This window comes from Ptychodera flava, chromosome 20 (assembly GCF_041260155.1).
Source record: "Ptychodera flava strain L36383 chromosome 20, AS_Pfla_20210202, whole genome shotgun sequence".
NCBI classification, from domain to species: domain Eukaryota; kingdom Metazoa; phylum Hemichordata; class Enteropneusta; family Ptychoderidae; genus Ptychodera; species Ptychodera flava.
The window spans coordinates 28,971,076-29,026,037 of NC_091947.1; the positions used below are offsets into that span (position 1 = coordinate 28,971,076).

The window sequence follows — 54,962 nt, forward strand, 5'->3', positions numbered from 1 at the left end:
TATTATTTTCAAATTTTTTTAGGAGGCTTATTATTATTATTTTTAGATTGTCATTTTCATCTTCATGAATAGCGAGTTTTCTTGTCTGTAGTTTAGTGTGAATGTTGTGTGGAGTTAATGTTAATTTAATGGCAATTCTTCCTGCACGTCTACGATATCAATAGTTGTCAAGAGTTAATATTTATCTAGACAGTCATCTAACTAGCACACTGACATCATATTCCTAAAATCATCGGCAAGATATTTATATGGATAACATTATAGTGAAATGCATTTGCAAAATTTTTCTTTTCCTTCAAATTTCATGGCTGTAAATCACTGGTCAGTTTTCTCAATTTCGTCCGAGTGATATACTTTCACATTGTGTCACCCCACGGTCCTTACGAGTTTCATCCTGGTAACATGAAATTAAATATATAAAGTTCACACTTTTTGTCACAAACAAGTCCACATAAACAACGAGATAATTATCAGTCCTTGATCTATGCAAACATTCAATGATAGGCTAACATCCTTGTTATTCCAAGTTTTGCTTTTAACAATTTACAGATTTTTGTGTTAGTAGTAGTGTTGGTGTTACATTCTCACTGCAGTGTTCATTCCTAGATGTTGTCACCTATACATCATTACATGTATATTTATAGTAATTAATTGAAAATGATCAAGGTGATTGTGAGTGATATAACTTTATGAATTTTATATACAAGTCGCTGTTGTTCATTTTTTCATCGTTCACGTAACCACGTAGAATTCTAGAAATCCTGTGTATGTCAAGCATTCAATACTCCACGTGAAAACACTAGGTGTACAGCTGTGCCATAGACTACACCTACAAGAGGCGATTTTTATTGCTGGGTGTTTTGTGTAGAAACACGCAACAGGTTTGATTGTCTTTACCAGACGAAAAATAAAGAGTGAATTTCGTTGCTATGTGGCTTGAAAATTAATCTAATAAGTACACATGACTTTGGCAATAGCAAATGTATACTCATAAGAAAATGATGTTTTCAGAGAGAATATGTCGCTGGTGTAAAGCCTATAGTTATTGAACATTGATAAAAATCATTGCAGTTTCATAATCAGTGCAAATTTCACTTATTTACAACAACAAATTAAACTGCATTTACGTTGGCGAGTTCTTCTGTGCGGTATCGCTTTCTCCTATCTTGTACAACAATAATATCTACTACTTTTCAAATGACTGATATGTGAAGTCACTGAAAATTCAGACTATTAACAATTTGATGGAAGTCCGGGAGTAAGTATAATGTTGAACGTTACAAATGTGCGTTTAGACAGGTTTCAAAACAGTGGCGCGGCCAGTCTAGTCATACTTTGACTAAATATAGACATAGCAGATTCATTGCATACATGAATTACCAAAGCATATGGTCTGAGGGTTTATTGTCAACTCAATGGTGTGAACTCCCATTCATTGGTATATCCAAATATGCCAGACTTCTCGATGCTGTTTCCATTTCAGTCATTGTGCGATGGAAAACGAACTCCTTTGCGATTCCAAATGAATCATTTTGCTATCCTAACATATTGCTTTGTGTGATGGGCAATTAACACGCTGTCCTAAAACCTCATTAGTTTTACCAGTGTTAGATATCGCCCATTACAACGCAAATTTGCTATACGCACCTTTTGTGAATGAAGTGATTTCGTAATACCCGACATCTCACACATATTTAAAGAATTTTTAAGAATGTCTGCATCTATGCAAACGTTGACGGACTGCATGTCACTTTGTGTCATTTTCGGACGGAAAGCTAACTGTGTACTACGGTACGTTTTAAGACAAAATTGTAGTGTTTAAATTCAACCGTCACGCAGACATATCTGTGTCACACTGTTAGAATCTCGCAACGACGAATTGAACCAACATTACGCATGAAATACCCAGCAAAGCCACGATAATGCGTGATCAGGATGGCATTGTCAACATATCTTTGCTACGTATACTGCATTGTGTTCAGTTCAAAATTTCAGAGTGTGTCTTGGATCGGGTAACGTCGAAAAAAGCCTGAAGTTCTGCCATGGTGTAATAGGAGTTGCTCTCTGTTGAAACTCTCGGCACTTATCAGATGTCAAACTGCGAGAAAAAGTTCTTAATAAGAACAAGTTCCCCGTATGTGCATTTATAAATGTGAAATGTAGCAGTTCTACTTGGAACAGGTGATATATATGATACTTAGTCGTTTGAGAAAAAAAGTCGTGAGAAAAATAGCCGACTGTTCTGAATAATACTTTGTCAAAACAAGTAGTATGTCAAAGAACCGCCTTTTGGATGTTCCCTCCCAATGAACGCAGCTCCCGCAGTGATGTGACCGTTAGGAACTTTATAGCTATAAGCGTAAAAGAGCAGACAAACATTTACTTTATCAAACTTCACTCATAATTTGGACTGTACCTGCCTGTTAAGCTGTCCGAACACGCAATAAAACTTGACACGTGCACCCGGGTTCATTTTTAGAAATCAATGGTCAGAAATAAACTTTATTCTTACGAAAATAAAAGTTTTTAAATAAAGATACCGCACAAAATTCATTTCAAATAAATGCATTCAGGAGCTCGAGTCAATGAATGGTCTGGATGCAGTCTTCACTCGTCTGTGTTTTTCAAGCAACGGACTCCTTGATGTTCTACAGATAACGTCTTGTGTCTTTCAGTTGACTAAAGCATGGTCATCACCTCTCTCTTCTGTTCTGCTTTCCCACTTTCTACGTTGTTTTTCAGATGATGGTTGATTCACCGCATACAACTGTATTTATGATGTTGATTTCGCATAGGCTACTGATAATTGCTCGGATTGCCAAGAATGTTTGGTTGTTTCATCCTTCATGCTTTGGTTAACTCGAGTAATTACTCAGCTAGAATCATGATGCAGTCAACTGTTCGTCTTCTGTACAGTTTACCGATGTACGAGAATGATGAAAACGCTATTCTGTAGATGGAAACTTATCAGTCCGTGAAGAACGTGTGACTCTTATTTACGACAAAAGAGGGCGTTTCTCTGAGGAGCAACGTTGCGTCTTCGACTGTGGTGTACTCTTGCCTCTCACCGTAGTGTTGGTTTGTTGCCCATTCTTGTCTCTTGGACAGCAGCAGAAAGTGTATTCCAGCCCAGTAAGCATCTCGCTTGGAGGTGTACTTTAAAACGAAAACGAACACCTAATCTTCGGTTTTTGAGCGAAATGTATCGTTGCTGTTTAGCAATTGCCGTTTTCTGCAAATCATTCCTTTTTATTCATTTCAACAACCTTGAAAAACCGGCGACTTGTTTGATATGACGTTTACTACGTCACTGTTTGCACAGCGGGCAATAGATATCGTCTTTGGCCGGAAAGACTACCTTTGACCTAGCCCCAGTTACCAGAAAAATGAAGTCATGTACCAGTCAATTTAGCATTCTTTGAATTTCTCGAAAAAATTATTTTGACAATATATCCATACGTAGCGTGTCTTATATTATTCAAAGAATAAAGCTATGTCTTATTTCATGAAAAATAGAACAATACATTTTTGACATTTAATAATTTCATAATGTGCCACTGGTATTTCTCAATCAAAAGAGGAATGACTGCTAAATATTTCAGTCCACGTTTGCCATTGTCAATCAACTGTTTAATCCGAGGTAATACCACACGTGAGATAATAGTTTTGGCACATGTTGTTCGCATGAAGAAGCGTGGTTTTTCACCATCGGCCAAACTTTACAATTGTACACGTCATCAACCGAATGCATGATAACGATTCTATGGAAACAAATTGATATCAGTAAGATTTCCTACATTTCATATAAATGAGTATATTATCAAATGTTACTTAATTTTGTTAATTTTTATAATGTGCTTTGGATCATTCACCATCCGAGGTGTAGACCGAAATATGCAATGATAGTAAAAATGTCGCCATGAATAAGTCAGGGGAATTCCACCGTACTGACGTCATTATCATATCATCTATGAAGGTGTTTTCCCATCGAATATTAGCTCTGGTCGTACGACTTCATCGTTATCTTGTGTGATTAACCGTTATCAGCATGTCATTGCGCAAGTGAGAAGTCATACCTTGTCTGGGGCCTGTCTGCTACGTTCTGTAGTACGATTGGTCTGTTCGAAGATAAACATCGGTTCTACAAACCAAAGGATGATTTCTCGCGCATTCCAGAATTTTCTCCATTCCAGATACCAGCAAATGTTTCTTGGGTCTCACGAATGCATGATTCGGTCTAGTATCGACTGAAACCTGAGAAGTTTCTAGACCACGTAAATCTAAAATTCACCACATTATAGCATATCTCAGTGTGAATATCTTTGAAATATCAAATGAATTATGAAACTGTTGAACAAAGTTCTACTTTATAAAGCGACAAAAGCAACTTGTGCATTTCTGAACCTGTTATTCAGCCAGTGATTGCCAATTCCAATTTTTTCACGTCGTCTATGGAAAATTATTAAGTCACTTTGTAATGATGTCTCAGCCACTAAATTCTAAATTCAGCTTCTAAAATAATTATTGGTTTGCAAATCTCAACAGGTAAAAAACTTTACCTATCAACAGTTTATTACAGAAATCCACTAGAAACGCGTTCTGGCTTTTGGTGTCGGATAAAAGCGTGGGTGATTTCAAATATTAGAATGGAGTGTTAATGTATTACAAAGTCAGCGTTTTAGACAATCGATAATCGTTGTTAGGTTGTCAATGGCTGCAAGCATTCTTTCATATATTAACCCCGGTCATCGTGTATTAACAGACGTTTTGAATCTATATCACATGTAAGTACATTTGTAAGTCTGCCATTCAACAAATGTGCGGTACATGATCCACATAGAGACGGCGTCGAACTAGAAATTATACTGAACAGTTGAACAGATCACGGATAATTAGACATGTCACACAAACCATTAGCCATGTTTTTAATTGACGTGGAGTAGTCGACTTGTGGAGGCCAGTCACACACGATGAATATGTTAATGTCTGATTATTTCCACACAACATATCAGACTACACTTCGCCGATAATTTACTGTTTAGATGCAGAACTTATACACTGCCGTTTTATTTGAGTTACCAAGCTTTGGACACTTCTAGCAGTTACTTGGCGAGAATTGGAGTACCTTCCCAATGTGTACACATTCTACAGATTGACATGACGAGAGAGCTGGCAGACATGTGGCCTTGATAACCACGTGTACCCTTCAGCTTGTGGATAAAATTTTATCGAACCGATGTCATTTACCGGTACCCTGATCTGGAATAAAACAACACATGGGTGTCGACAAAGCCTAAGATTGAACAACATCCCAGGAATCGAAAAAAGTTACGTAATGGACACAAAACTGAAAAGGCTTGTAACATTCCATCTCAGTATTTACAAAATTGAATAGTATTAACAGTCCTCATTTTTTTTCGGCGTTAGAATACAATTAAAATCGGTTAATATTCATAGACTTAAATTTTACAAAACCCCATACAATATGATTTCAGATATGTATGTTTTATAAAATGTCATAGGAAACTGTTCGACTCGATTCCGATATACACTGGAAATTCCTTGAATATCAAGGAATATTTCACAATTTAATTCCGGATTTCGAAACAATGGGAAATTAGGTCACCCGGACAAATATTAACTATGACAGATAAGTCACCGTGACAAACAATCTGCACTGGATTTATTGCATCATCACGTTCCTTACATTTCTTCAGAATGTTATCAAAATCAGAGTTATATTGTTTGTATTGCGACGCCAACTGAAGCCCCATTAAATAATTACAAATATTAATCATTTCAAAATAATATGAATCATCGGGAAGCTTGGAACTAATGATTATTTTATTTCATTAAAGCCGGTATGTGGGAACTGCACCCTCTAGCCTACACTGACAAACATTTGCGTAGCGTGGGGATGTGCCAGATAACGCCGCCCCTTTATTTGAACAACGATATCGTACGAGGGAGTTTTGAAAAACAACTAGAGTATAAAAAGGGTGTCAGTGGATCAGCTGGCAGTTCGTACGCAGCTCTCAACACATGCACTTCAGAGCTTTGAGATTCAGCGCCGAGTTTACCAAGGAAGCAGAAAAAATGTTGGATACATACAGACTATCTGGTGGTGTCTATGGTGGCGACCTTCTCCATGAAGAACAGAGGTCACGGTCGAATTCAATGAGAAGCACCACAAGTACATCGAGTACAGGCAGCAGCAGCAGTAGCAGTAGCAGAAGTGTGAAAGCTGCAAAGACAAAGAGGAAAACGAACAAGAAGTACGTGGTCAGCAAAACTGAATACCTGCTGATGGTTGGAGAGTAAACAACACTCGACTTGCAGAGCAGAAAACGGTATGATAGATGTCTTGCTTTACAACTTGCTTCTGGTGAGAAGAGCATTTTTCTGCAAGCAGCTATTGCAGAATTTGCAAGATTTAGGCACAGCGATGTCGAATCGTCAGCCTCACCGAACTCTTCTTGACAATCACTATAATCCTACAACATTCAGCAGATATTTCAACGATGACAATTGATCAGCGGAAGAATTGCCGTGAATTGCATCATCCTTCACAACAATGTATGCCGTGAGAATACTGGAACCCAGAGCTGGAGACATTGCTGACAGTCGTGTGGAAAGAACCTGAGATGACACCCTTTGAAAAAGACTTCTTCGTTACTTTTCAAACGAGACTTTCATTTAATGGAACTGGATGATCAGATACCTGGGACAGTTCCTTGATCACATCGTCAATGATGATGACATTGGCACCTGGTATCAGAAGCTGGACTTTATAGCAGCATAGACCCTAAATTAGGGTTTATAGTAGCAACTACTAGCTGTGGATATATTCTTATTTATTAAATTCCTATTTATATGAAGAACATTTTCTACCTAGCAACATTATAAATGTGCATCTGTTAATGATTATCTTATAGAGAACAACCATCTTTCTCGTTGTTCTGTGAATGCTTTTCACAATGCCTTTACAAGTCTATGACAAAATAGACTTTCTGTCTTGAGTTATTTCTTCTGATAATTTTAGACGTTGTTTTTCTGTAAATTCGTATTTATGCTGTCTTCACTAGCTGAGGATCAGTCTTATATATTGGGGAAATAAACATCTATTATTTTACATGGATATTCCGGGATATATATGTCTTTCTTTGTTCTAGTATTTCATTTACAACCGACCCCTTCCCTCTGCTCTTTGAAGAGATTTGTTCTGAAAGCTGACACACTGAATAAACGATTGCAGGAAAAGGAGACAAATTGAAAATCATGACTGATGGAGATATGAAATGTTGATTATGACTATTCGGCATATTTGTGCAAAAGTGATGGCTCTGTTCGAAATGTGAAATAATCAGTGTACAAATGATAACAATCGTCGAGGGCTTGATAGCTCCAACTCGTCCTGACATCTTGCCAGGTCATGTATTTATGCGGTAAATTCAACATTGAGGACGCAGTACTGATGAATTCTTACCTCACATTTATTTGTCTCTGTCTCTAGCCTATCAGAAACATTGATAATCCCAGCTGAGTGCTCACGATTAGTAGATCGTACACGGTTTAAAGGCCTTAATTTCCCCAAAAAGAGAATGATCATGAAGTGTGAAGGGTTGTTTCACCAAACATTTGTTCCTCAAAGCCCAGCCATTGAACTGTTATGTACACCTAGCCAGCTCATCGCTTCAAATTTTAAATGTCAAATGTACAGTACTGAATTCGTAGGACTGTAAAGGGTGGCGTAGGATAACTTGTCCCTTCCTATTAATTATGAGCTATTAATGGTTTCCTCGGGGAGGAGGGAGGACGTGGGCCTAAAATGGGAAATTGACATTTTTCCAAACCATGTCAAATTCCCCACCCTCAGGCTAAAAATGCTAAGTATGGAGGGGGAAAGGCTACACGACGTCGTATAACTTAGGGCTCGATATCAGTCAAAATTTTGGGCACTGTGCGTATCGTGGCCATCAGATTCCCCTGTCCTGGGGATACGATTTGCGATCAATTTCCCCTGATGTCGCCCCCGGTCCCCCAATGGTGGAAACATTCAACGTCGAGTGAAGTTGAGCCCACGATCGTCAGGGTGCACGGGTAAATTGTACAGGTCATGGTCAAACCAACGATAATACTTGCTTTGAAAGAGGTTAAAAAAACTATGAAAACTGTAGTATTATGTTTCATCAAGCTATGTCTACAGGCAAATGCACTATGCAAACGAGAATATTCAAGATTAATGTAAATTTGCTCGATGGACAGTTAATTCAAGGCGCCAATGTTTTCGTTCATTTTGGTCCAGGAAATCGTAAACTCAATGATAATGAATTTAAATTGTAATCATTATAAAAATCATACATAGTTTGAACTTATCAAACGAGGAAATCCATTGTGATAGTGTTGCATCATCCTTTCCTGACAATCGATGTCAACTTTAAAATACTTGGATCTGACCATAACCACTCCCTTCATTGAATACAACAATATGAAGTTTACAATTAATTACCTTACTCGATTTTTTCAAATGAGGCATTCTTATCAGACGGTTACCGTCCTTTGGTGACCCCCGATCAAAATTTAACAATTTGTCTTCGTAGGGAAGAACGCATGGTTCCTAGATCGAAATGCGTACGATTTTTCACGCCTATATGCACGCACGGTGTCACAAGTCACGTGAATAATTGTCTATCAGATTTGTACACTACAAACTGCACGTCACCAAAATCAGGTTGTCGGGTTACAATGTAATAACTCATCTCTGCAACGGATACGACGAGCATTTTGGCGTGGTTCGTAGTGCTCCCAAATCTCCGCCTTCATTTTTTGAGACAATGAGAGGAAGTTTGGACATCATATGTGCTAGATAGATCATTAACTTTTCTCAAACGGTAGACGTGAAAAACAACCGGTCCAATCATTATTGGTGGATTTTAGGATATCAAAGGATTAGGCAGATTCAGAGACTTTATCGGGTCCTTTTTTGCAAAATAGTTCATACCCGCAATGGCGTCTCTTCAAATGTCTCTTTATTATCGTACTCACTGAATTAAAATCGTCACAAATAAGAAAAATGAGAAAGCATACTCTTTTATTTTTAATACAACAAAACAAAAAGAAACGTGAAATTTTAGTGAAAATGCCTGTTCCCGTCTAACACATTTGATGATATCATGAATAATCATTAACTCTATGTAAAACCTTTATAAAAAATTGTCACACATTCAAATCTAATCACAGCCATTGCAATAGCATAGGATTCAAGTGCATCCAAATGCAAATTTGTCTGAAGTCAGCATTCTTAATTGAATAATTACTTGCCTGAACTACTATCATGGGTACAATAACAGATTCAAGCATCTGGCCCAGCCGTTGGAACCACCGAAGGCTATTAAGTTACATTTATTTCGATGACAAATATATGTCAATATTCGTATCATGATGAGATCATCGACACAGGTGGGGTTCAGACGAGCCCCGGGATGTTTATTAGATATTGAACTATGTCTGATTACAACTATCCTAATGCAGCGGAAAGTCAACACAGGGACTGAGCCCTGCATGCGTACGGATGAGGTCGTACGTTACAGGCATATTGGTGTATGAAGTTCAACGCATCGTGTTTTGTTCCAAAAGGAGATAAGACCATGAGACCTTGAACTTTCCGCAAACAATGTTAATTTACTACATATTACTATTTGTGAAGGGTCTCGACTGGTATTGAGGTTGACCTGTTTCCTAAGTTTTGCCCACTGGTCAAGTGCAGCCAATGAAAACTTTGTGCAAAACGTTTACCTCTTCGACGTTTCTCACCTACATGTTACGCGGTTAAAACGAGGTTTAGAGAGGAATAACGTAGTGTGTATGTGCTATTTTCAATGGTATAATCACAAATAAAAAGTTTCCAATCACGTCAGTTGTGGCCGAGCAGGGGGAGACAAAATACTGTTGTAGGGAGATCGCAAAAGGGAGCCATCGTGTTGTGGATAGGACAGAGGGGAATTGAAAAGAAGGGAGGGAGGGGACAGGCCTACCTTGCAAATCATAGTAGGGGATTGCAAACAAGGTTCGAAGTAAACAGCGTTAACATTATTCCCATTCTATTTTTTTAATATTTTAACTTGCATTTGAATAGTATGTTTAGAGGTATTTTTGGTGAAATTACCTTGTTGGCTGCACTTGACGATGATCTGAAACCAACAAACTCAACATCGAGAAAAACACTACTTCAGTAATTTACCTTATTCCCTGAATAGATAGCGTTTAGTTGATCGATTTAACCTCTCCTGCTTTACAAGTATTTCCACTTTCTTGTCTGATTCTCTATATTTCTACAGAGATAGAAACACTATCCTATAAGCATGATATTCTCGGTACGAGGGTGCAAAATAACAGTCTGGCGTCACATGTACATACAAAATGGGATGAAACTGTCCGTGCTATTAGTTTCCTAATCATCTTTGACGTTCTAAGATATACCAGTCTGCTTCTATAAGCTTTTAAAACGCGTTGTTGTACGGCTACGCTGTATTGCTGAGTGTCATGGGAAATTTGTGTCATGACCTTTGCCTCCTGGGCTTTATTCGAGGAAATGGTCTCTCTACGTCACTTAGCACAATGGTGACGTCATGCAAGGGGTGTTCCCTACCATGTTGCGGTAGAACTCCCCATTCAGTGATAACGCTACGGTATTAATCACAAAATATGGGTCTGCATAGGTCAGGGGAAGCAATATATATCAAAATCAAAGGTCGAGTTTCATCACGCACCGGAATATTATACGTTTATCACCGCCATGATTGAAATTAGTATTCATTTGTAAGTAAGAAGAGGTTCAGTAGCAGCTCAACTTACTAGACTGATCGATAAAATTATGATGCGATGTAATTCAAAAGGGGAGGCGTTTGAAACATTTCAGAAGTAGACCTAGCCTGCTAGTACACGATGATATCATAACATGACATGCAGTGCTTCGCATTTTAATTTCGATCTGTCAACAACAGGTAACTTTAGACGTCACTAGTGATGTGATGATCTTTCCGATGTGATATCGTTGATTAATTCATCCACAGACAAGGATTCATCATCGGTTTCCGTCATAACAAGCTACAAATAACTTTGTTCGTGTGGTGATGCAAACCCAAGTTGCTTTGATACACTGCGCAGTGATATGAAAAAGCACATACTCGTCGACCGGTAAATTGCATAAAGATATACCGACACAACCTGTTGAAAGTTCGGCAGGTTCAATCAAGTTGACTGAAGTCTCAACGAACTTCTTCCAGTGACGTTTCAATATGTCCGACGAAATGATTTACACCCTGGACGTCAAGGGGTCTGTGCACGGTGTCCACAGCTGTTGTCAGTAGGGAGAATACCAAAGGCTGAGATCAGAGACTGTACAAAGCACATCAAGTGTGTCCAGAGGAGCCATAGCCAGCAGCGAAAAGTATCATGGAAGTATAGCGCCGAAGAAAGGGAAGGCAAACATCACTTACACTACAACGAATCCAAAGTATCTTGTGCTTTTGGAGTAACCAGCGCCGTACAGATGAGGAACTGGTCAGCAAGACGACTCTTGATGGTCTGACACTAATTGAACAAGAATTATTTTCATAAAATGGTGTTCTGTCACTGCGCTATCAACGGAGATCCTGAAAATCGTTTTCACGGAAGTTCACTGGTTATGGACTCGCATTTTCTTTTTCGTAAATGGAAATGATTGCCAATTTATCTGTTTTTCATGTATAATTCTTCATAAAGGTTGCACATTGCCACATTTTAATTGTTTGTAAAGACTGGTTACGATAATGTGTATGTATTTGCCTAGCGAAAAGATAACACGATTTATATTTCTGTGCAATAAATTGTGTACATAGTTCTCTGTATTATCTTCATTTGGGTGACTGAGCAACTGGTAGTACGTTGATCACAATCAGTTTAATACCGTATGAGCAATCTAAATAAACTTTTATAGGTGTAACCGACTGTTTGGCTCTTAATCAAATTGCGTACAGCGTGAGTGCTTGCCAGCCACAGACATGACAATGAACATACTATTATTCTAATAAACTCACACGTATATTCCATGGGGCATTTGTATCTTTATACTTAGCCAGTACACTGATTTCTAGAATGACGATTTTTTTTTTCGCGAGATCGACCACCTTATTCCATTTGTGAATACAGACTTGCGAAACAGTCCGACCAGAAACCATCGTGCAATGAACATAACTAATCAAAGTGTCAACAAGTTTGAAATTGCCAAGTGAAAACAGAAACGGTGGTAGCAAATGTCACACAATGATTACCAATATTGTATAGCAAGCCACTTTGCAAAGAAACTGTGAGAAGAATGTGAACGGCAGAATGGTTTTCAACATGTCACAACTTCCTGAATTCAGTATTTACACTATTTACAATGTAATTATTAGAAAATAAATCTGAAAACGTGAAAACAATGACATTCCTGTATCACTTCAGCATTTATTTACATCACAAAACTTGCATTTGGAATGCCGTTATTCAAATGGTACTAAAATTCCTCAACACAACCATCAAACTCAAGTATGTTTCTGTCAGGAAGTACATAATAAGTACCGGTTCACCTCTACGTGTTTCTTTTCACTCATAAAGTTTAAGGAAAGAGACTGTAAGATTTTGAGGAAACCCATGCAATGTTATAGACAGTAACTAGATTAACAATAAAAACAGTCTGCTCGGATGAAACAGCTCACTTTTTGCTGTTCGGTCGATTTATCATATTCTATTTCTGTACATCTTTAACGGTATTCCAAACTCTCTTTTGCTTTCTCTGCCGAGAAGGATGGCTCTCTTGATCGGTCGTTCTCTTGGGGCTTCTACCGCCCTCAACGGGTGCTTCGAATATAAGCTATCTCTCTGCCACTCTGGTCCACTCAAATTGATGACACATAAAAATATAACAATATAAGATGACGAATTTAGGAATATTTAATATAATGACCAATAACATGATGCCGTGACATGAAAGAAAATCCTCGACAATAGAAAAACTTATTGTCACTTTATAAGTGGTTTACCTGACAGAGTTGTTTTATCGCAAGCAAATGAGACGTTATTCCATTCTCAATCAAAATACTCTTGCATACAACACACACTAGGCTATTGTCTCTCTGTTAAATACATATATATGAAAGTAAAACACAAATACAGTGTCATATGTATGAGTTATTGATAAAGTGTATCGATGTTTTATTCCAGTCACAAAATGACGATGCATACAAACTCGATGACACCAAACGATTACTAAAGGACAACATACTTTAAATAAATATATTATTACTGATGGAATGTTCTAAAACGAAAGTGCAAATCATCGTCCGAATTTCATTAAAATCTTCACAATTGAAAATATTTAACGATGTTGTAAAATAAAAGACTAAAAAAAAGTCCGTATGAAATAAATTGGCAGCTTTGGAGTGAAATGAAGACAATATATTGTTGACTTTGATTGTTCGCCGTAGTCAGTCTACTCGGATCCAGCATCACTTTTACTTTCAAAACCATCACTCTCAGATTCCTTTTCTGTCGCCGTTTCCACATTCTCTGAATTTTCTGGAAACTGTTCGGATTTTGTCGATTTATCATCTTCTACTTCTGCACCGTTTGCGGGACACTCAATACTCACTGTTGGTTTCTCGACTGTGATTGGTATTGGCCGTTCTTTTGGTTCTTCTATCGCCTTCAACGGTGCTTCGAATGTCAGCAATTTGCCACTCTCGTCGAACTTTGAAATCAGTTGATCTGTATTGACGTTATCGGGAAGAGTGTAGCTCTGTCTGAACTGCCTCTCCTCCGTACTGTAAATGCCATTACCGTGGTCAGTTTCATGTACGTATTTGCCGACGATACTGAGTTTACCTTCACTGACGGTCAATTTCAAATGTTCAGGTTTGAAATTGCCAACTGATACAGAAAGTTTGAAGTTTTCGGGTGTCTCCTTTTCTTCAGACTTGTCAACAGTTTCCTGATTTTCAGCTTCTTCGGAAGAATCAGAGCTTGTCTCTTTCTTGTCGCTGGCTTTCTTGTCAGTTTTTGATGTTTCACTTTTCTCCATGTCTTCCTGTGAATTGGCCAAGAGTTCCATCAAACTGGCCAAAAACAGATGTTGCGGTAAGTGGCTGTACCAGCTGTCACCGTAGTAGCTGTCGTCTGCGTCGACCAGCTCTCTCAGCAGATAATCTACAGGTCCAGTTCCACATTGGCTTTGAAGACAAGGACGGTGACATCTTCTGACGATCCTTGGGTAAACGACTCTTTGTCTTGGAATCAGTACACAAGCCATGACTTCACTGAGACTGTATTGCCGGGTTTTAACAGTGTTTAGGTACAAAGGTTCAGGACAGCGACTTCGCCTGTTCTGATGTGTTGCTTCAACCGTTGAGTTGCAAAGTATGACTATCTACAGTAAATGTTCCGTATTTATACACTTGATGATATTTATTCCAGAATAATCTCCACTTTGGTTAAAAACAATGTCATAATGACACGCCACTCTACTCTGTCTACTGTTCGCGAACATTCTAACCAGGTGGGTTCGTTTGTTCAGTGCTTTCCTCCATGGATGGGAAAAAACAAAGACAGATGCACGTGAAGGTCACTTAATGAGGGCGCTGTCAGTTCCAGAAGGTTCTGCGTGACGAGAAAAGTAGACTTGTCTAGATCAGCCACGTAGGTTCCAGAACAAATTCTCAACCAATATAAGGAGACGGTGTAAGCATTAGAGTCAAAACAGTCTTTACTGCAAAACAGTACACGTCACATCTTTCCCGAACCTCAAAGACACACACTAGAAATATGACTTGCGTGTTGTTCTCTGATCCATTCCCTGTTTATCGTCCGAGAGTTGCTGCTGTCAGCAGATACCAGCCTTACTCTTTGGCGAGGAGATGGCGACTTCATCCCCTTCACACTCTTCCAAATCCATTGCAATTAGTGGAGGAAGACTTTTTCGACGATGGGAATGACTCTGTCTTTGACGATATCTTCTGTCATCTTTTGCATTCAGCAAAGAATAAGAACACGGACAGTTCAGGTGAAGCGCCAAAGGAATTGTCTGCTGATCGTGATTTGGCATCTGATTCAGTGGAGAAAGTCACTCAATGTACCGATGTTGCTGAATGCTCAAAAAATTCGGACGGCCAAGATCAGGAAAAGAAGAAGTCTGACAACTTTAAACTTGTCGTGTCCATTGGCAGCTTTAAACCAGAGCATCTGAAAGTGTCTGTCAAAGATGGAAAACTGACAGTAGCAGCCAAGTATCTCAATGAAGTGGACCATGGTGATGGAGTTTACAGTACCCAGGAGAGACAATTTAAACACAGTTACACTCTGCCAGACAATGTCAATATAGATGAAGTGACTTCCAAATGCGATGAGAATGGATTGCTGACATTTGAAGCACCGCTGAGGGCGGTAGAATCATCAACAGGACGAGAGATACCCGTTATAATGGACACTACAAGAGAGGAACAGGGCTGCAATGAAAAGCAAGAAGACGAAAAGCAGATTTGTGAAACCGAGGAACCAGTAGAAAGGGAAGATCAATCAGATAAACAAACCATGGAATCGAATGGTGAACGACTTAAAAACTGAGATTTTGCATGTTGAGAGAGTTACTATTTGTGAAATGTTGATACTAGCAGTTTATTTGAGCCCACACTCTTTGACATGTCGATTTCTGACATTCTAATGTTGTGTAATGTATTTTGCAATTTTTTTTATGTAATGAAAAATACCTGTATCTGACGTTTTGCAAATTTAAGATTTTGTTCGAATTTCGTTTTCACCGTTCTAAATCTTTTAAATGTATTCATGTTTTATTGAAATAAAGCGAAATTGAACCCGATTTAACGAATCGTGTGATTATTTTAAACCTAATTTATCTATAGAGAGGTCCAACTTTGCGAAGAAAACAAAACAAGTGTACCAAAGTTTGGATGCAAACAATTAACACGGATCCAACATACTGTTACAAGGTTGTAGTCAATGGAAATAAATATTTGTGGTGATTAGATTTCTGTCATTTATAGAGGGGTACTTTTGGATATCTAATTTATTGGAACTAGCGATGTTTCAGCCGTTATCAATTCGTCATTCTTTCATGGGTGAAATTTGATATAAAGTAATGAGAGCTTCATAAGTCCTAGGATATGATGCTTATCTTAGCGACGTATGTTAAAAAAGTAAAACGCCTGGGAATCACTGTGGGGGAGGGGGGCATACACATATGCAAAAGCCTGGTGCCTTGAAGCGGGGGAAATCCCGGATTAGAAATTTCACAGCCAGAGGATTTTTGTTTTATTAAAATGCATTTGAGATAGAGGGAAACTGGTAAGGTTGGTCGAGTTGCCATAATGCAATATTCGGGCTCCTTTAAAGCGACAGATTCGAAGCACTGTTGTACTCCATTTGGAATTCTGAGGTGATAGGAAAAGGTTTGTGTAACACTGGAACAAGTGGCGTAATCTCCTCCACTTTCCTTGAACAATAAAAATCGTTCAGTGATAAACATTTTACACGAAAATAACAAATGAAACTCATCACTATTTCGTTTGCTATGATATCTTGGACAATCTCTATCAAAGGTAATTTTAGTTTACTCTTCCTACCTAATTCAATACTTAAACTATGATCATCACTCAATCTAAATTTCGATTAAGCTCTGCGAAGTGGAAAACTTGACAAGTCGTTTAGGTATTTTTCAAAATACAACCCAGTCTTGAAATTTCTGTATGTACGCAATCAGTTACCACCTTTATATATTCTCCTCCTAATATTCAAATTCTTGTTTGATATCTTCCTTTTTATTTATTGTTTAACTCTGCATATGATGTCACCTTAAAAGGCCCTTAAAAGGGTTATGGAGTATAATTTTCTACATCTTACTATATTCTTGAAGAACACTGATTTGTGCTGACCCTCCAGTAGCCTTCTCACTGTTAAACAGTTTGTCTGTTGTACAACTTGGATACATTGTTGTCCGTTTGAAAATGTTCAGTTTTGTACTTTGTCCAATTTTGGGATGTAGTACACCACACATTCTGCTAGTGTGAGTTGTGTACGATAAAGATCGATTGTTTGATTGATTGATTGATTGATTGATTGATTGATTGATTGATTGATTGATTAAAGAAAAATTGAATTCCCTTTCCCTCTCAGCTTTGTTGTATACTCATTTCCTTTGATTAATCCTATGTTGAACAAGAAATGCTAGACTAAATCTGCAAGTCGATTAAAATCGGATGCATAGATGTCGACATTTCAACCTTTCCTTGTTCTTTGCCTGTCTGTTTACCACTTCTCTATATTCTATATCACCTGCAGCTGACGGCATGCGCACAGTGTAAGTATTCTAAGGTTGGATTTTAAAACTGTGGTTTATTTGGAATCAAGGGGGTGGTATGGTGGCTTTTTCAAAATCAAGATGGGTTTCCAGCTTTTCATGCACCTTCTCTTCCATACTACACACAATATGTTATTATTTCTCTCTCTCTCTCAAAATATCTGCTCTAACTTGCATACATCGCACCAAATGTCATTATTTTTCTTTCCATCAATATGTATTTCCTACATGTATATATTACACCTGAAGACAACATATATACAGTTGTATTAACGTTTTATTACAGACATAAAATACACAGATTCATACAAATCAAATGAAAGTGTTCTGAGCTTATAACTTGAGTACAACAGAGTTTAAATCAATACATTATTACTTATGGAAATTTCTGAATCGTAACCGCTCAACTTAAAGTACAAATCACTATAAAACAATATTATAAAAATGTTCTTGGTTAAAAACAATTATCGAAAAAAGTGAAATAATTTAATTAAAGTGGTTGATAAATAAACAGGCAGCTGGTTATAGTGAATAAAGGCAATATATTCTTGGCTTTGATTGTGCGCCAAAGTCAGTCTACTCGGATCCAGCATCACTATTACTTTCAAAACCATCACTCTCAGATTCCTTTTCTGTCGTCGTTTCCACATTCTCTGAATTTTCTGCAAACTGTTCGGATTTTGTCGATTTATCACCTTCTACGTCTGCACTGCTTTCGGGACACTCAATACTCACTGTTGGTTTCTCGACTGTGATCGGTATTGGACGTTCTTTAGGTTCTTCTATCGCCTTCAACGGTGCTTCGAATGTCAGCAATCTGCCACTCTCGTCGAATTTTGAAATCAGTTGATCTGTATTGACGTTATCGGGAAGAGTGTAGCTCTGTCTGAACTGCCTCTCCTCGGTACTGTAAATGCCATTACCGTGGTCAGTTTCATGTACGTATTTGCCGACGATACTGAGTTTACCTTCACTGACGGTCAATTTCAAATGTTCAGGTTTGAAATTGCCAACTGATACAGCAAGTTTGAAGTTTTCGGGTGTCTCCTTTTCTTCAGACTTGTCAACAGTTTCCTGATTTTCAGCTTCTTCGGAAGAATCAGAGCTTGTCTCTTTCTTGTCGCTGGCTTTCTTGTCAGTTTTTGATGTTTCACTTTTCTCCATGTCTTCCTGTGTATTGGCCAAGTTCCATCAAACTGGCCAAAAACAGATGTTGCGGTAAGTGGCTGTACCAGCTGTCACCGTAGTAGCTGTCGTCTGCGTCGACCAGCTCTCTCAGCAGATAATCTACAGGTCCAGTTCCACATTGGCTTTGAAGACAAGGACGGTGACATCTTCTGACGATCCTTGGGTAAACGACTCTTTGTCTTGGAATCAGTACACAAGCCATGACTTCACTGAGACTGTATTACCGGGTTTTAACAGTGTTTAGGTACAAAGGTTCAGGACAGCGACTTCGCCTTTTCTGGTGTGTTGCTTCAACCGTTGAGTTGCAATGTATGACTATCTACAGGAAATTTTCCGTATTTATACACTTGATGATATTAATTCCAGAATAATCTCCACTTTAGTTCAAAACATTGTGTCATAATGACACGCTACTTTTCTGTTCGCGAACATTCTAACCTGGTCGGTTCGTTTGTTCAGCGCTTTCCTCCATGAAAGAGAAAAACAAAGACAGATACACGTGAAGGTCATTCAATGAGGGCGCTATCAGTTCCAGAATGATCTGTGAAACGAGAATAGTAGATTTGTCTAGATCAGCAACGTAGGTTCCAGAAGAAATTCACACCTAATATAAGGAAAGAATGTAAGCATTAGAGTCAAAAGACTCTTGACTGCAAAAAAGTACACATCAGAGCTTTCCCAAACCTTAAAGACGCACATTAGAAATATGGCTTGCGTGTTCTACTCTGATCCATTCCCTGTGTATCGTCCACGAGTTTCTGCTGTCAGCAGATACCAGCCTTACTCTTTGACCAGGAGATGGCGACCTCATCCCCTTCACACTCTTCCACATCCATTGCAATTAGTGGAGGAAGACTTTTTCGATGATCGGAATGACTCTGTCTTTGACGATATCTTCTGTCATCTTTTGCATTCAGCAAAGAATATAAAGAAAACGGACAGTTCAGGTGAAGCGCCAAAGGAATTGTCTGCTGATCGTGATTTGGCATCGGACTCAGTGGAGAAAGTCACTCAATGTACCGATGTTGCTGAATGTTCAAAAAGTTCCGACGTGCATGATCAGGAAGAGAAGAAGTCTGACAACTTCAAACTTGTCGTGTCCATCGGCAGCTTTAAACCAGAGCATCTAAAAGTGTCTGTCAAAGATGGAAAACTGACAGTAGCAGCCAAGTATCTCAATGAAGTGGACCATGGTGATGGAGTTTACAGTACCCAGGAGAGACAATTTAAACACAGTTACACTCTGCCAGACAATGTCAATACAGATGAACTGACTTCCAAATGCGATGAGAATGGATTGCTGACATTTGAAGCACCGCTGAGGGCTGTGGAATCATCAACAGGACGAGAGATACCCGTCATAATGAACACGACAAGAAAAGAACGGGATCGCATTGAAGAAGAAGTGGATAAAAAACCGATGAGTGAAACAAAGGAACCAGTAGAAATGAAAGACCGAACGGACGAAGAAACCATGGAATCAAATCAGGAATATCTTAAAAACTGAGATTTTGCATTTTGTGATAGGTAGTGTTCGTGAAATGTTGAGGCTAGATTTGTCGACGAAGCCGTTTATTTTCATTATTTAACGACTCCATTTCTCACATAGTAATGTTGTGTAATTTAATTTGTAACTTTTCTTATGCAATGTGAAATAAGTATATTTTAGTTTTTTACAAATTTGAGATTTGGGACAATACCATATTTCACGTGTTAAATGTTCTACGTTTTCAACTTACAGATTTTTGTCGGATTTTGAATTTCACGTTTTATAGAACGTATTGAAATAAAGCATAACTGAACGAGATTTAATGAGTCGTGTGATTATTTTATACCCGACTTATCTATAGGGAGATTGCCTTTGCCAAAGGAAACAATACAAGTGTATCAAAGGTTGAGTATAAAAAGTAGATAACAACACACTGTCACTGTGGTAAATTGGGGGGGGGGAGGAATAAAAAGTTTTAGTGATTGGATTTCCGTCATTTAGAGAGTAGTACTTTGAATATCTAATTTAGTGGAACTCTCAATGTTTCAGCCTTTAAAAGCTCGTTATTCTTATGATTGCTGAAATCTGCCATAAAGCAGTGAGAGCTTCATGAAGAGGAAAGATACGATGTTCCTATTTAAAAAGGTAAAACGCTGGGAGTCAATGCCAAGTGAGGGGGGCATGTACATTCGCAAAAGCCAGGTGACGTAAATTAAAGTAGAGAAAATCCCTGTAAGTTTCACAGCCACTATATTTTGATTTTATGAAATGCATTTGAGATACAGGGAAACGGGTATATATGTGACAAAGTGTACAAAGAAGAAGGAAACGCTAGGCTAGCTCTACAATCCGATTAAAATCAGATGTAGAGACGATGACATTGTAAAACCTTTCCTTGGTGTGTGCCTTTCTCGTTACAGGAGGTCACTTCTCTTCATTCTATGTGACCTACAGCTTATGACATATACACACAGTATAAGTATTATAAGGTTGGAAACAGTCGTTGACAATGTAATAGGTGCATAATGTGATGAGCTGTTACGGCAACGTATGACAGAGGAGACGTCTAGCTCGTTCAGCCTTTATGTTGTAATACACCCCTGTGGCTGATATCTTTCAACTCTGACATTGAAAATACAGTGAACGCACAAACTTGTAGGGAGAGGGTTTAGTACGGAATGTTGGAGGAGACTAAAGTAAAATTTAGGAATAGAATGAGGGGGTTGGGACGGTAGCTGTTTACAGTTTTGAAAATCTGGACGTGTTTCCGTCTTTTCAGGTAACTTCTAGGCCGTTGTAAAATCTTGGAATCGGGGGATGGGGTTTGTGGCTGTTGACTGTTTTCAAAAAGTGCAGGTGTTTCCATCTCTTCATGCAACTTCTCTTCCATACTACACACAAAAGCCCATCATTTCTCTCTCAGTCAAATACCTACTCTAACTTGCATACAACACACAAAATGTCATTATTTTCTTTCCATCAATATATAATTCCTACATATATATATAACCACTCTAGAGAATATGTATATAGTTCTATTAACGTTTTATTACAGACATAAAATACAAAGACGCATACAAATCAAATGGAAGTGTTCTGATCTTATAACTTGAGTACAACAGAGTTCAAATAAATACATTATTACTTATGGAAATTTCTGAAGCGTAACCTCTCAACTTAAAGTACAAATCATTATAAATCAACATTGTGAAAATGTTCACGGTTGAAAACAATTATCGAAAAAAAGTGAAATATTTTGATGAAAGTAGTTGATAAATAAACAGGCAGCTGGTTATAGTGAATAAAGGCAATGTATTGTTGGCTTTGATTGTTTGCCAAAGTCAGTCTACTCGGATCCAGCTTCACTTTTACTTTCAAAACCATCACTCTCAGATTCCTTTTCTGTCGTCGTTTCCACATTCTCTGAATTTTCTGCAAACTGTTCGGATTTTGTCGATTGATCACCTTCTACGTCTGCACTGCTTTCGGGACACTCAATACTCACTGTTGGTTTCTCGACTGTGATCGGTATTGGCCGTTCTTTAGGTTCTTCTATCGCCTTCAATGGTGCTTCGAATGTCAGCAATCTGCCACTCTCGTCGAATTTTGAAATCAGTTGATCTGTATTGACGTTATCGGGAAGAGTGTAGCTCTGTCTGAACTGCCTCTCCTCCGTACTGTAAATGCCATTACCGTGGTCAGTTTCATGTACGTATTTGCCGACGATACTCAGTTTACCTTCACTGACGGTCAATTTCAAATGTTCAGGTTTGAAATTACCAACTGATACAGCAAGTTTGAAGTTTTCGGGTGTCTCCTTTTCTTCAGACTTGTCAACAGTTTCCTGATTTTCAGCTTCTTCGGAAGAATCAGAGCTTGTCTCTTTCTTGTCGCTGGCTTTCTTGTCAGTTTTTGATGTTTCACTTTTCTCCTTGTCTTCCTGTGAATTGGCCAAGAGTTCCATCAAACTGGCCAAAAACAGATGTTGCGGTAAGTGGCTGTACCAGCTGTCACCGTAGTAGCTGTCGTCTGCGTCGACCAGCTCTCTCAGCAGATAATCTACAGGTCCAGTTCCACATTGGCTTTGAAGACAAGGACGTTGACATCTTCTGACGATCCTTGGGTAAACGACTCTTTGTCTTGGAATCAGTACACAAGCCATGACTTCACTGAGAATGTATTGCCGGGTTTTAACAGTGTTTAGGTACAAAGGTTCAGGAGAGCGACTTCGCCTTCGCCTGTTCTGATGTGTTGCTTCAACCGTTGAGTTGCAAAGTATGACTATCTACAGTAAATGTTCCGTATTTATACACTTGATGATATTTATTCCAGAAAAATCTCCACTTTGGTTAAAAACATTGTGTCATAATGACACGCTACTTTCCTGTTCGCGAACATTCTAACCTGGTCGGTTCGTTTGTTCAGCGCTTTCCTCCATGGAAGGAAAAAACAAAGACAGATACACGTGAAGGTCAATTAATGAGGGCGCTATCAGTTCCAGAAGGTTCTGTGTAACGAGAATAGAAGACTTGTCTAGATCAGCCACGTAGCTTCCAGAACAAATTCACATCTAATATAAGGAGATGGTGTAAGCATTAGAGTCAAAACAGTGTTTACTTCAAAACAGTACACGTCACATCTTTCGCGAACCTCAAAGACACACTAGTAATATGGCTTGCGTGTTGTTCTCTGATCCATTCCCTGTATATCGTCCACGTGTTGCTGCTGTCAGCAGATACCAGCCTTACTCTTTGACGAGGAGATGGCGACCTCATCCCCTTCACACTCTTCCACATCCATTGCAATTAGTGGAGGAAGATTTTTTCGACGATCGGAATGACTCTGTCTTTGACGATATCTTCTGTCGTCTTTTGCATTCAGCAAAGAATAAGAAAACGGACAGTTCAGGTGAAGCGCCAAAGGAATCCTCTGCTGATCGTGATTTGGCATCGGACTCAGTGGAGAAAGTCACTCAATGTACCGATGTTGCTGAATGCTCGAAAAGGTCCGACGTGCATGATCAGGAAAAGAAGAAGTCTGACAACTTTAAACTTAACGTGTCCATCGGCAACTTTAAACCAGAGCATCTGAAAGTGTCTGTCAAAGATGGAAAACTGACAGTAGCAGCCAAGTATCTCAATGAAGTGGACCACGGTGATGGAGTTTACAGTACCCAGGAGAGACAATTTAAACACAGTTACACTCTACCAGACAATGTCAATACAGATGAACTGACTTCCAAATGCGATGAGAATGGATTGCTGACATTTGAAGCACCGCTGAGGGCGGTAGAATCATCAACAGGACGAGAGATACCCGTTACAGTGGACACTACAAGAGAGGAACAGGTTTGCAATGAAAAGCAAGAAGACGAAAAGCAGATTTGTGAAACCGAGGAACCAGTAGAAAGGGAAGATCAATCAGATAAACAAACCATGGAATCGAATGGTGAACGACTTAAAAACTGAGATTTTGCATGTTGAGAGAGTTACTATTTGTGAAATGTTGATACTAGCAGTTTATTTGAGCCCACACTCTTTGACATGTCGATTTCTGACATTCTAATGTTGTGTAATGTATTTTGCAATTTTTTTTATGTAATGAAAAATACCTGTATCTGACGTTTTGCAAATTTAAGATTTGTTCGAATTTCGTTTTCACCGTTCTAAATCTTTTAAATGTATTCATGTTTTATTGAAATAAAGCGAAATTGAACCCGATTTAACGAATCGTGTGATTATTTTAAACCTAATTTATCTATAGAGAGGTCCAACTTTGCGAAGGAAAACAAACAAGTGTACCAAAGTTTGGATGCAAACAATTAACACGGATCCAACATACTGTTACAAGGTTGTAGTCAATGGAAATAATGATTTGTGGTGATTAGATTTCTGTCATTTATAGAGGGATACTTTTGGATATCTAATTTATTGAAACTAGAGATGTTTCAGCCGTTATCAATTCGTCATTCTTTCATGGGTGAAATTTGATATAAAGCAATGAGAGCTTCATAAGTCCTAGGATATGATGCTTATCTTAGCGACGTATGTTAAAAAAGTAAAACGCCTGGGAATCACGGTGGGGGAGGGGGGCATACACATATGCAAAAGCCTGGTGCCTTGAAGCGGGGGAAATCCCGGATTAGAAATTTCACAGCCAGTGGATTTTTGTTTTATTTAAATGCATTTGAGATAGAGGGAAACTGGTAAGGTTGGTCGAGTTGCCATAATGCAATATTCGGGCCCCTTTATAGCGACAGATTCGAAGCACTGTTGTACTCCATTTGGAATGCTGAGGTGATAGGAAAAAGTTTGTGTAACACTGGAACAAGTGGCGTAATCTCCTCCACTTTCCTGGAACAACAAAAATCGTTCAGTGATAAACATTTTACACGAAAATAACAAATGAAACTCATCACTATTTCGTTTGCTATGATATCTTGGACAATCTCTATCAAAGGTAATTTTAGTTTACTCTTCCTACCTAATTCAATACTTAAACTATGATCATCACTCAATCTAAATTTCGATTAAGCTCTGCGAAGTGGAAAACTTGACAAGTCGTTTAGGTATTTTTCAAAATACAACCCAGTCTTGAAATTTCTGTATGTACGCAATCAGTTACCACCTTTATATATTCTCCTCCTAATATTCAAATTCTTGTTTGATATCTTCCTTTTTATTTATTGTTTAACTCTGCATATGATGTCACCTTAAAAGGCCCTTAAAAGGGTTATGGAGTATAATTTTCTACATCTTACTATATTCTTGAAGAACACTGATTTGTGCTGACCCTCCAGTAGCCTTCTCACTGTTAAACAGTTTGTCTGTTGTACAACTTGGATACATTGTTGTCCGTTTGAAAATGTTCAGTTTTGTACTTTGTCCAATTTTGGGATGTACCACACCACACTCTCTGCTTGTGTGAGTTGTGTATGATAAAGATTGATTGATTGATTGATTGATTGATTGATTGATTGATTGATTGATTGATTGATTGATTGATTGATTGATTGATTGAAGAAAAAATGAATTCCCTTTTCCTCTCCGCTTTCTTGTATACTCATTTTCTTGGATTAATCCTATGTAGAACAATAAACGCTAGACTAGATCTGCAAGTCGATTAAAATCGGATGCATAGATGTCGACCTTTGAACCTTTCCCTGTATTTTGCCTTCCTGTTTACCTGCGGTCATTTCTCTATATTCTATATCACCTGCAGCTGACGGCATACGTATGGTGTCAGCATTCTAAGGTTGGGTTTTAAAACTGTGGTTTATTTGGAATCAAGGGGGTGGTGGTATGGTGGCTGTTTACATTTTTGAAAACCAAGATGGGTTTCCAGCTTTTCATGCACCTTCTCTTCCATACTACACACAAGATGTATCTCTCTCTCTCCTCTCTCTCTCTCTCTCTCTCTCAAAATATCTGCTCCAACTTGCATACAACACACCAGATGTCATTATTTTTCTTTCCATCAATATGTATTTCCTACATGTATATAGTACACCTCAAGACAACATATATACAGTTCTATTAACGTTTTATTACAGACATAAAATACACAGAGTCGTACAAATCAAATGAAAGTGTTCTGAGCTTATAACTTGAGTACAACAGAGTTCAAATCAATACATTATTACTTATGGAAATTTCTGAATCGCAACTTCTCAACTTAAAGTACAAATCACTGTAAATCAATACTATAAAAATATTCTTTATTGAAAGCAATTATCGAACAAGTGAAATATTTGGCTGAAAGTAGTTGATAAATAAACAGTAGTTGATAAATAAACAGGCAGCTGGTTATAGTGAATAAGGCAATATATTCTTGGCTTTGATTGTGCGCCGTAGTCAGTCTACTCAGACCCAGCATCACTATTACTTTCAAAACCATCACTCTCAGATTCCTTTTCTGTCGCCGTCTCCGCATTCTCTGAATTTTCTGGAAACTGTTCGGATTTTGTCGATTTATCACCTTCTACGTCTGCGCTGCTTTCGGGACACTCAATACTCACTGTTGGTTTCTCGACTGTGATTGGTATTGGCCGTTCTTTTGGTTCTTCTATCGCCTTCAATGGTGCTTCGAATGTCAGCAATTTGCCACTCTCGTCGAACTTTGAAATCAGTTGATCTGTATTGACGTTATCGGGAAGAGTGTAGCTCTGTCTGAACTGCCTCTCCTCGGTACTGTAAATGCCATTACCGTGGTCAGTTTCATGTACGTATTTGCCGACGATACTCAGTTTACCTTCACTGACGGTCAATTTCAAATGTTCAGGTTTGAAATTGCCAACTGATACAGCAAGTTTGAAGTTTTCGGGTGTCTCCTTTTCTTCAGACTTGTCAACAGTTTCCTGATTTTCAGCTTCTTCGGAAGAATCAGAGCTTGTCTCTTTCTTGTCGCCGGTTTTCTTGTCAGTTTTTGATGTTTCACTTTTCTCCTTGTCTTCCTGTGAATTGGCCAAGAGTTCCATCAAACTGGCCAAAAACAGATGTTGCGGTAACTGGCTGTACCAGCTGTCAACGTAGTAACTGTCGTCTGCGTCGACCAGCTCTCTCAGCAGATAATCTACAGGTCCAGTTCCACATTGGCTTTGAAGACAAGGACGGTGACATCTTCTGACGATCCTTGGGTAAACGACTCTTTGTCTTGGAATCAGTACACAAGCCATGACTTCACTGAGACTGTATTACCGGGTTTTAACAGTGTTTAGGTACAAAGGTTCAGGAGAGCGACTTCGCCTTCGATTCGCCTGTTCTGATGTGTTGCTTCAACCGTTGAGTTGCAAAGTATGACTATCTACAGTAAATTTTCCGTATTTATACACTTGATGATATTTATTCCAGAAAAATCTCCACTTTGGTTAAAAACATTGTGTCATAATGACACGCCACTCTACTGTTCGCGAACATTCTAACCAGGTGGGTTCGTTTGTTCAGTGCTTTCCTCCATGGATGGGAAAAAAACAAAGACAGATGCACGTGAAGGTCACTTAATGAGGGCGCTGTCAGTTCCAGAAGGTACTGTGTGACGAGAAAAGTAGACTTGTCTAGATCAGCCACGTAGCTTCCAGAACAAATTCTCAACCAATATAAGGAGACGGTGTAAGCATTAGAGTCAAAACAGTCTTTACTGCAAAACAGTACACGTCACATCTTTCCCGAACCTCAAAGACACACTAGTAATATGGCTTGCGTGTTGTTCTCTGATCCATTCCCTGTTTATCGTCCAAGAGTTGCTGCTGTCAGCAGATACCAGCCTTACTCTTTGGCGAGGAGATGGCGACTTCATCCCCTTCACATTCTTCCAAATCCATTGCAATTAGTGGAGGAAGACTTTTTCGACAATCGGAATGACTCTGTCTTTGACGATATATTCTGTCGTCTTTTGCATTCAGCAAAGAATAAGAAAACGGACAGTTCAGGTGAAGCGCCAAAGGAATCGTCTGCTGATCATGATTTGGCATCGGACTCAGTGGAGAAAGTCACTCAATGTACCGATGTATGTTCTAAAAGTTCCGACGTGCATGATCAGGAAAAGAAGTCTGACAACTTCAAACTTGTCGTGTCCATCGGCAGCTTTAAACCAGAGCATCTGAAAGTGTCTGTCAAAGATGGAAAACTGACAGTAGCAGCCAAGTATCTCAATGAAGTGGACCACGGTGATGGAGTTTACAGTACCCAGGAGAGACAATTTAAACACAGTTACACTCTACCAGACAATGTCGATACAGGTGAATTGACTTCCAAATGCGATGAGAATGGATTGCTGACATTTGAAGCACCGCTGAGGGCGGTAGATTCATCAACAGGACAAGAGATACCGGTTATAATGGACACTACAAGAGAGGAACAAGGTTGCAATGAAGAGAGAGGGGATAAAAAACTGATAACTGAAACCGACGAACAGGTAGAAAGGGAGAATCGAACGGACGAAGAAAGCATGGAATCCAATCAGGAACATCTTAAAAACTGAAAGTTTGCAGTTTGTATGTGTTACCGTTTTGTGAAATGTTGAGACTAGCAATTGTCGAATAAGCACTTTACTTTCATTAGTTAACGAGTCAATTTTTCACATAGTAATGTTGTGTAATTTGTAACTTTTGTTATGTAATGAAAAATATGTGTATTTTAGTGTTTTTTTACAAAGTTTAGATTAGGGTCCAATATCACGTGTTAAAAGTTCTACGTTTACAAATTTCAGATTTTTGTCCAATTTTGATTTTCACGTACTAAATATTTTGTATGGATTAATGTTTTATAGAACGTACTGAAATAAAGCATAACTGAACAAGATTAAATCACTCGTGTGATTAGTTTCAACCCGATCTTATCTATGGAGGAGGTCCAACTTTGCGACAGAAAACGATACAATCGTACCAAAGATTGGCGCGGAATGATAACATGGTTCCATCTACAGACAGTAGAAGCTTCCCCCTCTACTGTCTATGATCCAACTCACTATCACATGGTGGCAGTGGATGGAAATAAATATTATTGGTGATTAGATTTCCATAATTCGTAGAGGAGTATTTTGGATATGTAATGTTTAATGCAACTGGCAATAATTTGGTCTTTGTCAGCTCGTTATTCTATTGATGGCTGAAATTTGTCAGAAAGCAATGAGAGCTTTATAAAGTGTTTGGTATCAGATGTACATCTACAGTCTGTGTCTACACATCTACGTAAACGTAAAAGGCCGGAAGTTACAAACAGGGGAGGACATGCACATAAATATCTCGGTTTTGATCCTTTACCCCGCCTTATGGAAACTTTTGATGGGAAATTGCGATAAAATGTAGACCTTTGACCCCTATGTTTTACTCAAATGCATCTTTTGACTCAAATGAGCCCCCTTTGAAGAAAATGTATAGTTTTGACCTAAGTGTTAGGTGGAAAATATAGACTTTCCAGTCCCCATTTAAAGTGAACGTGCCTCAGGAACAGATATTCGGACTCTCAAACTTTTCCAATATTTTTCAGATCTAGCACGTATGGGGGGCTCATTTTAAAGTTCTTGGTGTAAGAAAACTTTTCACCTGCTTAGTTTTTCGAAAATCGAAAATTTTATTCTTTCTCCACAGAGTTAACACAGGGATGGCGGCCATTTTGAATTTCAAACACGGGTAAATCTCGGGTATTTTGTCTCTCCATTACCAAAATTTGCACTGTGACCTCCGATTTTTATTCTTGATTTTGAAAGAGAATGGTTGAAATATTCCTTACGGAAAGTTTGAGCAAAAGTTCAAGACTTTCACTTTCGAGACGCATACTACTTCAACCAATAAGAGTTTATGGTCTGTAGTTTGAACTGCCACGGATGCATATATATCCAAATCGCCACCCACTCAGGGTATTACGGCAACTCCTATTTTCTAGTCATCATTTTAGTCTAATCACTGTTACCTACAACAATCAATTACAAAGAAAACGACATTAGTTTTATCATGTTCACAGTTAAAAATCTGTGCTTAAAGTCAACCACAGGATGTATTTCAATGGACATAGCTAAGAATATTTACAAACATGTAAGTATTGGATGTTACGCTATTTTACCTGAAATAAACGAATACTTTCATCGTGTTACAACCGTTAACTTCATAATTTAGGCTGGCACGCACTTTGGGACTGAAACCCATTAATTTGGCTCAAAATTCCAGTACAAGCATTTTTCGCATGTTGCCATATTTAAAGGGAGGGTGTCGTCGGAATTCTGCTCAAAGGTAACTGCTAGGAACCCTACGACCGATGTAAACAATGTATCTAGGGTACGTTGGCGGGTGATGGAAGTTAAAACATGTTTCTTAACAACGAATATAGTAAAAGTTAAATGTTTCAGCTGACGGGATGCATCTAGCTAGCATGCATAAAATACATTGTTTGTAAACAAGAAGGTCAAATATGTAGTTCCCGCGACACCCTCCCTTTTTAAAATCGAAGATAGTGGCTAATATCCCGTATTTACGCAATTTTGATAACATTTCATATTCTGCTGATCACTGTTATGAAGTCGCTATTTGAAGAACGTGATAGATGTCTATTCTAAGATTTCAAATTATTTTCGTCAGAATTTTGGGCACACATACCTTCGTGTGTCCTTTGAGAATTTCGCCTGTTTTACTTTCTAGTCATGTAATAAAGTTCATGTATTTGCAAAGGCAACACAGTAAATTTTCTATGGTGTTTGTTCAACGTCTTTTTTTTCAATTTAGACCATCACTTTTTGTTAATATCTAATGACTACCTAACTACTACAAACACATTTTCCGTTCAAGCTAAATTACCAGATAACATCTACTGTGAACAGATTTTACACCAGTCCCTTGCAGGCTTGAGAAGGTTCAAAATTTCTCATCATTTTGTTTTTCAATGAATATTTTAAGATAAATTAAAACAGCGTCACAAATCGATTGCTGTTATTAAACATTGCATTAAAATTCGGTAAATAAGTACAATAGGCGAACTTTCCATCCAGTAAGCCTGCTATACCTGTGTCATTGTCGATAACTCGTACATTAAATACAAGTTTACATTTTGGAATTGTAACTATTTCCTTTGCTAGCCCTCTATTTATCGCTTTTCTGTTGTAAAAAGTAGCATTTGAAAAGAGTGAAATATGTGAGGTGTTTCCTTGCTCAAACAGTATTACGGTGATCTGAGCCACAGACAACTGAATCTGAACCCAAACCATGCCAAAATGAGCCAGGAAAGGAATAGCGCCTCTACTCAATGAACCAAACTATTTCTCTCTTTCGTTTTCATATCCTGACATGCGCAGTGCGTGGCGGTTAGAGATGACGTTTGAATAGACCAATCAGAGAGCAGTATTTTGGTACAATTTTCAAAAACATCAGAGCGTTCCAAGCTAACAAGTCAACGGTGCTTTAAAAAGAAAATTGACAAATTTTATGCAACGCATCGGGCTGACTATTGACTGAATCCGTCATATGTTGTAAATGACGATGGAGAACCAGAAGTAAGTATTATCTTGGAAGGATCTGGCGAGAACTCAAAGTGTTAGATACGTTGTGATTGGCATGTGTCGGAGTGCGGTTAACTTCAGCAATCAAAGCTTGCAAATTTTGGCATCAATAATCAAAGCCATGTCTTACAACTAAACTGTTTTGCTACTAAGCCTGCCCTCAGTTCTGATTAGAAATCATACACAGCTGTTAGGATGTGCATTATCGGGTCGGGATATCGAGAAAATAGACACAAACTTACCTGTAAGATAGTAAAGTACCGACGCTAAGTCAACCGGAAACGGACGACATGAAATTCAGTACCCCATATATAATTGGCGATGGTAACAGCCGTTTCTTTACATGTAATCAAAATTTTTTGAAGTAATCGGGAAGGAGAGCGATTTATTATTGTTCGTAGAGTTTATGATAGCTTGGTTGCAATCGCTCTTCTCTGTCAGACTTTAGAAAATACTTTCTGACATGCCCATGTCTCCACATCACAGTGGACTGGATTTTATCATCCAATCCAATGGTCTGATCATGCGCTTTGCTCCAGGAAATTCAAATATTTTAGGAAAAGTATCGTAGAACAAGATATTGTACCCTGTCATCCATTTGCAATCTTGTCCAGGCCCTGATTTCGTTTGCCTCTTGTTCTACCTCCCATAGTCGTGGTTATTTATTAATAGACGCCTGTGTGTACCAGCTGACAAGTTTTACATGCACCTGAGATATGTGTGAACATAAACTTTGGATCAGTGCTAGACTGCACAAATTTGCCAAATCCTTTCAGACAGCTGCAACTTCTGTGTGTTGCATTTGTAAACTTAAGACATCACTGGACTAGTTCTGAACGTTGAATGGGTGTGGCACACACAATGACTATGTAACTTCCAGTGAGAAAATTTGAAATGCTGCATATAGCCTGCATAAACTAATTGTATGTATTAATCAATAGTGACTTTATACATGCCAATGTATATTTTTGTCGCTGTAATTGATTTTGACTTTTTTCCTTGAATTTTGTAAATATTTCTCTGGTATGTCTAATTTGAATACAATGAAAGGGCTTTTGTTTTTAAATCACATCTTTCTATGAATCAGTGCATTTTGCCGATGAACATAAGAAGTATATATTTGCATCGATGGGTTTATGTCAGTACATTCTGTTTTCCAGATCCACAGGCAGTGTACAGCAACTGTTGTATTGACCAAACTTACATGTAATAGTGATAAGACAGAGCCAGACCTCACTGGAACATATTGCTTCATGTCTTATTGGAAAGTAAACTCACAAAGTGTTGCAAAATTACCAGGATAATCTTTTCACCTTCAAACAGATCCAATCAGAATCGCATTATATTTGTTTCTGTTGCATAGGTGTACATGTTGCTTATGAAAAGTGGCCAATAACTTCTTGATACCCTGTTTTCTTAGCATTTTACAGTCCCTTTGTAAGTTAGTGGAATTACACCACTGCTTTTTGATCTGTGACATTCTGATTCTAAAGATTCATATCGTCCCCATGTGTATTTATTAAGACAGGTTTTGTCAAAGCCAGTAAACCAATAATACCATAGTTACTGATTTCCTCTTACCCAGTTCCCAAATCATTTGTATGTATGAGTATTTGTTCCCCAATCCTTGAAGCATAAACACCAGATTGCCTGAAACTATTCATGTAATGTATAGCTGAATGAAGTTTCCACTGACCTCATAATGTTTGGTGAAAACACATCTCACTGTGTGTCAGTGGTGATACAAATGTCTTTGTAAATATGACAACTTCATTGCCTATATCATTCTCTCATGACTTGTGGTAGATTGAAGCAGACTTGTGTTGTAACACCCCAATTTCAATTGTATTTCTTTTCTTGGTTTAATTGAAGTAAGTGAGTCAGAATTCAAACTTCAGAAGCCACCATTGAATACTAATTTAAAGCACAAGATTTGAGCTCTCTGAGTTTGTCCAGGAATGTATATCTATAAGGGTTATATGAAGTCAACATAGATGAGTCAATCCAAAAGTCAGAGATAAAGGACAATTTTTTGCCCAGATCAGTGCATTTTGCATAGATACGGGTGGCAGTAGATCAGCAATTAGTAATATTTATGGTACAAGTGTGTAGATGACTACTGAGTGTAAACAAGAGAAACATCAGAGGAATTTCTTCCATTTGTAAAGAGATCTCAACAACTTAGAACAATTGTTGTTAGAATATGCTATGATTTTATACTTTTTCATAATTAATAATACACCTTCACATCTCTTTTTCTAGAGAGGTTATGAAGAATGAAGTAGGAGCACATCTGGTGCAAGCATTGGAGCGACTGCACTCAATATGGGATGAGATTGGTATCGGGGAGAGCCAGAGGGCTGACAGACAGGAAGTAGTCATGCATCACCTGCGTGCTCTCCTTGATGAAATGGTGTCAGAGGAAGAGGGACTCAGGCAGAAATTACTGAAAAGTGTGGAATCGTGTGGACAGGAATTGTTGAAATTATGTTTGGAGCTCTCTCTAGCTCCATATGAAGTAAGTGAATTATACAAGAGTGTCATCTCAACCTTGACATTGCATACTTTATGCCTAATTTACACTTGTTTGTGTGATTGGGCAAAAGTACGATAGCTGTATAGTTTTTGATGTCTTATATTCTTTTCCATACAGTATGTTTTGGTACGAAGTTGTATCAGCCCAGCCAGCACAATGCACCGTGTTTGATTTATAAAATTGTTATTGTTGACAGATGAGTTGTACTCTGCTGTATGATACAGATGTCAACAAAAACATTTGACATAAGTCACATTACATGTATAACAGGCATTTCAATTGGTTTGGGAAGTAGAACAATTTTATGAACAGAACAAAAATTCTATATAATTTATCAATATTAATAAACAGAACAAAAAATCAATATAATTTATCAATATTTAATAAACAGAACAACAACACTGGAAAGTACCGGTACATCAGAAGGTACAGGTAAATGGAGATTTTAAAGGAGAAATACATATTTCAACTGTAGACCCTAAAGAACTTTTTCAAGGAGTCTATGCATTGACTGAATTTCAGGAACTGCATCATGTTGTGAGTCTACCGGTAATCATAGACCCCTCTCAAGGGTCTATGGTCTAATCTGTCTTGGTGTTTTGCCTGAAACCGTTGAATGCCATCAATGCATGTCAGTAGTACAAAATGTGCTGAACAAATGAGTGCACTCCATATCAGCAGTTGGTATATGTGTGTTGCTTTTGAAATCCCATACTTGTTTGTTGAACATTAAGTTCACAAGTTTCATTGCATTTTAGGTGAAACACATTCATTCCTATCCAATGTAATGATCAATGTACATTTCCAAAACAAAACTTACACTACGACCTACATTATCCATAATTGGATAGTTTGAACCTAAATTTCCTAAAGTTCATCACTCAGTTACAGGCAACTGTAATGAAAAGACATAAACAACTATACAAACTGTACAAAGACATCTTCACATGTACATCTTGTACTTCTATATAATGGCATTCTGCTTACCTCTCCTTCCCACAGCCTGAGGAGAATTTGACAGTTCTTCAGCTGGAAAAAGATCTCCGAACACAAGTGGACAAGCTGAGCAAAGTGAAACATGACAGACTTCAGAAACTGAAAAAACTGAAAGAAACAGAGCAACACCTGTGCGATGTACTTTGTACCACTCCATACTATGTACCTACAGGCAGTGTACCCAGTGAAGAACAACTGGAGACTTTGCAAGAACACATCGATTCTTTGAAATCTGAAAAGGTAAAAAGTGTTTTTCTTTCAAAAAGGCCTCAGACCAAATAATTTTTTTTCTTTGTTATAATAGAAATTTGTTATTATTACAGCAATGCTAGATAGCAGTTTCAAAGTTTCAAGAGAAATAAATCATTTGATTTTGTTTCTTGCACAAAAAAATCGAGATAATTTGTAGGAATAATGTTTTACCATATTCAGATGTTTCTCCTCCTTAAAGCAAGGAATCTAGTTCAGTTGGTTTAAATATAGTCTGGAAATGATGAAAATATATGAGTGAAATTTTTCAATGTCTACACAGCAGCTTGTTATGAAATCATGAGGTGTGTATGTGCTCAGGATGAAAAACAGCGTGTATAATACCATCAGGCATCCTTAGCTTGTTACCACCCAGAGATGCAACCCCATTGTTTTCCATGGCATTCCTCTGGGGATTTGTCCCAGTAAATCCGGCAGTCTGGGGTCTGGATTAGGGGACAAGTAATTTATTTGCTCTGACTAAATGGATTTGTCATTCATTCTACTAACTAGTCTTGTTGACAAGTGACTTACACTCAGTGCAGTGGTATGATAAAAGAATGAATGTTGGACCACCAAAACTACATCTATCGAGAATACCTAGTGATTTTTCACCAGTGTCTATTACAGTATGGATGTTGTGGTTGTGGGCACCATGGTATGCTAATTGGATCTGCCAGACCTTGTATACACACACAGAAGGAAATTGGATAGGATCAGAGATTTAAAATAAAAAAAAATTGTATGTGTAATAATTTTTGGTTTTTGCTTATCTCTCGAAATGTATTTAATTTTTATCTGATGTAGGAAAAACGTTCCAACATCTTCACAAAAACCAAACAGAATATCATTGTGATACTTGAAGATCTGGAGCAGTGTCCCAACACATCGTTTGAACGTGACATTGTATGCGAGGAAGAAGATTCATTCCTGCTTTCCAGTGAGAACATGGCTGCCTTGAAAACTCTGTACACAGAGGTATGAGAATTCAAAAACATACTTTTTATCAGGGCACTATATCTGTTATTTAAAAGAGGGAAAATGGTGCTATGCCTGATAAATATTCCAGATAATCACTGTAGTGTCAATTCTATTTTTAGGAGAAGAAGATGAATAACTTGGTATTTTACCTCTTTGTGAATTTAGAAAACAGGAATGATAAGCAGGGAAAGGTCACAACCATAATTGCACATGTTTTGCATTCAAACCCTGGACAAAGGGGGACACATTACTGTTTTAGTCGGCTTTGTTTTTTATTTGAGAAAGTCATTTGTATTGATGTGGGAGCCTTGAAGCATGCTGGAAGAGTGGTTGACAAAACAGCTCAAGCCGTCTCTTATACTTCGTTCATACAGGCAAAAATTGAAACGTTTCAGCGACTTTATTTGTGATTTGTAAACACAGGGGATTAATAGTTTGGGTCCGCTCGTGTCCATACTCACAAAATTAAGCCATTGTTTTGATATTTAAGACGTCTTAATGCCCCTCCTCGAGTTCAAAAGGTGTGTATGGCCAAGCATACTGTGGATAAACTCACAAACTCACAAACCTCGCTTCAAACAAATTACGATATCAAAAAACCACCAACGGAAGAGCGATATCAAAAAACCACCAACGGAAGACTTAATAGAAATGCTTTCACTAATTCTAAAACACAACAGTTTTGAATTTAACAAGCGATACTTCCGTCAAACCCGCGGCTGCAGCATGGGATCGAATGCGTCGCCGGAAATCGCCGACATTGCTTTTCATGAACTTGAAAAGAAAATAATCGTAAACAACAACACAACATTCACTTCTGGAAAAGATTCAGAGATGATGTCTTTGCAATCTTTCTGGGAACACAAACCGAACTCACTAATTTCATTCAAAAAATCAACACAATGCACCCAACGTTTAAGTTTTCATACGAAAACTCAACACAAGAAATTACATTCCTAGATGTAGTAGTTTTCAAAGGTGCAAGATACACAAAGAAATATCCTCGACATCAAAACACATACTAAACCAACAGACACATTCCAATTTCTACATAGAGAATCGTGTCACCCGACAGCAACATTTAATGGCTTTATCAAAGGTGAAATCCTTCGATACGCTCGCACTTGTAACAACAATGACGACTTCACTAAAAAAGTCGCTCTCTTTAGAAATAAACTACTCGACAGAGAATACACAAACAACGAAATTACGAATATAACAGACAAAATAAACCACAGTATTCGTAATACACTAACAAACCGTACAATTACACGTAAAGAAACATCAAACAAACTCATCTTCAGTACAACATACAGCCCCTACATAAAAACAAAAGATCTTAAAGCAATTCTTTTGAAACATTGGGCCGAACTGGAGAAGGACTCAACTCTAAGGAATCTATTTCCAGAATCACCAATCGTTGCCTACAAGAGAAACAAAAACCTAAAAGACACACTAGTCAAAACAAAATTCACAGAAGTGGAGAAACAAAAAACAAACAAACCAGACCACCAAATGGACTCACAACGAGACCCAAACATTGATATTCTTGCCTCGCTATTCGATGAGTAAGATCACTAAAACACATTAAAATAATTTTTCACAAACCAAACAAGAAAGAATCTACATTGCGACTGATGAGAAACCACACTCGGGTTTCGAAACGCTAGCGTCAAGGGGCCACTCTATCAACTTTGTAACACCATAGGTCCGGCTGCGTCTCGCCATAAGCTTTCCCCACACAAACAAAACATTACCGTACACACTAATCCAAACTTCCCTACAAATATCCGAGGCGAAACAAACATTTTTTATTAACACAAACAATCGGATAAGAATGTAGGAACACATTTTTGAAACGAACCAAACACAAACTCGACCAAAAACATTTTGGATAGTTAGGTGGGGAGCCTCTTTCACACTTTATACATTCGAAATTAGCAAGCTTATCTCGTCGTCGGACCAGTTATTACCACGAGATGTAGTACTGTGTTCGGCAGCCATTGCGAAAGTGAATATGTATGTTGGTTGTTGTTTGTTTTATGTTACAAATACCTGTCGCGTGAGGGCGTTTGAAACGCCTCTGAAGCGTCTCAGTCTGTCCATACAGCGATTTGCGGATAGAGTTAATCCCTACAACGGCTCAGGTCGGGCCGACTGAACCGTCTCAAATCTGAAACGCTTCAGAACCACTTCGGAGTGTCCATACATGACTTTTTGTGCCAGTATTGGCCCAGAACCGTTTCAGAGACGTTTCAATGGCCTGTGTATGAACGGCATAATAGACAGATAAATAAAACAATGGCATACTTTCTGGTATAAACTATACATACTGACTGGGCAACAACTCTTCCAACAAAAATCAAACCCAGCATACAAGACATGCAAGTCCGTTGTTTTTGATACTCACATTGAGCATCCTCATTTGAATTCATGGTTTGGAAAAAAATGACGGAAAAATTTGTCCCGTATATTCATCACCTGTATATTGATAAGTAACTCAGACTGGTCTTTAGCCTGGCATTGTTTAATCTTTGGCTGCGCCACCAGCACTGCTTGAGGGCTGTTAAACACAAGCAAAAGCATCACATACTTGCTCTCTTGTACTTGTTATTTGAAATTCCTGATATTCTAGAAGCGGGCAGGAGCATTTAAGGAGATAGAAAATTACTAGTGTTTGTGTAGATTCCAGATTATGCAATATCTGTCGACTTTCCTAGATCTTAATTGAGGTTTGCATTAGAAGGAATTGGAATGTCAAGCCAAAACAGGCTATTTGTCTTCAGTGAGGAAAAGTTGTTTGTCAGTTTACTGCCGTACTGAGGTCAATTTACCTTAAATATTTAAGCTTTAGAGTCAAATAAATTTGGAAGTTTTTTGCTCATGTTGTGTTTTATTGTTTCAGCTGCAAGGCAAGCAGAAGGAAGTGGCGGACATTGCAGACAGTCTGAGGGAAAGTATAACCACACTGTGGGATAGACTCATGGTGGACAGTTCTGAAAGAGAGAAATTCCTGGCAGAACACAGTGGTTATAAACCAAAAGTCATTGAAGCTGTAAGTGGGCTTCTCATGCTGTGTGTACAGTTGTTGCATTATCCATTACACGTATAAACAGGCTGGGGACTTCAATTGTTTTTAGGAGACACTCGCCTTGTAATTTGTCAACTCTAAGTGATTTCTGTAAATACTGCCAACATGGGCCGTTCACAGTTTACGTCACTGTTCTCTCATTAATATGCAAAAATAAATATTTGTCCGCATTTTTAGATTACGCTTTTGAAAATTACGCATGCAAGAACGACGAAAATACATCTCAGTGGGCGACTGCTAGTGTAACAGTGAATACTAAAAAACATATTCACGACTCAGAGTACAAGCTGCAAAAACAGCCACGCATGCAACATTGATAAAATTTGTCCGCATTTCAAGCTGCCTGTCCGATGTCGCGCGCGTACAGCTATATTTAGTAACAAACCTGTAACCGTGAACAAGGCTATACTGCCAACATGGGACTTTTGTTATTCATGTAAATAATATCTAAACACTACAATTACACTAAATTGTGTAAGTACTCTTAGAACATTATTCTCAGCTTACAATTCTGATTCTACAACACTTCTGAATTATGTATAATCTGTATTGATAGTCATTGTCTTCTTGATTCATATTTATTATGTTGTTCAAAATTTATTAGATATGCTGTAGGAAATCTTACGTGTCATTTGATTAATATATAATTTATGAATTGGTGGAGTCAAACATAAAATTTCAACTGATTTTATAAATCAATGGATGTAAGTACACAAGTATCCTTAACATGCCCAAGTTGGCTGGGGTGTAGTGCAACTTTGTCAGCTATCATGTCCAGAAACACAGAATTTGTGTTTCCTTTGAGTGCGAAAGTCAATTTTAGTTACTTTCATAAAATATACCAGAGTCACTTTTTCCCAGATTTTTTGCCAAAATTTTGATAAATATCCGTAGCCAATAACATATGATGTCCATTTGGTCCAAAATTATCAAGAAAAACACAGAAAAATTCATAAAAATGAGTAAATTTTGCACGAAAATTTTGGTGGGAAAAATTACAGCATTCAAAGGGTTATAGGTTTCTGAAGCCTTCCTAACGCTGGTGTAAGATTTCCTACTAATGCTACCATGGATATCTTTCAAACTTGATCTGATCTCTCCCTGGGTTTCTTATTTTTCGCGCAGCTACAAAAGGAAGTGGCACGTCTTGAAGAATTGAAAAAACAGAACATCCAGAGAGTGACTGAAGGAATCCGGGAAGAGTTGAAAACTTGGTGGGATAAGTGTTTTTACAGCCGACAACAGAGACATGCTTTCACTGCCGCATATGATGGTAATTTACTCTCCCGCAGTCTAGACAAGTAATCTGAGTAAAGTAAAACTGAGGATTAAAAGATGTTACAGGGTAGACGCTAGTCTCTTTCTAAAGTCTATGGTTACAGACATTTATCTGTTTGGTAGAGTGCCTTTCAGCCAGCAAACATTTTATAAATACTCTAAGAATGCTAACCTATAAAGAACTTTCAACGTTGTATTTATGAAAGCTGACTGAATGTTGTGTGTCTGTTGCTTTTAAAGTTTTGGTCCTTATTGCTGTCCTCTTTAATGTGCCTACTCCATGACAGTGCAGTGGAAAGCCAGAAACAATGACATGCATATAGGCATAGTTTAGTAAGGGAATGGTGATACCAGTAAATGGAACAGCCATGAGTCAATCAAAGGCAATTATTTGTAAAAATTTCACTCATTTTATAAATATGAATAGAAATGTATATTTCTTTTAAAGAATATGAAATTGAATACAAATTTCTGACTGTATAAATTCAAATTAGGTGCAGCAATATATGAATACAACCACTTTCTTGTTCCATTTTTGCATTTTAGACAATTTCACCGAAGAATTATTGGAGTTACACGACCAGGAGATACAGAAAGTGAAGAATTACTACAAGGAGAACAAGGAAATGCTGGATCTTGTCAAGAAGAGGGAAGACATGTGGAAAAAGATGCTGGAGTTTGAGGTAAACACACCGTGTACCAAATCCTAGTTGTTGTCAAGATGGCTAGGATTTAGCTGGCGATGAACACATCCTGCATGCAGTAGTTGCAGTTGTGTGTTTGCTTGAAATTCCAGCGTTTTTGCCCATGATGGCTGGCACTGACTCTAAATCATGCTGCACCAAGCTCTCACTCTAACATCTCATTTTCTTACTTATTTCCTCTTTTCTGTCTCTTCTCTGTCACTGTTAATGCAAGCATGGTCTCTGTCTGACATTCTCAGTGTTTATTTGATGATTGCAATGCACTATGTGTTGTTTATGAGTAGTCTGTATATCAGATGCTTACCTCCCCAATTAATTCAACTTGCTGCCGCTTTAGCCATGTGTGTGCAAAGGTCAAGTTCTCACAGACAACAATAATACTCAGCATGGCCTCACTAACCAAGCATAATTACCTACCTATTCCAGCGCTCCACATCTCATGAGATATATGATTGTATAATTGACAGAGTAAATCAAAAAGGAAGGTTTACAGTTTTGCGATGCACTGTTGCTTGGTTAGAAGTTAATTTATTGCCATTGTCTTTGGGATCTTGTTGCCACTGTGTACTGTTGGCATCAAGTTGAGCAAACCAAGGGACAAAGTATCTGACACAGGCTGTTGGTAGAGCAACATCTGGTGTAGTGTAGTTGGTAATTAAATAACCACTGAGTATTACAGCTAGCCAGTTTTTCTCTCTTAACATCCATAGGTAGGTATTATTAAGTAGCAATGAGGTCTTAATAAAACATTACCTCTCTTGTTTAACACCTGTATTAGCTAGGTTTGACAGTAATAGATATCTTTGTAGGTAGGTAAGTTAAATCTTCAATAGTGGCTCTTGTTAGCTTTCCTTGCTGTTGAAGTAAATGCACTATTAATTTGAATTTGCAGCACTTTCTCTTCCATTTCTAAGAGAAATGACATTGCCTATTGTGTTGTAATGATGTGTCTGTCATTGGTGCATATATGCCAGAGTATGGTATGGGTGTGTTGACATATCATGGGTTTGGAAGGACAAAAGTACGGTTCAAAGTGTGGCACAGTCATTTGTGATACAGAAGTTATAAGAATCTAATATGCTGAAATAGTTCTAATCATGGATCAGGAAGAATTTATATTTTGCAAAACCAATAAGAAAAGTTGTAGAATCTACCTCAACATCAGTCACTGTGGTGAAAGACATGTTAAAGTATTTCTTGTAGTGGTTGATCGAGAATTTGTTGAAATCAGAGAATTTCACCTACAATGATGCTTTTTCCTAAAACACATTCAATATCTTTCATCAAAGCACTTAAATATATTAAATATGAGGACTTACCGAGTAAAAGACTAATTTAGCTGATGTAATAACACTATTGGGAAATGTCAAAATAGGTCAAGTGTGACAATGTGGAAAGTTGCAAAGCCGTGAATTTTCCATCTGCTGTTTCATTTCAGATATACAAAGTTTTGAATCTATAGAATATCACGGCTGAAATAGAGTATTTTAAAAAAGTCTGAATTGCTGCATTTAGATGCCAGGTAGCTCAAAATATGTTACTCATTTAGTTTGCTATTCATGTATGAGGAGAGAGCTAGTAGAGACTTCTAGATGGCGAGGCCTTGAAAACCCCTAGACAATCATATATCAGATGTTAAGAAGAGCAGACATCAGATACTAGGGATTAGTTTAGGTAACCTAACATTGAAGATGTTTCACAAATTACCTCTGAAATCCAATAAAAGTTGATTTAGACACATTCTAAACAGAAAATGACTGAAGTTTTTCATACAAAACTTTGTCAAAGCTTCTTGTAGAGGAGAGGACATTGTGTGTTACAACTGAGTAAATCCAATTTGACATTAACAACTAGGTAATGTGAATATCATCAACTGAAATTTTTTTGAGCCAATAACAGATAATGCATGTTGAATTTTTCTGACACAAATATCAGATCCAATCATTTCACAGATTACTTTGTGTGATATTGCTCACCACGGCCTAACTTCATCAGCTAATTTTTGCCAACATTAATTTCCAAAAAAATTATATGAAAAGCAATAGAGTGTGAATTGAATTTGGTGATACAGCCATGTGTGACTAAGTGATACAACTGCCGACTGATTTCCTTGTGTGTGTTTTATTAGTCTTAAAGTACGCACTGTGCTTGCGTCCATGTGGAAAATAAAACAATCATGATGTACTTTCATTCAATTATTTGATGTTTGACCTCATCCTTGATTCAGAAAAAAGCAAATGATCCGAATAGATTTGCAAATCGTGGAGGTAACCTGCTGCAAGAAGAGAAGACAAGAAAGAGACTCCAGAAGGAACTGCCAAAAGTAAGTCAATTGTGTTTTACTGTGTTATTTTCATCGGCCTGATTTTGCTTTCAGAGCAATATATTGGAGAAAACTTTCTGTACTGTAAAATAGTGATTGCCGTAGAAATGTTACAATTTCTACTTCAGCTGAATTGAAATTGATCTTTGTATGACTTGCTTGAAAAAATTAATGTTATTAGATGGCATGGTGAAAGGGATGATTTCAGACAAGAAATTCTGGAAAAAGACTCATTTGTCAATCATTTCTGTGGTAATTTGTCCATTATCATATTTATTGGTATCGCTATCCTATTTGTTACAGGTTGAGATGGACCTCGGTGAAAGGATCAAGCAATGGGAGCAAGAAAAAGGCACAGAGTTTTTATTTGACGGTTGTCGATTCATGGATTATGTACAGGCACAATGGACAGCTCATGAACAAGAGAAAAAATTGCATAAGGAGTTAAGGGTATGTGTGCTTTGTGGTAGCTTGTCACTGTGTCGTTGTCATTCAAATCTTTTGTACAAGTTCGTTAACCTTCTTAGCGTGTGACCTTGGAAGAAACTTGTGTCAAAGGAAATAGTTATAATTTGAAACATCCTGTATGTAGAACAAAAGTGGTTTTACGCAGTAACTGAACCACTGTAGTTTTAGCTGTTTTAATGGAATACCCATTTCTAATGTAACCTACTTATTGCTCCCAAAATATCAGAAGATAGGAAGTAAAATCTATAGGTAGACAAAAAGAATAAAACACTCTAAGTGAAATGCGACAGACTTTGCTATCAGAAAGCTGTTTTACATACGATTCATTTGTAAAAGTGAACCATGTCTTATTGATATTACCAGATATCAGAACCAAGTGAAAATTTTCAGCTGATCAGAATTCACACATCTATTTGTTGGAATATCCAGTCAATCCAAATCCACACAATAAAATAGTCACTGTGATGTCAGCTTTATTTTGCAATATTCAGCGCTTGGTGAATGGGTATTGTGAAATTGAATCGCTGGTATCTGATTAAGGGTTCAACCTTAGCCAATCCAAAGTGGTGGGGAAACAATTAATTTACATGCAACATTGGGAATGGAATTTGGTTCAGCAATTTACATATACCTTTTTACTAAGCATAATGAATTATATATTGTACAACAATAAAATTTGTGATTTGCATTGAATTCATGAAATACTGATTCTTTTCAGCTGAAAGCCAGAGCCATGGAAACGGAGCAAGAGATGAGATGGGGAAGTAAACCCACCACACCTGTGAAGAGACGTTTTATTGGAACAACCACACCAACAAAAACACCAAAAAGAATGAGAGGGGTTAGTGTTCAACATATCATTTTGGAGGGCAAGTTTGGGTATCAGTGAGGGGAGGTTTGATTAAATGTCCAGTTTGACTCCGAACTGAATTTCTGGTTTTCGTTTTTTCTTCACCGTTAGTATTGATGTCTCACGGAGTAGTGAAATTTGATAGAGAATTATTTGTGCAAATCACATTATAATTATTAAAATGTGCCAGGAATTACATTAAACTTGAATACATGTGTTGCATCTACAGCTCAATGGCAGTGCTGCACCCTCACCAGCGCACAGAATAGGAGTGACACATTCCAGTATCTGTCCATCCCCATCAAGAAATGGAAGACCACCAAAATCTGCCAAGAAACCCTTGGTATGTTTCCTTATTCAAGTGAACTTGAACTTTATTCTAACCTGTAATCTACGTCAAGATAGTAGTAATGTTGATTGATAAAGAGAAGTAACTATTGTCATGGTGCCGTGTGTGTACCATGTACATGTACTGGTGCCATTTGCCAGGTGTAGCATTTTTATTTACAATCAGATTTCAATCCGATGTGGATAAAATTCATTCAGATATATTCATTTTGATATATTATCGTCTATTGCCATGATTTCAGAGCATTTGTCAACTGACAGATGATGGAGACCATGGTCTTATTGTGTAGAAGAATTCTATCCTGAACTGTGAGTCATATTTCCCCAGCTTTACTCTAAAGGGGAATCAGTCAGTCTTCAGTATTTGGTATTGATAAACTTAGTGCATGGCTCCATAACATAACTGTAGGCTTCAATGTATGATAAAAGGTTTACACTGGGTCAATCTGGCCAACTTGGAATCTGTGAATAGATTTCTTTTTAAAAAAGCATTGGGAGGTGACAATCTTGTACATGAGACAAGGATAATGTTCAAAATGAGAGGCACTGTTGGGCAGTGGTTTAGGGTATCCACTGTCAGAGGATGGTGACTTGGAGACCTGTTAGGTCCAGAGTAACGGACTCAGAGGATGGTGAGTTGGAGACTCTAGCAAGGCACTTTACTTCTCACTGCTCCATTGGTACCTCATCCTGTGAATGGGCATACGCCTATTGGATGATGGATCCAATTTTTTTTAAAATTTAAAAATTCGACAAAATAAATTCCAGGATGATAGTTTTGCTCAAGGTGGCCCGGTTGACCCTGTGACCTTTTAAAAGTCATATGTGAAGTAAAACATTGAATGTATCATCTGCTAACACCATGCACTTAATTAACTTTCAAAATCCTTTTTCTGCACTTTGTAATTCCTTATAGCCTTCTGCAGCTAAACCTTCCAAGACTCCAGTAAGACGGTCCACTCGTAGAGCATTAGCCGATCATAACACCCGCGACACAACATCATCAGCATTCAGTACAACAACGCTAAGTGGTGCTACGAGTACGGGCAGTAACGCTAGCACTAATATATCCATTGCATCAACATGTGGATCATATGATGACTTCACAGTAAGTGTCATACAGTCATAACTATGGTTTAATTCATGCATGGCATGGTGGCTTGGTTCATGTGAGGCAAACTATAAGATCTTCACATTTTGAAAAGTTCACTCCATGTCATGTTACAATACTCAGCAGGAGAGAGGATGACTTGACACAAACCCTTGGATATTAATTAAAGGGGGAGATTGGGTCTCTAGCTGTATATTCAAACTCCTATCTTCTCTCTGGTTACAAGTGATTAAAGGAACAGTAGCTTTAACTTTTGGTGATTTTTTTCACTTTTTTGTTTCGTAATTCAATATTGCAAATTTTTTTCCTACTCCCCAAAGCGTGTTGAAACAACTTATTCAACTTGTCAACACAGTATATTTACATGTTACATGTTTTGAAATTATTGTTTATATTTGAATTTTAGATGTGACTAAAATTCACGTGTCAACAATAATATTGCAGTCTACACATGTACAGACTGCGTTGATAAGATGAATACAGTGTATCTCAACATGTATGGGGAGTAGAACAAGAAACTCTGGTCGATATTGAAAAAAGAAATAGTGGAAAAAATCAAATGTTTATAGCTACTGGCCATTTCATTTCAAATGCTGACATTTTCCACTACTTTTCTTGTTTTCCAAATGCTGCACACGACTGGAGCCTAGGGCTACCGATGAGAATTGCAGCAGTTAAATTGTTCCCACTAATCAGTTTCAACCATGAGGGGCCCAGAAAGTCAACAACTTGCAAGTACAGAAGAAATTTTCTCTGTGTCTGAAAACAATCGAAATCCACACATGGGAATGATTTCTTGCACACTTCTGGGTGTTTTGACTTTTTAGACCACTCATGGTTCGAGCTGATCGGATTGGGTAATTTTAGTGTTCTCATCTGTAGTTTGGGACTCCAATTGTGCAAAGTGTTCTTCTATATCTTGTGTAAATTATGGATGTTGATTTTAAACTATAAAAGCTCTCAGATTTCCATAATCTGAGGGCAAGTTGGAAGGAGGTTGACACACATAGTCATTGAGTAAACATAGTATCATTTTACATCAGAAAAGCAGTTTTGGATATTCTCAGTTATATCTTGCAAAGACAGCTTCAAGAGCTCATTTCATTTATTGAATGTTTTCCCTTCAAACTCAATAATTTTTACATATGAAATGTAGCTTATTTGTAAAAATCAGATCTTTGTAAATAAATCATTGAGAGGCTCCACCGGGATGTAAATCCATATTTGTTTGATCAATTCTCCCAACTTGAATTTTAGTGTTTGATACAACATTTATGTTTTGACAGGATCACACCCTTGCTACTTTGTGACATAAAAACAGCCATTAATAAGTCCTTGTGCATTGCAAGAGATGACAATTCCAAATGTCAAGTAGCTTTTACTGTGGCATTAATATTTGATATCTATATTTGTCTTTCAGCATGGACTGAATGCAGGAGGTCGTTCTAATTATCGTAGCAGCGCATTGCCGAGCCCTACCCTTGGAACACACAGCCGAGTCACAGGATTATAATCAATACATAGTTTTATTTTAGACCTAAATGTAAATACAAAATGCATTCAAATCAGTGTTATGAAACTCAGCAATTGTGTTACAATGACTAGCACTATGAATATGAAGCAGGGACGGTAATATGTGCGAGTGATTCCCAGTATGTCAAATTTTGCCATGTTTCTGTAATTTTGCAACAGTAACATCTGAATTTTCCTCAGAAATAATACTGTCTAGACCTTTGTAATAGCTATTAGCCTAAGTAATATTATTGATCAGAGATTGGTGGATTTGATGTCAAAACGTCATTTCCTATTTTACAAGTCATGATAATTCTTTAACTGCCAATTGAAATTATGAGACCTGAACATCTTGATTCAGAAACAAGTAGAATAGAATCGCAACTTTCGGTTTTGTAGCACCCAATGCAAAACAATATATCTGTCCTTTCCTCTTTCATTTCCTGTATTTGGTGCTACTGGAGGAAATAAAACACTGCCATTGGAACACAATTTTAACACTGCCTAGGGATGCCATGACGGGCATGGGGGTTTTTTGTGTGTAAAAGCTAAGCTGTCAATTGCTCTACTTTCCACTGCAGGATGTTATGAACAAGGATGTTGATTCTAAAAAAAGACATAAAATTCATGGTTATAAAGGGATCTGGATTTCTTGACTTTGAGCTTGTTAGACTTAACCTTCAAAGATCCTCCGTTTTTAACATCAGCTTATTTTAGAATTTTCTATGCTGCCGTATTTATATTACTTTTTGATAACACTGCCAGTTACCATGTTTTCTTTCTTAAACTGCCTATTTAATGAACTATTAAATATAAATAATTTTGAAACAGCAATACATGTATGATTTACCAATGACCAAGACATAAGAAAGTAGCTGTATCTATCCTGAGTGTCATACAAGTGTCAGGGAGACAAGTGAAAATGTCATATTCAAGCTTTTTTCTAGACATTTGCAATGTAAGGCCTTGATGAGCATGACCAAATGTGGACTAGTTTTTTTGAACCCAAAATAGCACAAAATTATTAAAACCTTTTGTTCACTGAATATTCTGAATGTGATGTTTTATTCAAATGGGGAATTTGTTTGTGTCAGAGTGTGTATAGCCTTGAATTGCTGCCACGTTTTTGTACAACTTGAAGTGAATGCTTCTCTCAGATAATTACAACGAAACTAATAAAATTCATAGATGCCACCAGTGACTGTTCTTTCAATGTACATGGGTTTTGACTCTTATATAATTGAACTGGATTCACTCAGATCAAAGATTGCATATTTTGGTCGTTATGGCTTTGGATATACCGTGTTTGAAATTCAGCTAGCTAGGGAGTTCACATACATCAATGCAGTCACACACTAATCAAAGATATATGATGTATTTGCAACACCTGTACCCTCTAGCCTTCTTTGTATGTGACAGCTCTTTCCTTTTTTATGTACCTGTCCATAAATACAAACATAAGCTGTCCCCAATTCGGTGACAATAGTGAGGAAAACTGCCACCATGCAATGGCTTGACTTTATGTGTCTTTTTCTGTGTACCACCTCAGTGTGATTTGTATTCAAGTTAGTGACAACATTCACATTTTATGAGTTTGGTATTTTTTTACTGGTATGAGTGGGACTGGTGCTCTCATAGTCCTACAGGACGCATCATGAATTAAACAGAATGAAAGTGCAGTCTGTCGCCAAATGGACTGTGTGCGCAAGCTGCTGAAATTGATACAATAAAAAAACTGGCAACTGTGGAATATAGTGTTCTATTCTAGGTTGATCACTCATTGTGTTAATGAGAATGTACAAATGCCCTGGAAATGCATAGGGCTTGTTCACTAAAGAAAAACATTTTTGCAGTCAAATTTTGAATCACATTTTAAACCATATTTGACCGACGAGAAATGAAAATCACAATTGCTTTGATATGTCTGGGCAAAATTCAGATGTTTCAGCTATTGTGTTTCAGAGTAATATGATTGTCCCATTATGTATGTGTTGGTTACAGAAGCAGAACATGTCTCCAATCTTCCTCTGCATAAAATCAGTACCGTTGGTGAAATTTGCGCCTTTTTTCTGAAAAAGGGACAGAGTGTATTGTTCATTTTGGAGAATGTTTCAAGCAAAATATTATTCTGGTATTACACTGCATTTAATTAGCACCTACAGTAGGTGAAATTTTAGTCCTTTTTTTATCTAAAAATTTACACTTGTCAGAGGGGCAGCATGCCATTTGCTTGGTTTTGGCTAGATAATGTTCTGCGCAAACTTAAAAGAAGGTCAATTGCAGTTACATGTAATAGTTTTTGTGTCATCGATAGCCATTGCCAGTATCTGCAAAACAAGCCATAAATGTTCAGCACGTTTAGAAACAAGACTTAGAACATGACAGGTTGTAGGAATTAGTAAGTGAACGTTTTTCTGACGATAAATACTATGCTGTTCTTGAATAGTTGAAGAGTGAGTATAACTTCTATCACTTGGAAATACCTTTGACATTGTAAACTGTTGAACCTTTGTCATCCAATAAATAATGTCTCTTTTTGACAGATAACTGCACAGAAATAAAAAATTCTGCCTTGCAGTTAGGGGCTGTGGATAATTAAAACACGCGCACGGTAAACAAAACTAAGTGTGTTTGTCCTCAACCCCCACCCTAAACGAAAGTTTGGAAGTTTGGTGCCGTACTGGCCTGGTACACACCAAACAATGTAGCGATACTTTGCGATACAGAAAAATATGTAGCGAGAATCGTTGCGATAGGAAAATTTTAATGTGATTTTTTACATGGTAATCAAAATACAGCCAAACCCTCTCCCCTAAACAGAAGTTGCGTTTACCATGCACGTGTTTTAATTATCCACGGCTTAGCAGTAGTAATATGTTGACTAATTTTCAATTGAGCTACAGAATTTTGCAATGTTGTTTAATTTACATGTAAATTTTACCATGGTTTTCATAAGCGCTTATAAGTATATTTCTTATATCATTTATTTTAATTTAGCTATAGGAAAATAAATAATATCAATTTATTGTGTGATCTGTCTGAACACAGTCATTGCACACACAGTACTGATGTTTCATGAACCTCATCTAGCCGGCAGCTTTTTCACAAAATTGGGATGTTACCCTTGTAATCATTTTTGGTTAAAAAATAGCTTTCTATGTTATCTATCTGTCTACACACTGATAGCTTCTACTCCTGTGAATTTTTGTATAATATGTGTCTGCAGTGGTTTGTGAATCTATGTGTGTATGTACCAAGTACATGTCCTGCTTGTATGTAATGGTGTAATGGTTTAAGCCAACGATTCATTGAGCTTTATATATTTCCTGTTAATGCAGTTAACAAAAACATTGGTTCTTTAATTTCTGTGTCTTGAGCCTTTCATATCCAGACCTTTGTATACATGTACAACCCTTTTTGAATCAAAAGGAAAGTGAACAGTTGAAGAATAGTGTTTATTGGTCTGCTCATAGACCCTGGAGCTCCAGGGTCTATGGTCTGGTATATGGTAGTTGTTTGTTCTACATTGCATAACAAATAAAAATAGAAACATACTTTGCAGGGTCCGATGTTTAATTGTAACATGGTAGAGTATAGTCTCTGACTTCTACAGTTTTGAGCAGAATTTGAACAGAGGAAATAAGTGTGTTTTGGTTCCCAGTAGCCGCTTGTGATGATATTTTTTCTTGGCAAATTGGAATTTTAGCATTACCAAACTGCGTTATAGACAGTTTGGCTGATTGGTTACGTTAATAATACGTAGAACATTAACAGTCCCTAGATGTTTCAAAGGTTCATTGCACTTTCAATCCTCAAAGAAGGTGTGTTGACAATTGTTTACCACATTAACATTGACATTAAGATTAAAAGAACATAGAACATTAATTTCCCAGAGACTTAAAAAGAAAGTGAAAAAAATCACAAAAAGAAACTTTGTGAAAACAATAGGAAGATCAATTAAGAGGACACTTTTGTAAAATGCATTGCTCTGGCTTGCATAAATATTTAAATTTAATTTTTAGAAAGAACAATACATACAAGGCCATCACTGAAAATGAAATGGTAAAGCACTGGGAATTTATGTCAATAAATGGAGAGTCAAATGACAGTAACAACCCTTGCTTCCTGAATTGCTTTTATTTAGAAGCGACACATGCAGTGTTCGGTAGCATTAATACTTTATTTTAGCTGATATTATATGGCAGCTGATTTGCTACCACTATAGTTTGTATTGTTTGTTATATTCAGGACCATGGTTGGCCGGCCAAACTTGCTCTGGTGTGGTTTGAAACTTTCCAGACCTTATAGGACAGACATCAAGTTATGACATAGTAGAAGAGAAGCAACAACCCAAGGGTATGCTTTACCCTGATAAAGGTGATGTTTATTTGTAGGGTAGTAGGGAAGGATTCTCTTCAGCAGTTTTGGACTACAGTGGGGTAAAACAAATTTGTTCTCCTCAGGAATTAGTCAACAGCTCTCAGTGTTTCTATTGGCTTCTACCGGTACCCAACGTATATAATACAGAGTGAATGGAGCTCTATTTAATTTGAAGCTGAGCCAAGAGACTAAAACATGACCAAGCCAAATATATTGATTGTAGAATTCATCAGGTCATAGTATATGTTATAGCCCAAACATGGGACTCTGTGCCCAAGGGTAGGTGACCATTTGCCGGACGTAAGGAGGGCAAAGTAGTCTCCTGCCCTGAGGGTACGTCCCTTGTTTGGGCTATAATGTTTTTAGTACATGCCTCTCTAACACAGTTTTCATTCAAAATGTTTAGGTTTATTGGCAAATGAAAATCAAATGCTTTATTTCGATCTTAGGCGAAAATCAGTTAAAAATGGAACGATTTTCATCATCGAATGGCGCAATGATATATTTAAACTACTGTTATGCGGTTTATAATTTTTTTTTCAGCAAAATTTTCCAAAAACTGGATTTCCTATGAAAAACATGAAATTTCAACATTTTTACATCAAAAAGTTATCAAGTTGAAAATAGTTCTGGTTCACTTTCAGTCCAATGATGCTTTATTTCCATCTTAGACGAAAATCAGTTAAAAATGGAACGATTTTCATCATCGAATGGCGCAATGATATATTTAAACTACTGTTATGCGGTTTATAATTTTTTTTCTGCAAAATTTTCCAAAAACTGGATTTCCTATGAAAAACATGAAATTTCAACATTTTTACATCAAAAAGTTGTCACGTTGAAAATAGTTCCGGTTCACTTTCAGTCCAATGATGACTATGTGGCCCGCGACGTCATGGACAAGTTACTATTCAATCCTACTGAGCGCGCGACGTTCGATATACAAGGCATGTAATAATGGTGTATGGGAAATCATACTTCTAGGCGGAGGGTTTAGAAACCAAATGTGAATTTAGATGTTCTGATGTTAGGGATACAACCCTGTGTATGTAACATGATCATGCTTGACTTGTGACACATTTGTTTGTAAACCTCAGTTAGCCAAGATGGAGGGATTATTTTCAGGATTTGCATGCAATGGGGCCATGACCCTTAACAGTCTACTGGACGAACACTTTAGAAGTCATGTGTGAATCTGAAAGTCATGTTAAGCACAGACAGCAACATAATATATGTCTGCCAAGTTTGATGGATGTGTGTGATTTTGTTTGCATGATTTGAGAGATCGGCAGGGATTACTTGGAATGGAAAGTGCAGTCAAGTATGAAAAACTAGAACATTCCGTAATTTGTAAGTGAGAAAAGTGATATGTTGATAATAGGGGCAGTAGATGTATTTTCAGGATGGTGTGATGTGCGCTACATCTTGTGATTAGGTGAGGATGATATATGGCAAACAGTGATTCTACAAATCCATTACTATTAAGAATTAATGTGTAATAAAGCAAGTACATTGATGCATAGAAATTGTCCATTACATTCTAAGTAGGACAACATCGCAACCATATTTAACATGATTCAGTTCTAATGTGCAATATTATTTGTGAATATCTTGATTCTATCAAATTATCTTTCGTAGTTTAGTGAGATGGATCAAATCAAGTGTTACATGAATTTCTTGTGCGTAATTTTGTAAAGTCATTGATGGTTCAATGTGGCTACAAATACATTAGAAGATGCATAATGTGGCTAGTCACATGATTGTATAACTCTTAGCAAAGGCACACCATCTTTAATGTCCTTGGACTTTCTATAATGTATGTGTCACTACAGAAAGAATCTTATTATCCCACATCAGCTAAAATTAGCTGCATTTTACATAATAGCTACTATCTGCAAACAGAATTCAGAGATTCTCATTAGATTGGTTGTTGTGGATATATGAGAATTTTAATCAGGCGCAGTGTCAGACTTTGCTAATTGTTGCCCAGACTCTCCACAGTCGCTGTGCCTTGTTTCATGCGCGCCCATGATGGGCTTGCATTGGAAGGCTAGCTGTGCAGCTGTTACAGGACGCACTACAAGACACAGCGACTGTTGGTTCTTGCAAGGATATGAATATTCATAAGGGTAGTGACGTAAACGGAAACATATATAACTGGGCGGAGAGAATATTATACTAGTAGCTAGTAGACCTAAATACGCGGTATGTTTTTGTTTGTCATTTTTTAATTTTATTTGGCTATGGTACTTGTCATTTGATTTTGACTAACGGATGCGTGGAGTTCTATAAAGTACCTGGATCAGACAGAAATCAGACTGGTCGCTTGCAAGAACGTCCAGACCCTGGGATTCGCATCGCGTCTTTGAAGGATGCGAGCGTGTTCAGACTGATGACAGGGATGAACGCAAATCGCAGGGTCTCTGCCAGACTAATTGTTGCTATGAATAGATTTGCAATAAATGTTTTATGCGATGATGATATGAAAATATAGAGCACAACATCAGATTTGTCCAATATAGTAAGTGAATTTTCAAATGCAAGCAAGAGTTTTGAAAGAACAATGAGAAAATCTTAATCTATCATTG

The 54,962-nt window shown here is 37.6% G+C and overlaps 5 protein-coding genes across 5 annotated transcripts; 4 read left to right on the forward strand and 1 right to left on the reverse strand.

Annotated features, from left to right (window-relative positions):
* Positions 1–14,838: 14,838 nt before the first annotated feature.
* Positions 14,839–15,636, forward strand: LOC139119551 (heat shock protein 30C-like). Its single transcript, XM_070683394.1, has one exon. It carries the CDS (start codon positions 14,839–14,841, stop codon positions 15,634–15,636), a length of 798 nt encoding a protein of 265 aa, XP_070539495.1.
* A 2,326-nt stretch (positions 15,637–17,962) lies between these two features.
* On the reverse strand, positions 17,963–18,550 carry LOC139119552 (heat shock protein 30C-like). The gene has a single exon (XM_070683395.1). The coding sequence runs from the start codon at positions 18,548–18,550 to the stop codon at positions 17,963–17,965; it is 588 nt and encodes a 195-aa protein (XP_070539496.1).
* A 4,683-nt stretch (positions 18,551–23,233) lies between these two features.
* LOC139119553 (heat shock protein 30C-like) lies at positions 23,234–24,031 on the forward strand. The gene has a single exon (XM_070683396.1). It carries the CDS (start codon positions 23,234–23,236, stop codon positions 24,029–24,031), a length of 798 nt encoding a protein of 265 aa, XP_070539497.1.
* A 3,558-nt stretch (positions 24,032–27,589) lies between these two features.
* LOC139120527 (small heat shock protein OV25-2-like) lies at positions 27,590–28,866 on the forward strand. The gene has a single exon (XM_070684992.1). The coding sequence runs from the start codon at positions 27,753–27,755 to the stop codon at positions 28,539–28,541; it is 789 nt and encodes a 262-aa protein (XP_070541093.1). The 5' UTR covers positions 27,590–27,752; the 3' UTR covers positions 28,542–28,866.
* A 2,502-nt stretch (positions 28,867–31,368) lies between these two features.
* Positions 31,369–49,040, forward strand: LOC139120528 (protein regulator of cytokinesis 1-like). The gene is made up of 13 exons (XM_070684993.1): positions 31,369–31,541; positions 33,810–34,065; positions 35,086–35,319; positions 36,136–36,306; positions 39,215–39,364; positions 40,526–40,673; positions 41,225–41,361; positions 43,610–43,705; positions 44,009–44,155; positions 44,892–45,014; positions 45,253–45,366; positions 46,288–46,479; positions 47,903–49,040. Exons 1-13 carry the CDS (start codon positions 31,522–31,524, stop codon positions 47,993–47,995), a joined length of 1,881 nt encoding a protein of 626 aa, XP_070541094.1. The 5' UTR covers positions 31,369–31,521; the 3' UTR covers positions 47,996–49,040.
* The last annotated feature ends 5,922 nt before the right edge of the window (positions 49,041–54,962 follow it).

Coding starts and splice junctions, on each gene's coding strand:
- LOC139119551 (XM_070683394.1), top strand. CDS start 14,839: ATGACTTGCGTGTTGTTCTCTGATCCATTCCCTGTTTATCGTCCGAGA.
- LOC139119552 (XM_070683395.1), bottom strand. CDS start 18,550: ATGGAGAAAAGTGAAACATCAAAAACTGACAAGAAAGCCAGCGACAAG.
- LOC139119553 (XM_070683396.1), top strand. CDS start 23,234: ATGGCTTGCGTGTTGTTCTCTGATCCATTCCCTGTATATCGTCCACGT.
- LOC139120527 (XM_070684992.1), top strand. CDS start 27,753: ATGGCTTGCGTGTTGTTCTCTGATCCATTCCCTGTTTATCGTCCAAGA.
- LOC139120528 (XM_070684993.1), top strand. CDS start 31,522: ATGACGATGGAGAACCAGAA. Junction 36,307..39,214: donor TGAAAACTCTGTACACAGAG/GTATGAGAATTC, acceptor TTATTGTTTCAG/CTGCAAGGCAAGCAGAAGGA. Junction 44,156..44,891: donor AATTGCATAAGGAGTTAAGG/GTATGTGTGCTT, acceptor GATTCTTTTCAG/CTGAAAGCCAGAGCCATGGA.